Below are 60,948 nucleotides of genomic sequence, written 5' to 3'. Positions count from 1 at the left end.
AAATGCATCTGGATCTGCACCTTGGCTATACAATTACATTTTTCTCCTGTATTTCCGTGTGTGTGTGTGTGTGTGTGTGTGTGTGTACTGCAAAATAGAGACTCACTTATTACTGTTAATTAACTAAATGGAAACATCTCAAAACTTTAAAAAGGTTTGCTTGTAGCTTTCATCTAAGTTTATTCTCTATTTAGAGGTTTAGCTATGCTACTGATAACTAAAAAGCACAAATGTAAAAAATTAAAGTTTAAAAATCACACAAATCTTTCATAAAAATGTATAATGGCCTTCCCCCCCCCCATTTATAGGGGAGAGGCAGGGTAGGGGAAGGCTTTTGAGAAGGAAGAAAACAAAAAATAGTATGTACTCTTCAGTGTCAGTGCTTACGTTAGCTCTTCAAGATTTTATAATATGGTGTATGGTACAAAAAAATATACTAACCACGGAGGCTCAGGTGTTGCAAGTTTTCATAAGAAATACTGTTTCTATTATGTTTCCATTGAGAGGTGACTGTGACTCTACACCCATCTTATTTCTAGATAAAATCAGGACTAGCTATGCTGCACCCATAGGTGTGAGTTTGTGGACTGCTCCGGCATTACCATTTCCAAGCCCTGCAGGCCAGGACCCTGTCTCATAAATGTTCATCTGTTAAAACGTTAAGAGGAGCAATCTTGTGTACTGAAGTCACTCTTTAGCTCCATTACATAAAACACAGAGGGGAAAGACATATCTTGCAAAATGGCTTTCAAGTCCAAGCTGAACTATAATTATACTGTGGCACAGAGGCAGCTTGGGGGCACTTCTTCTGAAAACAGCACAATGTTATCGACCTCTGAAGAAATTTAGAATAGCCTTGAGTAACATCCTGAAATGAATAGGCTCAGAACCTCAATCACGTCCTACATCTAGAGCTGAGTCCTTCCAGAATAACTCAGGTACGTGAGAGGTGGAACCCATCTCGGCATCGCTCTCCATCTAGGGGGTAAGAAGTTTCTGTTTCAAAACTATAATTTCTTAACTTTTAAAAGTTATCTTTTCCTACCATATTTAATTAGCAACATAAAACATCCTTTATCTATAAAGTTCTACCCAAGTTCCCTAGAATTTATATACATGTTTTTATTCCTAAATCTGCAAGAAAAAAATTCCTATTTGATATTTGGTAACAGAGCATGAAAAGATACTATACACACACAGTATATACATTATCTGTAAAACACACTTCAAAAATAAGCCAACACACTTCAGCCAAAGTCTACGTTTGCATAGATTAAAAAGAAAACAGAAGAATTATGAATACAATTTTTTGAAGATAGAAAATGGGGAATAAAACTTACAGAATGGCTATGAAGAGAGATCTTTTCCAAACTTTTATTTGTGCACATTCAATTGAAAAAGATAACTTTTACAGGTTCTTTGGTGCCCATATTCAGCATACAAAAATGTAAAAGACTATTCACAAATAAAACACATTAGCTCAAACTGGAAAAAAAATAACAATGACAACAATAAAACAATTTAAGGTAGTGCACATTGTGACAGCTCTGCTTATGGGACATGAGAATTACTGCGAAAATAAATAGAATGTCCTTTTTTAAAAGCAGCAATGTCATGTCTTGTAAACTTCCTTTTTATATTACAGCAAAGTTTGAAATAAAATCCAAAGGGACTGGAGCTTACACTGTAGCCACGAGTGAATAAAAAGAGTCTCTTTCCTCAATTACTGTTGGTCCAGTTTTCCTTTTGTTTTGAGTCCAATGTGCAGCAGGCTTTAAAGGTGCTCAGTTAGAGATTCTAACCAATTAAGTGATGAGTTATAAAATTTCTTTCCTGCTTTCAAACACAAATGGGTAAATCTGTTCCACAGCAGTAGCCACAGCCTTCACATTGGGCCCTATAACACACACAGAGAGGAAGGGTGAGCCAAACCTGAAGACCACACTAGGAAAAACCAACTTCCAGTATATATATACGTTGGAGGGGTGCAGAGCGGGGACTACAACCCCATTAAACAACAAACTACACTTACACATAGAATAATTACCGAGGGAATGCGAATTTTCTCTGGACAATTTAGAGTCTGAAGCATAAAGTGATTTATTTTTAGGGCACCAGTATGAAAGCAAAGCCTATAAAAATTACATCATCAAAGAGGAGAATCAAAGACCTTAGGAGCATGGAGAGAATAACAAATGGAACCAGATGCCCACTATCCTTTTGGTCATCGTCTGCTGATTAGACAACTGAGGGTCACTGAAGTATGGTGAAACTCAGTGGAATGAAACAAAGCTGCTGTCAAATGTCTTACACGAAATGACCTAACTTCCCCTCCTATTTCCTACCACATGGCACCCATGTGTCTACCACTAAGTGGACATTTACCCCTAAGCTCTTCCAAAGTCAGTGTGGATGGGAAAACACAAGCAATGAGGCAATGTTGTCTATTAATCCGTAGAACTCTTGAGAAACCTTGAAAAATGTAATATTTAAGCAAGGACAAATGTTTAAAAACACTGAAAAAAAATTTTCATAAATTTTGAATAAAAACTGCTTCATGGTTGTGGATGTAGCTCTGTGAAAGATTACCAGAGCACTTGCTCTGTTTGGCCTAGATTCTATTCCCAGCACCACAAAACAGTAAGAGTAAATATAAATAACAAAAATGGTTTCACTAATGCAACTGGCATCTTTAGAAGACCATGAAAACTTATGTATTCACTCACTGTAAACTTTGAAGGTAATGAACAAATCCTGTGTCTTGGTTTGTTCCATTCTAACTCACTTTAATCCCTCCACATAGAATAGCACATAGAAAGGCCCAGTGATTGCACATTCACATTTCATCTGATATTTCAGATGTATAATAGTTAACTACTATATATCTATAGTTCTATTATAGTTAACCACTGTAGCTACATAGTAGTTTACTAGGTCAACTGTCTTCAGTTTGTTATGGTGTTTGTCTACAAAATATATTTTTTACATATGTGCTGTCTGATTTTACATTTATCAAGTCTATGGCAGAGTCTCAGAATCTTGGCTCAGAGCAAAGCAAACGACAGTGAAGACCTGTTCCTTAAGATTCATGTAGGATCCTGGCATTTGGTGTCAAGGACCCCAAGGAAGATGAGAAAACCCACAGGATGAGTCAAAACTAAGGCTTGGCTGGGTGGCAGAGACTCATTCGTGAAATCTTAATAATTCAGGAGGCCGAGATCTTGGGATCATAGTTTGAAGCCAGACAACCTGGGCAGGGATGTCTGTGAAATTCTTATCTATAACCACTAAAAAGAAGCAGAGCTGTAGCTCAACTCGCAGAGTGGTATCCTTGAGTGCAAAAGCTTAGGGACAGTTCAGTACCCAGGCCTGGAGTTTAAGTCCCAGTACTGGCACAAAAAAAAAAAAAATCAAGATAAAATAAAACAAAATCTTAAGGCTTACTGGTTGATAGTTTCATTCTCAAAGATGTGAAGTATTCAAGATAACTAAAGATATTTTCCTTAATTCAAGTATGTATAACATTGGGTCTGACTCCCCAAAAATGCCTTTGTGTAATTTATAATCGTGGCAACTTTACAAATCACCCTGTATGTCAACACTACCCTTTGACATGCAGGAAACCACCCTTCCCAAAAGTTGAATATTCAAACAATGCCATAAATACATAGTAAATAGGTACTAGTTAGAGTTGAATATTTTTGCTTATGCAAATCTGTTCCTCTTGGGAAGATATGCAAGATATAAATTTAAATTTTTTAAAAAATTATACTATGATGATATATATATATGAGAAAACTGAAAACTATTCAACCATCTAAGGAGAGTACACTCACACAATGAGCACTGGAAAACCAAGAGACTGACAACAACACAGACAAAGCTCACTATGAAAAATCAAGACAAAAAGCACAGTAAATAGTAGGTACAGACAGCACAAAAGCAGATAATACTGATCTATACTGTTAAAACAGGACAAACCAGACAATGTTTCAATTTTGGTATGGTTATCTCTTACATAGCTCAATCTGTTTTGTCAAGGTTGGCTTCCCCATCATAGATTACCTGTTACTGTGATACTTCCTGTTGAAAAAATCTGTAATGTAGCTCTTAGAGACTTTATCCTGTAGCACACAGCAGGATGAAGTTCAGGTTCGTAACTATATTTAAAAAAAAAGGTACAAGTAGTATATGCATTTAAAGCTGATAGGCAATTTCAAATTTGGTAAGTTTATATTAATTCTTCAAAGACCCACCTGGCATGAGGTCTATTGTTCTTTGTGAATTCTGGCAAACGAATTTCAAAGGGCATGTTACAAACTGCCAGGACATTTACAACCTTAAAATCTGTAAAAATTACCTTTGGGAGAAAAAGTAAAACGCAGTGAGTTATTTTGAAACAAGAAAAACCTGCTTAACAGATATCCTAAGCAGGAGTCTATTATTAACTGAAAGCTATAATTTGATAGAAAAACACTTCATTAGAAAATAGCAAAAGCCTATAACTGCATAATGAAGTCTAAATATCTGAGGTCTTTTGAATATTACATTCAGATTAATTTTAATTCTTTAAAATGGGGTATTCTAGACTACTGAGAAAGTGGGGGAAAAATAAAAAAAAATCAAAGCCTGGTCTTCCTTCTGAATAAACAAAACAGAAAGCTCTCATTTTAAAAAGTCAATAAACAGAGTGTGCATTGGGCTCAAAGGTGATATACTGCTCTTGTATTCAATAGGGTAAAACAACATTTCTTAAATTTAATGTTTATTTTCCTTGTAGTAAGGATGATAAAACTATGTTTTTAACTGACTGAGCCTTCCTCAACACTTTTAATGCTTTCCTAAGAAGCTCCAAGGCTGAAAACGTTCTCTTAATAGCCATTCAAATAACTGAACTGTTTCATCTAATTATCTTTTCAACATTCCTCCTAAAACCAGAATTATGGAGAAACTAACCATCCTTCCAACTCAGTACTTGTACAAAGCAATAGAAAGCCAGCAAAATGCCAGATAGCACCCCCACAGAGCTACACCTCAAGGCTCTCTGATACCAATGGTCAACACCAAAAGCCCGGCTTTCTACCGGAACTTCATTCTGAATTTGTACCTCTGAGATTGAAGTCAGATAAACAATTTCCTATAGCTGTTTCTGTGAATGTTGCCACATCCCAAACAGGCTGGCTCACCTCTTTCAGGGCCACATCTCACCTTCCACGGTCACAAACTCATCTGCAAATGGCCTAGCAAATCTTTCATCACAAGCAGTAATTTTAACTGAAAAGCTGCCAGGCCAGCAAAAGTCAACCCAACATCTTACTGCCACCCAGGGTCCATGTCTGCAACTCTGCTTACCAGCCCGACTCAGCATTCTCATGATGACCAGGCGTATTTTTAATTGGGGATGGGGATAAGAGGAGAGAGACAGGTATGTAAAAAACTAAAGCTGTTGAAAAGGCAATTGACTTAATGGGATAATTTAGAGGAAAGGATAAGATCTCCTAAAAATATCACATAGGCATGTTGTTAGTTTTCACACCAAGGGCAGTATTAAAAAAAATTCCTGGTAAAGTTCCATCATAAGAACTCTTGTAATTTATTTATTAAAGTTTTGAATTTTACACATGTAAACCTTTGGGTACTTCAGTATGGACAGTTTTTGAAGAAAATGTTACCTGAAAACCTAGCTTCTGCAGACTGCGAGCTAAACGTCTGGCACCAAATTTAGCTTCTTCTTCACTACATTTTCAGGAAAGAAAAAATATGATCAGTTATACAGGAAGTAAATCTTACACGAGTAATACATCAAACTTTACATATGATTTTTTTTAATTTCAAAAAATGTCCTTTCCATGGGAGAAATACAGAAAATAAAAACTAATAACCCAAGTATGTTTACCTTGTTGCTCCAGTGCAAATAATTTTTCCTGAGGACCAAATTGTAGCTGTAATTCTAGGTTTTCTAAGCTTCATTAATACTTTCTGGAAAGAAAAAAAAAAGATTACCTAGTAAGCATTGTTAACCTTCCCATATGGTTCTGCTTTATGTGGCTATGTTAAATACCCAAGGTTTACCCCAAGCTTATCAGGGTTGAAATACCTGTTCTCTAAATTGCTCATTCTGAAATCAATTTCAATACTTAACACAAAGACTTAATTATTCTATTCCCCAAGGACTTATTTTCTTTGAGACAGCATATCAGCTATGTACTCTAAAACTGGCCATCCTCCTGCTTCAACCTCCCAAGTGCTGGGATTAGAGATGTCTACCACCACACTCTGGTTTAAGAACTTTATCAAAATGCGTTCATAAATTGCTTTGTTGATGACAGCTATCTTATACAATAATAGTAAGTATACTTTTTAAAAGTGAGATCAACATAAATCTCTCGTTATATACAAAGAATCAACAATATACAGGCACATTAAACGTTTCAGCTCTCATTTTATTCCAGTCACACCAATGGAATGCCAAATGTCTTCACATACCAAGAGCTTTGTGGTTGCTGCTAATGTCATCTGGAGTACTCGTCCTAATCAAGCTGACACCAGACATCACCTTCATGGAGAACCCTCCCTGACTAGCCCCAAAACTACCCACCCCTCCATCGTTCTCAATTCACAACACTTATAGGTCATTACCTCATAGCGTATCTTACAGCTGAGATGCCTACTGTATATACAAGTTCCAAATGGGAATGAACTTCAAAGTGCAAAGTGCAGGAGAAATGCAAAAGCTGGAGTTATTATTTGAGATTCTTATATATGAAAGGCATTAAAAAATATTCGATTTTATTTTACTTTACTTTTTCTGTGCCAGTACTGGAGGGCTTAGCTAAGGGCCTAGGCATGGTCCCTTAGCTGTTTTGTTTAAAGCTGGCCCTAGATTACTCTACTACTGCTCTACTTCTGGCTTCTTAGTGGTTAATTGAAGTTAAGTCGTACAGACCTTCCTGCCCAGGCTATATTTGAACCATGTTCCTTAAACCCCAGCCTTCCGAGTTGTTAGGATTACAAGCATGAGCCACCAGTACCTGGCTTCCATTTTATTTTTTGAGCCATGCTCTAACTAGGTAGCCCAAGGTGGCCTCAAACTCATCATACAAAAAGAAAAAAGGAAAAAAAAACCAAAACTAAGGTATTACTAATAAATTTAAAAATCTTTAAATTTAGATCTCTGAAATTTTAGTTGAATTTAACTCGCTGTAACTTCATTTCTAGTAAGAACTAATGATCCCCTACCCCACACACACACACAAAAAAAGGTTTTGATAAACACTAAAGTTAAATTTAAAATGTCTAGGTTAAGATATGAGCAATATTACAATATTACAATATTACTTTTACCTATTGTTAATAAATAAAAAAATCTATCTTGACTAAAGCACAATGTAATAAGCTGGGCACTGTGGCTCACGCCTGTAATCCTAGCTACTCAGGAGGCTGAGATCTGAGGATCGAGGTTCAAAGCCAGCCTGGGCAGGAAAAGTCCGTGAGACTCTTATCTCCAATAAACCACTAGAAAACAGGAAGTGGTACCGTGGCTCAAGCGGTAGAGCTCTCGCCTTGAGATGAAGAGCTGAGGGACAGCGCCCAAGCCCAGAGTTCAAGCCCCACGACCGACAAACAGAAAAAAAAAGGAATAATTAAAAACATCCTAAAATTATTGTAGCAATAGTTGAATAAGCAAACACAAAAGCATAAAGGTTCCTTGCTTCGGTTTAAAGAAATTGAGAGAACAATATGTCTCTATAATTAATGAGCTTTGTTAAAACTTGGAAATAAATTATTTACAATATTATTTCCAAAGTCTGCCCCTTCCATAAGATGAGGGTAGCATCCATAGGGCTTAGCATATGTGAAGGTCCTCAGAAACTATCTATAGATACATGCACTGCAGCGTCCTTCACAGCACTATACAATTAGGCCACACATGTATGTATACATACCAAAATGCACATACTTACTCCAACATCACGCTTATAAATTACATTTGCTCCCTCCAAAGCAATCTTCCTTAAGTTCAAATGGCATCTTGTTCTAAAAACACAGACTACATTTGTAATTAGAATGTCCAAAGCAACATCACTGTCTGCATCCATTGGGAAAGTTTAAAATTGAGCTTCCCACCACGAAGATCACATCCTAAGAAATAAAACAAAATGGAGTTACTAAATGAATGTTCTATTTATTTCACACAAATCATCTTGAAATTAAAGAAAGAAATGAATCTATATTATTTTTGAAGGTTATAGGATTAAATCATGTTCCTTTTCTCCACAAAAATTGTCACTTTAAATAAAAGGGGGCGATATAATAGTCCTTCAAACTCTGGACATAACTTTCTTTCCTTAAATAATAACCGTTACATGTCAAGAATTTGCTGGATTTTTCTCCAGCAACCCACTTTTAACATTTCTATGTCCCAGGCATACCACAGTGATGGTGAGACCTGATATGTACCACGTTTAAGAAGCTGGACTCAGCAGTCCCAATGTCCAGACTTTAGAATTATACCCACCGCACACAACCTGCTGTGGCTATGGAAGGTAGTACTTTGCTCTATTTCAGGCATACTAACTGATTTCTTAACTTTAAAGCAAAAATATTAACTCCTCATTTACTAGACATTTATTCCTTCTTCAGATACTAACTACTTTTCTATCTTTGAGGATACTGGAAAAAAAACACTGAAGAAGTCAAAACCTTTGGCTCTCATGGACCTGATCAACTTGTGTGAGCAGGGAAGAACTCTAGCAAAAAGCTACACAGCATCATTTTTTATCACGGTTAGATCCTTTCAAATACATTTTTCATGACAATTACAATAGAGCATTTATATAATGAGCAAGCCCTAGCTTTACTAAGCACATGACCCATATCCAGCTAAAAAAATTGTTTGGGTTTTTTCCATATTAAAAAAAAAGAAATAAAGAAACAGTGGCACCAGGTGTTGGTGGCTCACACCTGAGGATCACAGTTTGAAGTCAGCCTGGGCAGGAAAGTCTGAGACTCTTATCTCCAATTAAGCTGTGGCTCAAGTGGCAGAGCACTAGCCTTGAGTGAAAAAGCTAAGAGACAGTGTCTGGAACTTGGGCTTCAGCACCAGTACTAGCATGGATATACATGCACATGTGTGCCCATTTACACACACACACACACACACACACACACACACACACACACACAATAATCAAACAATGGCAATTTGGCTAAGCTAAACCTCTCCTCTCACACAAACCAGCAAATAATAAAACATACTATAATAACCTTCAAGATTCCTTACAGCCACAATATGTAAAAAATTCTCCTTTATGAGTGAAATTATACGATGATGCACTGAAGATGCCAAGAGTCCACATAAAGAAAATTTGCAATTAAAAAAATTCACAATTAAAAAAAATTCTTTTCTGCATTTTAGTTTGTGACAAATCTAAGTGACAAAATACCTCTTTAAGAGCAGCATATAATATTCAACTCTGCATCAATTTTGTGTATTTTTTCTGTTTCAAATGTAAGTACTGTTACCATGGCTAACATTAAATAAATAACACCACCTTCACAAGTACTTACAGTGCAAAATGCTTACTTTATTCCTAAAAACATACTTTCATGGGAAGTTTTTCCCTTCGTTCCCATTTTCTCTTTAATCAGGGTACCAATTTGTTTTTCTGTTCCTTGTGTACATTTGAGCTACCTCAAATCACTCATGTGACAGGCATGGAGCAGGGTGGCCGCGAGGCCTGTGCCTTAGTGTTTTCACATGTAGCATAGGGCAGATGGTGCCAGCTACAGAGTGGTGTGGAGAGTATCCCGAGCGTATGAGGTGGGGCTCAGTGGTAGACAGCTTGTCTCACAGCATGAAGTCCTGGATTCCATACCCAGTACCTCACCTCAAAATGATGATGGATGATGGTCATTACTACTGATAAGGTAAATACAACAAGTAATCCGGTATTTCTTATTATTAATTCTTATGGTTTATACCACTAGGTTTTCAGCTATTTTGCTACAAAAACTATGAAGTGACTATGAGAAAGAAACTTCTGGTTGCTCACTCTATTCTTCCTTCATAATGACCAGACCCCAGATATCTAGCTGAGTACACTGTGACAGAAATAAAACACTATAGTGTTTGGACTCTTTAGCAACAGGTATTGCCAAAATGGCCATATGACTATGTTCTGGCTAATACCATATATATGTTTTCTGGGATGTCTGCTTAGAAAGAGAAACTAAGCCAGCAAAGACTCTTGGAAATGAGAGCTGGAGCTTAAGTAGGTATCTAGGGCCATGAGACAATGATAAGACAGACGTGGCCTCGGCCCTGTGCTATGAATCTCCCTATTGTCTCCACTTAATTATGGATCTCATGAGCATGAGAGAGAAATTTCTCTCATGTTGGCTTTTTGTTATCTGCAGCAAACCTAATGCTACCCATGTTCAAGAATGTGAAAACAGCCATTTTCATCTCTGTAAGCCTTTTACCACAAAATTCAAGAAAATGTGTATGTAGTTTAATTGATCATGATTCGTAGTACTTTTGTAAGTTTGTGCAGATCCAAATAGAATATGCTTAAGCACCAGCATCAGTATTTGTGCTTCTCTCAATCTTTTTTTTTGTTTTTTGGTCAGTCGTAGGGCTTGAACTCTGGGCTTGGGCACAGCTGTCCCTGTGCTCTTCAGCTCAAGGCAAGTGCTCTACCGCTTGAGCCACAGCACCACTTCTGGTTTTCTAGTGGTTTATTGGAAATAAGAGTCTCACGGACTTTCCTGCCCAGGCTGGCTTTGAACCTCGATCCTCAGATCTCAGCCTCCTGAGTAGCTAGGATTACAGGCGTGAGTGAGCCACTGACGCCCGGCTTTCTCTCAATCTTGATGTAAGGCTTTTCTACTTTGTTTAAATCATCTCTATGAATTTTTTAAACCCATGTTTATCATTTCTTTCCTTCTGTTGATATACTTTATTTTTTCTAATCTCTTTCATTGTGAAGTATTTAAGTTGAATGTTTAGTACATTACACTTTTGCTCTTTTTTAAAAAAAGGCCATTATACCCTTGATATAAAAACATTTAAATTTTATTTTTTGTATAAATGATTTGCTTTTAGAATTTTTTTCAGCTTATTTAGTAGTGAAGGAAATGTTAAATAAATCATGTAGCACCTACTTATACTGGCAACACAGGGCTGGCAAAGTTATGAATAAGCCAGAATTTTCTTCCAGATTTGGTACAAAAAGTCATCTGGTGTTTAGTATTCAATTTAAAATGTGTGTGTGTATGTGTGTGTAGCGCTGTATAGAATTATAATCACTAAGCATGCATCTCGAGAAATATTTGAGTTAAGTACAATAAGATTATATGTAGGAATTCTGTTAATAAGAAACTTGTTTACTTAAAATAAATAAAGCACAGCAAATCCCATTTAACACACTACTGTATATACTTTCATAAAGCATAAACTTACAGTTCCACATTGTTTTTAGTGGAAAAAAACTGCCTAAGTCTGATAATGAGCACATTTTGTTTTCTCTATCTATGTAGGCACTTATAAACACTCATACCTGCCAAAATGTTAAAAAAAAAAAAAAGTATTCTATCCAGAGGATTGGTACATCAGGCTGACTTCCTTTTCTGGTGCCAAACCTAGGACTTGAACTCGGGGCCTAGGTGCCTACCATTTAAGCACCATTTAGTGCTTAATTGGAGGTAAAAGTCTCACAAACCTTCTTGTATAGGCTGGCTTTGAACTGCAATCCTCAGATCTCAGCCTACAGAACAGCTAGGATTACATGTATGAGTCACTGGCACCCAGCTTTAATTCTTCCCTTTCTACTTTCTTGGTAGAGTCTGGATATTGTATGTTAGGTGTACTATAAGAAAAATAGATTTTCCATTTTGATTTAAATAAGTATCAATAACTTGCCCACTGTCCATGGCCTACTTATTAAGGCAGGGTTCAATCAAGTGCTTTGTTCTGTTTCTGAAGTAAATGACTAGTAAGAGTTTAATCTGTCAAAGATTCCCTCCTAAAAAAAAGTTTGAAAGTTAAAAAGTATGCCATTTCTAGCTTTCTATAAGCTATTAAAATGCACCTGAATGCTGAAAAACATTTCTTCCTTCTTTATGGGCAAGAATATATACAGCCTTATTTTAGGTCTTCCAACTTACAAGTAGCATTGCAAACCCTTAATTCAGCAACTGTGACACACAGTAACCTTAAATCACCTGGAAAACACTGCCACCTCCTGGTCCTAAAGATAAGTTTCAGAAAAGATGACTACATTTTACATTCTCCATACAGGCAAGTAAGGAAAACTGAAAAGCCACTATAAACACTGTCATACAAAACTCAAATTCATAATGAAAGTTCAAAAATTCAAACTAAATAAACCATATTCTACACAAAAGTAGAAACCCCCTCCTTGAACTATATTTATATTGCAGTTGATTAGGCTGGGGGAGAGGTCTAGAGAGCTTAACCACAAAATTAGTATGGATAATTTGAGAACTGGCAGAAGCAGGGGACGACTGGTAATAGATCAGTACTGAAAGCATAACTAATGTTGAGTCACCTTGAGATCCTACTGTTCTAAAAGATAAGACAGAGCATCCAAACTAACCTAACATTCTTTTTTTTTTTCTTTTTTTGTCAGTCATGGGGCTTCAACTCTGGGCCTGGGCCACTGTCCCTGAGCACTTCAGCTCTACCATTTGAGCCACAGCACCACTTCCTAACCTAACATTATTTATAAAGCTCCCAAAACAGAAGATGAGAAATTCTGATTCCAATACAGTATCTGACAAGTCTCACAGCATAAGCTTGTGACCAGTGTGAAGACAAAGCATGATTTTGCCGACTAGAAAGGGCATAGTCTCTTTTACATCTACTTGATAAAATACATCATAAATCCTACAAAGGAGATGCTGAATTAGCATTTACATTCAGCTTGTCACTCACCTAACTTCTCTGTAAATCTTCATTTTTACTTCTATAAATAAATCTGTGATAGTATCATCAGTATATCAAGATTGTTTTGAAAGATTAAATGTGGTTATCTATGTAAAAAACATAGCAACTACCATGTTTAGTCAAATACTATAACTAAACATTATTATTTAATGAAACGATAGTCCTTGAGAACTGTTACAGTAACCGATGGAAAAAACCGGGTCATAACAGGTCAGGAAGAGGTCAGTCCACTACCATCATTGGGCCAGTGCCCATTTTGTCCAAGTCTGACTGGAACACAGCCACGCTCATGTGCTCCTGTACTGACTATTCAGTATGGCTGAGTGGGTCTGACAAAGATCAAATGACCCACAATCCTACAAAATATCTACTATGGGCCCCAGTACTTCATTGGATCCTGGATGAAGAAACATATCGGGATAAGTGAGCTGAGAGATCTGAATGGATCTGAGTGATAAAACTAGGAAATTGGTAGTTAACTAGACAAACATGCTTTTTCTTAAGAGACTGTACTGATATATTCTGGATGGAATGTCACATCTGTGATTTATGTTAAATATCAAACACATGTTATCTTTCACTATTCTTAACTCAGTTACAAATAGATGTGGGTAGAATTCCATCTGATGCTCTTACGTATGAAATCTTGACGCAGGACCAAGAAAATTTGAAATATTTATTCAAAGACATAGTATCTAATTCTAAGCCTCCAAGAGTTTAACATAAACGATGAAAACTCATAGACTCATTTAACAATGATACTGTTGTCTTAATTCTAGTACCATCAGTTAAGATAAATTATCATCCATTTAACATGATTCCTTGCTGTTCACAGAGCCAGTAAGGGGACAGTGAGATGCATTAGAGGGGTAACAGCACAACCACATGAAAAAACTAAAACCCTTTAACTTGTTTGGTAGGGTGATAGTGTATCACAAGGGCATTTCAGTGTTTGGACCAAAGGCTCATACTTTATAAGCCAGTCTAGCAATGTAAAGAAAACTTTAACTGTACATTTGGCCACAAAAAAAAAGGAACCCAAGACAAAAACAAAACAAAACAAAACTTCCCAAGGAGAGGAATTATGTAGTATACCACGTACGTTACATAAAACTTTTAGAAATGTTTAAGTGTAAAAGCAAAAACATCACTGCATTAAATAAAACAGAAAGTTAACCTTCACTGCATAGATCTTTCACCTATGACAGTCTATAAAGTCTGAACATAGTTATTGCACTCTTGCAAATACTTGCATCAAAATGATTTTAAATATCTGCAGAGCTACAAAAATATTCTTTCCTATGGAAATTAATTCTGATGGGTGTCAGCAAATATTAAGCACACACGCGCGCACACACACACTGGTAATGACAAGCTCATTTTATATGCTTTAGTCAATGGTAATATTTGTAGTGCTGCCCAAAAGGTGGTGGTGGGCACTTAAAATGATGCTATGTTTTGCAATACAAAAGCATATAATCTAATGCTCACCCCAAGCATTTAAATACCAGCCTAGTAAAAATTTGAAGGAACAGAGAAACAAACGTAATTTAAAAACCTGAATGTGAAGACAGTAGACACAATCCTAACTGAAGATCTGTGACAATGGATTAACTTGAATTGCGCCTACTTTTTGTTTGTAAACTGCAAACAGACCATTCACTTCATAGATATTAGCCTGTTGAATAGCTAGAATGAGAGGCCTGGCCCACTGGTATCTGGCTAAGGATTTCGGTATTTATTCTAAGAGCAAAATTGAGCCAAAAGAGCAGGAAAAAAAAAACCATAAAAAACATGGTATATATATTCACTTAAAAATGATGAGGAGGTGATGACCTGGGGATGAGGAGAGGTTAGGTCTAGATGTGAAATGTGAATTTGGAAGCCAGGTTCACACCTGTAATCTTAGCTACTCAGGAGGCTGAGATCTAAGGATCATAATCCCCAATTAGTTGACAACTAAATGACAATCTCCAATTAATGACAAGAAAGCTGAAAGTGGCAGAACAGCTTTGAGCAAAAAAAGCTAAGGGACAGCACAGAGGCTCTGAGTTCAGTCCCAGTACTTGTATGTGTGCCTGCATGCACATGTGCACACACACATGTACACACAGTGTAAGCCTGGAAATCCTAATAAACAAGTTAATTAAAAAGGTTGGACAGTAGCTCATGCCTGCAATTCTAGCTTCCTGGGATGCTCAGATTGGAAGTATCTCATAGTTTGTCTATGCAGAAAATTTTAAGAGATTCCTTCTTAACCCATTGTGGATATGGATGGACTGCCGCTAGGTATACAACCTGGTAGGAATCAAAACCCTATCTAAAATTTACTAGCAAAGATCAGGGTTGGCAGTGAGGTTCAGTAGTGAAAAGTGGCTGGCTTGCAAGAGTAATAAGGTCCTGAATTTAAATCCCAGTATTAATTACTTTATTTTTGTCAAGGGGCTTGAACTCAAGAGCCTGGGCATTATACTTGAGCTCTTTTGCTCAAGGCTAGTGCTCTACCATTTTGAGAGGTACAGTGCCACTTCCAGTTTTCTGGTGAGATAAGAGTCTCACAAACTTGCCTGTCCTGGCTGGCTGTGAACCATAATCCTCAGATCTCAGCCTCCTGAGTAGCTAGGATTACAGGTGTGAACCACCAGCACCTGGCCACTGTAATATTTTTTTTAATCATCATGGGTAAAATTTAAAAAATAAGGAACTAAGAAATCTGATACCCAAGACTAAATCTGTGTTTCATATTTTGAATACCATTATATGTTATTGACCTGACTTCTATCACAGCAACCTTCCACATTTGTGAAATTTCACTACAGTGAAATATTTCCACTTTGTATGTTTACTCATAAATAGTAAACTCCTCAGAATTATGATCTCACCTTATTTATTCTGGTACCCCAGTCTTCTCACAGTTCCCAGAGCATTATACACATTCAATAAAATGTCTACAGAGCTAAGCTGTTATCTTGAGATTAAAAGGCAAGGTTTACACACACACACACACACACACACTTAAGAGCTCAGCAAATTGCTTGGGCTAAATCCAAACCTACCATTTAGGAGCCATACCACCATGGGAATATTACTAAACCCTCTAGTGCATACATATCCCTCATCTATAAAATATAGCAGCTAACAGTGTTGTGAAAATGAAATAAAAGCTTCTATGAAGTGCTTGGCACAGCATGTGTACATGGTAAACATTCCAATTTCACTATTCTCATCATTACTATTAATATCTCCTTTCTTCATCGTATATGAAGGAAAAAAATGTTCAAAAATGGAAAGGATTACTAGTGATTCATTGCACTCTTCAGGTTTTGAAACATAAAACTAGATCATCTCCCTTTCAAGTTTAAAAGCAAGTGGTGAAATAAAGAATAGGGGTTTGGAAGTGGCACTGTAGCTCAAGTGGGCTGAAGAGCTGAGGGACAGCGCCCAGGCCCAGAGTTCAAGCCCCACGACCGACCAAAAAAAAAAAAAGTAAAATAAAATAAAGAATAGGGTTTTGATGTACTTGGTAAGTACTATTAGTACAGAAAAAAAAAAAAACCCTCTAGGGGCTGGGAAGGTGATTCAGTGGTAGAGCACTTGCCTTGAATGTCTGAGGCCCTGGGTTCGATTCCTCAGCACCACATAAGCAAAAAGAAAAAAGCCGGGAGTGGCGCTGTGGCTCAAGTGGTAGAGCGCTAGCCTTGAGCTGAAGAGCTGAGAGACAGTTCCCAGGCCCAGAGTTCAGGCCCCACGACCGGAACCCCCCCCAAAAAACAACAACAACAACAACAAAGATAAATATGAAGAACTTGGCTAGACTAGCAGAAAGCCATCCATTTTTTTAAAATTGGAAATTAATATCTATGACAAAGACTAAAGAAAACTGATTTAAAACTAGCACCGCCATTACGTAAGTGATTTGATGATAACTTTACTGCAAAATATCTAAGAAGATACTACATGAACGATTTCATCTTGGAACTGCATTCGTCAACTTTTCCTTACTATAACAAAATATTTGATGTAGGCTAAGTATAAATAAAAGAGTTGTTTAGCTCACAGTTTTGGAAGTTCACAGGGAAGGTGCTGACAGCTACCTGCTCAGTGACGGTGATGGTCTTCTTGTTGGCAGAGCCCAAGACAGCACATGTCTGTGTGTCTACTCTCCAGCCCTCTTCTATAAAGTCACAAGGATTCAATTATGAAGGCTCTATACTAATGACTTTATCTAAACTTAATCATATTTCAAAGGTACCACTTCCAAATATCAAAGATTAAGTTTCTACCTTCTGAGTACCATTACTACATACCATATAATAAATCCTATCTATCTATCTATCTATCTATCTATCTGCCTGTATGTTTGTGGGGATCAACCATAGTCAAACTACAGCAAGAACTCTAGTTCTAAACCACTAAGGGAAAGCTAAAAAGAAATAAAAAATTAAAGAAAAAAAAAGAAAAAAATATATTGATGCTCACTTGCACAGAAATTGAGATTTAATTAACCTTAGTAACCCTTGCATTTTAAAAACTTGATACTACAGCTAGATGAAAAGCACTGGGCTCAGAAATGGTGCTGTGGCTCAAGCGATAGAGTGCTCACCTTGAGCTGAAGAGCACAGGGCTAGCGCCCAAGCCCAGAGTTCAAGCCCCACGACCCACCAAAAAAAAAAAAGAAAAGCACTGGGCTGAAACATCATCATAGGTAACCAAAGCAATGGAATTTCCTATTCGGTAAGTTGCTAAAATGGACTACCTTCTTCTATTAGGACTGTTTTATCATAAAGAATATCAAGATTTCTTCACTGTGTTTACTGTGCCTTGTTTCCTGAATCCCACTTCAGGCTCTAAAATGACAAAATTTGCCTTCTGCCTCCACACAGTACCAACAGTTCGGAATGGATAGTTGTCTGCCAGTGGCAGCTGAAACTCCTGCCTACTGTTCCTCTCAGAGCACAAAGCATTGTGAACTCCTCTCAAAATTCTCCATCCTTACCTACATTGTAATCCGGTTTCTGAAGTACCTTCCCTAGGTTATCCCTGCAACCCAGAAGTTGTTAGCTGAAGTCTACTTCAGTCCCTGAAAAGGTTAAAACAATAGTTCTAGAACCCCTGAAAAACTGTATATAGATAAATCTACATGTGTTCCTGAGGACACCATTGTTTCCTTCCTGTTCTCAATGGGTTTAATAATTGATGTGAAAAGACTAAACCACTGTTGTAAACCCTAGTTCTTCAGAGGCTTTCCAGACTTCAATGAGCTTTCCATGATCTTATGGCAGACTTCTACAGCAATCCTGACTACAGATCTGATTCTACATTCCCATTATCTACTATGCATAATTTATTAAGCCAAACCCACTATCCTCTTAAAACACCTCCACTCCCCTTCATGTTTATGAACAGAGTCACCATACAACATTCACTTGCCTACATAAAGTATATCAGGATTATTCTTCACCTATCACTTTTCTCCAATGCCCATTGAATCTATCTTTTCTGTATCTAAAGCAGCAGGTGTAGGTTTTTTTGTTTTTTGGGTTTTTTTTTTTTTGTTTTGGTCGGTTATGTGGCCTGAACTCTGGGCCTGGGCACTGTCCCTCAGCTCTTCAGCTCAAGGCTAGCACTCTACCACTTGAGCCACAGTGCCACTTCTGGCTTTTTCTGCTTATGTGGTGCTGAGGAATCAAACCCAGGGGCTCATGCATGAGAGGCAAGCACTTTACCACTGAGCCACCTTCCCAGCCCTAAAGCAGCAGCTTTATTTTAGGTTCTCTTCCATGTCATAGCCTCTGAATGAAACTCTTCACTGCTCGCAGTTTCCAAGATCTAGTCCATCTACACAATGCTACCAGAATTATCTAATTGTGTTACACTCCTACTTATAAAACATCTCAGGGCTCTCTTAAATGGATAAAATTGAATCTCATTTGCTTAGCTTGAAATGCAGTATACTTCCCATCTCTAAACTCCCCCTGTAACCTCAGTTCCCACTTGTAATATACCTTAACATTCTCAACTTTATACCACCCTGCTTTCGATGGCAAACCTTTTGATCTATACCTGCCTAGAAAGCGCTTTCCATAATCCTTCAACTAACAAATTCTTCCTCAACACTCATCTCAGTACATAAATGATGTGATACAAGGCCTGTGGGCAGACACTGGGAATATAGCTCAGAACAAAACCATCAGGCAAGGATCATTCACAGCAATTGTATTCCAGTGGGAAAAATAGCTAATAGGCCAATAATAATAGAAGACTATGGCTTAGGAAATAAATAACATTATGAGAAAAATGAAAAAGGAAGGACGTGGGGAAAACATTCCAACTACTTTAGAAATGAGTAATGCTTGTTTTTTGGTGTCAGTCCTGGGGTTTGAACTGAGGGCCTGGGTGCTGTCCCCAAGCTGCCTCTGCTGGCGGCTAGTGCTCTAGCACTTGAGCCACAGCTCTTCTGGCTTTTCTGGAGTAGTTTATTGGAGATTAGAGTCTCATGGGCTTTCCTGCCTGGGTTGGTTTTGAATTGTGATCCTCACATGTCACCCTCCTGAAGAGCAATGACTGTTAAAATGAAATCTTAAGAAGCCTGTCACATGAAACACTGGGAGAGGGCACTGCAACAGAAGGCTCAGCAAGTGAGTCTGTAGTCAACTGCCTTGCAGACGGTACGCACCAAGCTTCCACAAGACAACTGCTTAGCTAAAATGTGTCTTTAGATCTTGACTCCATAATTAACATTTGGTTCTAAACTCACTAAAAGGTAGTTCAATTACATGAATTCTTTAAGAATAAATCGAAGAAAGGATGGGGGGGCTTTTGGATAAGTGGGAAGAGTAGATGTTTTTAAGATGATGATAAAAATCTTCGAGATTAAGACTCACACAGGAAAGAATAAATCAACGGGCATGGATCCTAAATGTGTACCCAAGTTAAATACTTATCCAAGGAGTTTTGCACTGAAGCAGGTCCTGAGTTCACACCCTAGTACTGCTCAGATTTTTAAAGAATTTTTTTTTTTCTGTCGGGCGTGGGGCGTGAGCTCTAGGCCTAGGCACTGTCCTTTTTGGCTCAAGGCTAGGGCTCTACCACGTGAGCCACAGCACCACTTCCAGTTAAGAATTCTTTAAAGTTACTTTCTCCCAAGAATTTTAACTCATTCATATCCTAAGGCTATTCAAGACAACAGGTTATCATAGAGTGACTCACCAGCCAATCATTTTCAGGACATTTTAATGATCAGCTCATAAAGGTATTCCTCTTCTATTTATAAAGTGAGAGTGAGAGTGAGAATGCAACACAAGACAAACAAGGATATGGCTTCGAAGCTGGGCATGGTATCACAAATCTATAATACCACAGGAGGCTGGGAAAAGAAGATTGTGAGTTTGAGACCAAGGCAAAAAACTAAAACCATCAACAGAGTAAATAAAAGGCACACATTCTTAAGTTACACATAGTGAAATATAGCCAGGTGTTCCTCTCTGACAATAACACAGCCTGAGAAATGTATCAATAGACAATTTCTGTCATTGTGTAACAACAAACAACGTGAACTTCCTCAAACCCACATGGTTCAGCCTATAGCACACACTCAGGTCTACCCCAACTCCAAGGCTACACTATGCATTACTTCACTGAATACTGTAGGCAACTGCAACTTGATGGAAAGTATTTGTGCAACTAATCATATCTAAACATGGAAAAGAAACAGCAAAACTATCAGGTGATAGTACCATAATGCTTGTATAGTTCTATAATACTTGTAAGACCATTGTCATATATATACTAATATATATCATATACATCACTATATATATATATATATATATATATCTACAGTAGTAATGTTACATTATTAGGTGGCCTAGCAAACTAGTTTTGTACTATACACTGAACTGGAAGTTTTAAAATCACTGGCCAGGGAGTCAGAAATGGAAAGACCATGTTTGAGAGCAAATCAGGCAAAGTTATCAAGAGTTAGCTGAGAAGCAAGTAGAGAATCATGGTACATGGCTAAAATCCCAGCTATTCAGGAGGCAGAGGTATGAGGAGGGGTCACTGTCAAAAGCCAGCCCAGGCAAAAGCTCAAGATTATTGTCTAAACAATGCTCAACTGGTAAAGAGACTGAATAGCTTGTGCAAACCTAAGTTCAATTCCTAGTACAGGAAAAAAAAATGTTTTCTCTGCTTTAATGACCTGCAGATTATGCTGTTGAGCTGACAGAATTATTATTCATAAAGCTTTTTATCTGCGGTGCCATCCCTTTTTCTCATGTACCCCAAGGTAGAGAATGGAAAATTGTTCAGCATACAAAGTGTACTGAGGGTCTTCTAAGTTGGTGACTCCGCTTTCAACATGACTGTGCATCTCTACCCAGCAAAGATGCTGGCACGTGGTTATCCATGATCAAGTGAGGGATGCTCAGTACCCCATCACTAGGCTTCACATGTGTCCAAATAATGAGATGCAGCCTAAGCAGATGCAAGGGCAAAGGCTCTATGGTTCACCAAAAGTACCTTGTAAATAAATAAAAAAGGGTTGGTTCTTATTCTACAAAAGCTTCCGGTTCACCGTGAGTCTTAGCTGAGATGCACACAATAATAGGCTCCACAAATGTTGACCAGAGCCATAAATCAACTAATCATCTTCATATTTGCACTTTAGGGTTGCACATTGGCTTTATTATCTTCATATCTGACTGACAGCAACATCTGCCCCTGAAAAAGCGTTATGGTGCAGAGAACACTAGGGAAACATTAACGAATTAGACCTTTGTCTCAGAACAGGCCAATTCTATTGTAGGAAATAGTTCTGTCACCTGGAGACTTACTTTCTTAAAAATTTCCCAACACTATCTTTAGAGTGCCTATTTTTTTAAAAGCTATAAATCTCTATCTTAATATTTTGGGGGGGAGCATAGTTATGGTCACCTTCTCTATCTCAGTATGTTTGATATATGGAATTTATAATGTCTAGAACAATGTTAACAAAATATTACATCGTTACAGAACCTGTTTTGGCCAATCCAATTGCAAAACTAAACCAAATGCAATCAGATTTAACCTTCTTTAAAAAGGAAAACAAAAGTCAGATCTCTGAATACAAATATATTATTCTTTCAGGTGTAAAAGTTTATTAAACCCAAATAAAAAATAAGCTTAACTTTTAAACTGCATTTTATAAAAACTTCTATAGTTTATAAAACTTTCTATTATAAAATAAAATTTAGACCTGGAAAGACAAAAGGGCAAACATTTTGTTTAAGCAGAGGCAGTTACTTTTTAGTAGTTTCAAATGTCTAACTTATCTCTAACACTGGGATTTAACTTTAAAAAGTCATCTCAATAATAGCCCAAACAAAGCTATAATCATTAAATTATTTCCCTGATCAGGTGGCCTCAGTATTTGGTTTTAACCAATCATAAAAAAAAGTTGATGGGCTGGGAAGGTGGCTCAGTGGTAGAGCCTTGTCTTGCATGCCTGAGGCCCTGGGTTCGAGTCCCCAGCACCACATAAGCAAAAAAAGCTGGAAGTGGCGCTGGGCTAAAGTGGTAGAGCTGAAGAGCTAAGGGACAGCGCCCAGGCCCAGAGTTCAGGCCCACAACCAGACCCTAAAAAAAAAAAAAAAAAAGTTGAAAGCATCTGAATTACTGGAGCAGAGCAGCAATTTCAGCAACTTCTAAAATTACAAGAAAGCTATACTACTTATAATATTTATAGTGACCAAGGAAACTCAAGTTGAAGGCTTGACATTGACACTAACAACTTTTCAGGTTTACCATCCATTAAAGGCTATAAAAGTAAAAAGCAGTGTTTTCCAAAGAAAAAAACTAATTCTGCTAAGTGAAACTAGTGGGATCCATTCCTTTTATTCAGAAGTATCATACAGCTAAACAATCAGTCAAGTCCACAGGGAAATCGCATTTCAATAGCTGCAGCCTGGTGTCAGACCAGGCTTTGTTGGCTTTCTTTTCCCAGAAACATAGATGTCTCTCTTTACTTAGCCCATCTGCCCTAAGTGATAACCAGATGACTGTGACAATTAAAAAACAAAAAACCTAAAAAAAATAGTACATCCACTCCCAAAGCTTACAGCAGAGATGAGTCCACTAGTCTGTGATCACAGAAGAAAACGCTCCAATGCTTTGGTGGAACACACACGTGATCTAATGGCTCACTGTGAATGCACTACGTGGTGCTGCTGCTAGAAGCACCTGATAATATTTCTTTATTCTCAGAGCAACCCTATGAGGCAGAGCTAATATTCACTCCACACTGCAGATGAGGATTCTGATGCGGGGGGCAATGAAAGAAACATGTCCAAGACCATAGCACTAATAAAATACCACTCATAAAAAGCAGATCCAGGCTGGGAAGGTGGCTTAGTGGTACAGTGCTTGCCTCGAATGCATGAAGCCCTGGGTTTTATTCCTCAGTAGCACATATGTAGAAAAAGCTGGAATTGGTGCTGTGGCTCAAGTGGTATAGTGCTAATCTTGAACAAGTTCAAGTCCAATGCCCAGGCCCTGAGTTCAAGGACCACAGATCCAGGCTAGATGCTGGTGGCTCATGCCTGTAATCCTAGCCACTCAGGAGGATGAGATCTGAGGATCACAGTACAGTTCAAAGCCAAGTGCAAAACCAGCCCAGGCAGGAAAGTCTGAGACTCTTACCTCCAATAAACTACTCAGAAAAAGCCAGAAGCAGCGCTGTATCCTAAGTGGTAGAGTGCTAGTCTGGAGCACAGAGGCTCAGGGACAGTACCCAGATCCTGAGTTCAAGTTCCAGGACTTGGCAGGGGAAGACATACATAGGGAGCTTATATCCACAGCCCACACTATCAAATGTTGTATAAATCCTAATCCCTAGAAAATTACAATTGATCAAAACTGTTGTCTGATAATAAGCTTGCAGTTAGGGTGGGGCATGGTGGGGCATGCCTGTGATCCCAGCTACTCAGGAGGTGAAGACTTGGGAGTTTCAGGGACCAGCTCAGGCAAAAATTTAGCAAGACCCATCTCAACAATAAGCTGGGCCTTCTGATGCATGTGCCTTTAATACAGCCACTTGGGAGCCCAAAGGTAGGTAGGGAGGTAGCTAAGCTAGTTGGAGATCATAGTAGAAGAATTGTGGTTTGGGGCTAGCCCCAGCAAAAAAACTCAAGATCCTCCACAAAAAGTAATTAAAGCAAAAAGTGAGTAAGGTGTGGCTCATTACCATGTGAGCACCCTGCATAGCAAAAGCAGGAATCCGAGTTCAAACCCTAGAACTGACAGAAAAACAATAACAAAAACAAAACTTGTAATTTATCAGGAGGAAAAAGTTTAACACATGATTCGTTGAACACTTTAATTAATGGAAGAAATTGTACTATTTCTTTCAAGATGTCTTAAGTTAAACCAAAACACACCAGTGTCTATATATACATATTTATTGTGTTCAGGACAAATCAACGCTAACAGCCTTCCTCACACGTCCTGCTAAAACTCTGTAACGTACGACCTTTCTTTTTTTGTAGGACCAGGGATTGAACTAGGGATTGAACCTTGTGCTGACTAGCCAAGAGCTCTACCACTTGATCCATACCCTGAATCCTTTTTGCTTTTTTTTTCTCAGATAGGGTCTTGCACTAACATTGATTGGGTGGGCCTGGAACTGTGACCTAGTCCTACCTCTACTTGCATAGTAATTGGGATTACAGGCTTATTTTTTAAGTCTTGGCAATTTTGCCTCCTTTGATTTCCCAACCAGCAACTCTTGTTTCAACCTCCCAAATAGCTGGGATTATAGGCATGCACTACTAGATCCAGCTCAAATATAGAATGAATACTGTGACACAGTGAAAGTAACAGCCAAACTTTTGTGCTGCATTTTTTAATGATCTGTTAAAGTTTCATTATTGATTCCCATCTGAATGAACACCAGAATTTCCCCAGAAATCACTTCACTGTGATGGTCAGTATGTATTAATGTGCTATTAAACACTAGCATTTAACATGCTTCCTAGCACAAAATCAGTCATTTAAGCCAAATTTCAAAGCTTCTATTTCTATTTACTCATAAGACTAATGAGCAGAATTTCCAATGTGACCCTTTTCACAACTACACATATTCCATCTCTCTTCTACATAAATGATTGTATCCTAAAAACCAAGTTGGTCTATGCAGCCTTCAAAGAACCAGATCTGTAGACTCACCCTTTTGAAATCTCTGAAAATGGTAGTCATGTAATAAGAGCGAAGCCAATATTCACTCAAGGGGTAGCATTTAATCATTGTCTTTTGCTGTTTCATCTGGTTAAAATAAATCTGTGAAATTCTTGCATCTTTGCAGCGAGGGCAAAAAATTTTAGGCAACAATAACTCACTTTCAAAAGATTAGCCTCTGGGTTTGAGCTCTAGCATTGAGAGGGGTGGGAGTGGTTCCTCATCTACTGGGTCAGTCACTGAAGTGGAATACAAATAAACACACAGCTCCATCAGAAATGCATTACTCTTCCAAAGACACACATACAGAATATGAACATACAGCACGATGATGACGTGATGGTTCTAACCCTCAGGAAACTTCCCATCTACCAGGCAGGATGGCACCTATATTCCTAGTGGTATGTAAAAAGCCACCTAGAATTCAAATTTGTGCCTGGCATGTTCTGTTCCCGTATCTGTTGTTTCTCTGCCATGTACACTGCACGAAGGGCATGCCTTTTATCCAGCTTTGCACACGAGTGGCAGCAGGCATATAAAGGCACTATCACATGGTAAACATTTCAGAAAATCTTTCTCAGTTCAGATGTCACAATATAACTACAAAGTTTCAGGTCCTACAAATTTTGATTTGGAGACACTGTGGAAACGTTCCACTATCAGTTATTCTAAGACCAATTACAATTTTATTTTTCATAGCAATAATTTCATCACATGGTCTATGATGCAACCGAAGGAAACCACTTACCCTCCTTCATCTAAAAATAATGCTCACACCTTCTCTACCACATTATAATCTTTGCTAACTTTTAAATATCAGCCACACCTATGAAAAAAACAAATTCTGCAGTATTTTTCATGTTTGTTTATAGAAATTTCTACACATACTATGTATTTGGATCCACTGAACAGTTTCGATGTAACAATGTCCGCATGAAGAAAATCATGTAGAAATCACAATGGTAGTGGCTAGCAAATTTGGCAAATGTAATTTTTGCAAAATACACACAAGATAATCAGAAAGACATATGTTTACAGAGTATTATGAAAATCTAAGGTACAATTTAAGACATACAGCAGGCTCCTGAAGAACCTTTTACTTTTAAAAAAGGGACTATGCCTACAACTTCAGTATCACCACCTAGACTTCTGAAAAGGCCAATGATTTTCACATTTTTTTTTCAACACTATATTTTGAGTTCCAACATGAAGCTCTTATTTCATGTACTTACAACAGTTAGAACATATACTAAAATGTCCTCAAGAAACAGAAAAAAAATACCAGTAACAAAATGATTTTCTTTTGATTGGAAGATGACTGAGTAAGGCAAGGAACTAAGACATTATCAAATGCTAGGTGCTGGGCAGAGACCAAAGAAAACAGAAATTGGATTGTTAATAAAAGAAGCTAGGACTTGACCTTAGAGGCACAAAGGCCTCAGCAAATAACATGCCACCAAAGTGAGCCTGATCACAGCCCTGAGGTAGAGGAACTTCATTAAATCTCATCTACACTCTTAAGATGACTCCCAGGACTCAGTATCCATAGCCTTAGGTGAGGTCCTCCCAGAATATCCTTCACACACAGCCACAGGAAAGGATTAAGAAAAGCTTTCCATTCATCATCCCAAAGATCATAATACTGGGCTTTTTTTTTTTTGGTCAGTTTTAAAATTGAAGTCTCCTAATATTTACACTTCCAATCTCGGTTAAATTGTCAAACTCTTTGCACAGATCTGAAATTACTTCAATTACAGACAAGGGACCTGAATTCCAGATTAAAAGCTTCAAATGAAAATACATGACTAAAAAACTGACTAGTCCTCTTTCAGGAGTGCATATTCTCCTAAATCATTACAGTTCCTCCTACTGAGTTTGAGCATTGACTAAGAAAGAGGGGACCAGGACCAAACATGACACAGTTTTGCCTAAGAAATGCAGGCTTAATAAAAGTACAAATGGAATCTGTAGTTGACATAATTGCCTGATTATCAAGTTAATTTTCAATATTAATTAATCTTCAACTTTATATTAAGAGCTTTGTTCCCAATGACCACAAAAATGTTATTACTATTGAATGGGTATGTGACCTTTCCAGTGTGCCACAGAAAAAACTCGCTTACTGACCTAAAATGGTTTTAGGAACTCAAAATCCATCAAGTCGTTTGTCGTGGAGGCTAAAGAACATAAACTGTGGCAAACTGAACAGGCCAAACTCTGAGTAATTCTTTCAACCAGACAATGCTGTCACTTCTTGATTTGAATAAAATGCCATTTTCCTAAATTTTGAAAGAGACTACAACTTATGGTCCTCAAGACTGACTACTCTCCTTGTGTTTCTTTTTAATTTCACCAGGGAATCTGTCATTGCTTCTACATACATACACACACAACACACACACACAAACACTCCACAACAAGCTTAATCTCTTTTCTGCAGACACAATTTGAAGGCACTGTTTTTAACCCTAAGTATACAAGCTCATACCAGTTACTGCCAGTGTCGCTTTGGAACTGCAGGTGACAGATGCAGAGAGCTTCCAGATGTACATTGCTGCAGTTTGAGTCTTATTGCAAAGCACACACTGACAAAGCCAGCAGATGCACATCTTGGCAGAAGGAGAGCTTCTTAATACATACTCACAAACCATCATTCATTATTATCCTTTCGGGGGACTGTTACTGGCTGTCATTAAGCGATTATCACTACTCGCATCCTTGCTCACCCTTATCCATAATTCATTTTCTCTTCCTCAATTCCAGATCCGTTCCTTGTCAAAGCCTAATTCTGGTCAGTAATGATAATGATGTGTGGCTATGTGTGTGCGAGCCGGTCGTAGAGCTTGGATTCGGGGCCTGAGCACTGACTGTCCCTGAGCCTTTGGCACTCAGGGCCGGTGCTCTGCCCCTTGGGCCACAGCTCCACTTCTGGCATTTGGGTGGTTAACTGGAGGTCAGAGTCTCACGGACTGTGCGGCCCGGGCTGGCTTCGCACCGCGATCCTCAGATCTCAGCCTTCCGGAGGAGCTGGGATTACGGGCGGGAGCCGGTGATTATTTTAATAGACCGTTTCCACCGGCACTGCCAGAAGCGGGAGCCCGACCGATCAAGCCGCTATTCGGGAGTCAGTCTTTAGGGGCCGGGGACCGTGGGACCCCGGCATCACCGCACGCCCCGAGCTGGTGGGGGTGCGGGGGGGGGATCTCCCTTCCCGGTGCAGCCCAGCGCGGCTTAGCCGGCACCCTACTGGGCACCGCTCCCGGCAGTGCGCCCCACCCCCACCCCGTTATCCGCGCGGTGCCCCGCTATCACCCCGGGTCCCCCTCGGAAGTACAGGCTCGGCCGGGCCGCCCGCCCGTGCTCCCCGTCCCCGCCCGCCCCGCACACCCCCCGCAGCCCCCCGCCCCCGCCCAGCCCCGCCCCCGCCCGCCCGCCCGCCGCGCGCCCGGACGCCCCGCGGCCCGCCGAGGCCCGCCTCCCCCGCCCGGCGTCGCCGACGGGGTTACCGTGGGAAGATGGGGCGGCCGCAGAGGACGCGGCGGCAGCGCTGCTGCCGGTGGCGTCGGATGCGAAGGAGAAGCTGGAGGACGAGGATGAAGATGAGGCGGGCGCGCTCCCCAGTCTCCATGGAACTCCCGCCCCGGCCCGTTGCTAGGAGCCCCCTCCCCTCCCCCCGAGGCTCGGGCTCCCGTCTTTCGGGCTTTGTTGTTCCGGGTACAGAGCCGCCGCCGCTTCCCCGCGACAATAAATAGACGAGACGCGGAGGAGCATCGAGACGGCGCGCGCGGGGCTAGAGCGCCGCCGGACAGGCCTCTCCGGGGCTCCGCGCTAGCCAATCACTTCCGGCTCTCACTGCTCCCGTCACTCTCGCCCCGCCCCCGCCCTCGCCTCCCGCCCCTCGCTTCCCGCCCGCTTCCTCCTTCCGGTCCGGGGGCCGAGCCCCGCCCGCGCCTCAGTCCTCCCGCTGCGGCTGGCGGCGTGACAAAGGGGCGCGGGCATGGAGAGCCGCTCGGGAAGGGCGTGGGGGACTGGGTCTCCCCGGGGTGGTTTTTGCTGATTTCTGAACTGGGCCTCTGGCCTACGGTACACCACAAACCAGACCTTCTTAGTCAGAACCCCGGCCCCCCCAGCCCGTGGTAACGTAACCCCCACGCCACACCGCTGGCCTGCTCCCGAGGACCAGCCCTGCTCGGCTTCCGCGCACGGCCGCGCGATCCTTTACGACGTCGCGGTAAGGGGCTCGCTAGGAACCTGCAGTCGCGGCGGTGGAGGCAGCGGGCCGGGCCGGGCCGGGCCGGGGCCGCGCGCGTCCGGCGCGGGTCCCTCGGGTAGGGCGGACGCCGCTGGGGTTGGCGGGCCGGGTTCGTTCTCCGCGGGCCCGGGCACCAGCGAGTCTGAGGCTCCGGATCCAGCCCGAGGAGGATGGATGGGCCTGGGGATAGGGCGGGGGGCGCTGGGCCCCAGGGGTCGGGGGGAAGCGCCGGGAGTGGGGCGCGGCCGCTGTGGCCGGCGGGGTGGGAGGACGCTCACGTGGAGGCCGGGCAGCGAAGGGCTGGTGCTGTCCGCGGCTCGGGTGATCGGGGGGTCCTGGGGTGCACACTCGCCAGTTTGAACCGCCGAGCTGGTGCTCGAGTGCGACCTCGGGGTGGTCTGCGGGGCTGCCCACGGGACGGGACTCTCATAACGGCCCCCCGCGGTGGGGGACGCCACGCCCGCGTGGGGTGTCCGGGAACCCCAGGCTGGAGCTCTCGAGTTCGGCTGCAGTCAAAACCGGGCGGCCCAGGTTGAGGGAACTCCGATTTAATTATTAAAAAGCCACGCACGAGGCAGCTTCGGGGGGTGGGGGTGGGGGTCTGGCTTCTGATTGGTGTGCGGGATGATGAAAACGGAAAATGCCGCTGTCCTTTAGAAAGAGAAGACATGGACGAATTAATTCTGAGGATCTGGGAGTGTGTATCCACTTGAATATCTGATGTTTACCAGTTCTCCAAGAATGCTTCTTGAGCTATCGCTTCTCGCTGAATGTTAAGAGAAAAATAAATGTCTTTGGAACCTCTGTGGAACGTGGCATTTGTTTCAATTTCCATACTAATTTATTTGTGAGGAATATCAAGTAAGTGTACCCTATACCACATATAACTCAGAACAGGAATCAGGGTTATAAAGTAATACCTGTGCGGTCACCTTTCCGAGTTGTGGGTCTGAGAAGATGGTATGTTCGGAGCTTGCTGTGTTGCTGAACGAGGCTGAATAGGACATCAGGAACACAGAAAAGAATTACAAGATAAAATTTGGAATAAAACTAAAGGCTGGGGGAGCATGCATTTTTTTTTTCAGACTAAATGGGTTTAAGTTTTCTTCCAATGCTAGAGAAAGTGGAAAATTAACAAGATCTGACAAACCAAGGAAATTGGCCGGAGGAAGTTCCTGTACCTGGCGCTACTGCCACTGGTGAAAAGTCAAATTTACAACAGGTGACTAAGACACCCTCTTCTTCCAGGCTGGCAAGTTACCTAGAATCTAGCATGTCAGTAACTCTGGACTTTGGTCATGAGTCAGTGAACAATTTTCCTCATTCCGGAATTGGATATGGTTTCTGTGCAAACACCATGCCTCATTAATAATAGATTTATTGAATGCATATATGCTATCACACAGTTTCTCTAATCAAATTCACAATGAGAGGCAATGAGATTAAAAAGTCACTGCTCTTTATAATGAGCCTTGTTACTCAAGAATGCATTGTTTAGAATATGGTTATGTAGGTTAGAACATAGTCAGAATATGAAGTATATGTTCTGAAGCAATACTCGGTTAATACAAAAATTGGTCCCTGGAAGTGGAGAACTGCAATTGTTTAACCTGAAAAGTAGACTTAGCTTACTCAAGGTGGTAAGGAGGATGAGGATTCATTCTTCCTGGGCTGGAAAAGTGTCAAACTTCATTTCTGAGATTGGTTAGCTATTAAAAAATACACTGTACAAACCGGGAAGCTGTGGCTCACACCTGTAATCCTAGCTGCTCCGGAGGCTGGGATTTGAGGATCTTGGTTTGAAGCCAGCCCTGGGGAAAGAAAGTCCTTGGGACTCTTATCTCTAATAAACTACTCCGAAAAAGCCAGAAGTGGCTGTGGCTCAAGTGGTAGATTGCTAGCCTTGGAACAAAAGAAGCTCAAAGATAGTGCCCAACCTTGAGTCCAAGCCCCAGGACTTGCTTCCCCTACCCTCCCCCAAGAAAGATCCAATACACAGACCAAAGCCAGTCTGCAGATTGTACTAGTTAGCAATGAAATATATGTAGAAATGGGAGCATTTTGAAATAATCTGATAGAGCATTGGCCTTTGAAGATATCACTTTGTGGAAACATTTTGGCATGTTAAGCATGGCAGCACATATCTGTAATTCCAGGTAATCTTGAAGATCACCATTGAGAGGTTAGACTGGGCAAGCTATCAGCACTATCTCTGAACTGGAATGCAAACAAAAGGGCTGACCTCAAGTGGTTGAGAGCTTTCTTAGTTTATGTGAGGCCCTGTATTCAATCCCCAGAACTGGAAAAAAGGAAAGAAGGCAGGTAGGGAGGATTAGTGACAGGTTGGTGACTAAACAAAAGTTTTGTTTTTATCAGTTTGAGAGAACTGTGGTAGTTCTCTAGAGTTACAGAACACATACTCAAACACACATATATGTAAAATTTTATAGATTATATACAATGTACAAAGGTTTATGTTGTGTGTGTTAATAGAACAATTTATTTTTTAAAACAGGCTATTGTAATATGTTGATTACTTCTTGGCTGTAAGGGTTAGGAGTCATGTAGTTCAGCATGACCTTTCTGAAAAAGACAGGTAGGGCTGGGAAGGTGACTCAGTGGTAGAGTGCTTGCCTTGTATGCATGAGGCCCTGGGTTCGATTCCTCAACACCACATAAACAAAAAGAAAAAAGCCGGAAGTGGTGCTGTGACTCAAGTGGTAGAGCGCTAGCCTTGAGCTGAAGAGCTAAGGGACAGCGCCCAGGCCCAGAGTTCAGGCCCCATGACCGGACCCCCCAAAAAAAGAAAAAGACAGGTAATGGGGTGGCAGTAGGGGGTTGCAAATATTGTTAGGAGAAGTCTTTCTGCTAGTGGATTAATTTTCCTGTATATTAAAGGATCAGATAATATCTACTTGGCCAACTGAAATAACCTTCCTACTTTATATGAAACTAATACACTAGAATGAATGCAGAGATCCAGGAGAACAGTGGAGTCAATGATGTCTCCTTCCTCAGGATTTGTCACAAATATCTTCTGTGATGTGCCTTGCCAGAAAGATAACTTCATAGGCCACATTTAGTCAGTTTTGTGGATGGAGCCTGATGTTATAATCTGGCTTCATAACCCAGCCTGTTCCCTCCCATCTTCCCTAGACAGTCCAAAACAAAAATCAAAGAACAAAGATCTTAGGTGACCAGCAGAGCAACCAGGCTAAGTTTCCATCAGGCAGGAAAAACAAGGAAAGGGGCTTTATTTCAAGTCATACTGGTCAGACACTGGTGGCTCTAGCCTATAGTTCTAGCTGCTCAGGAGGCTAAGATCTGAGGACTGAGGTTTGAAGCCAGTCAGGGCTTGAAAGTACCTGAAACTTAACCACCAGAAAGCCAGAAGTGAAAGTGTGGCTAAGTGAAAGTGCCAGCATTGAGCAAAAAAAGCTATGGGACAGAGCCTAGGCTCTGAGATCAAGCCCCAGTATGAGCACAAAACAAAACCTACCCACCACACATGTACCTGTATGTGTGTGTGTGTGTGTGTAGGGAGGACTTATTTTACAGATGAACAATTTTATTAAATGAGTTAAGACAAACTTTACAGACATAACGAAAGGCTCAATGGTTAAAATAAACCAACAGTATTGTAGTATCTCAGCTGGATTACATGTCCACAGATATGAAATGAAAGGGAAATTTTTCAAAAAAAAAGTCTGTCCTGAGACTTGAACTCAGGACCTGGGAGCTGTCCCTGATTTTTTTTTTTTTTTGTCGGTCATGGGGCTTGAACTCTGGGCCCGAGCGCTGTCCCTCAGCTCTTCAGCTCAAGGCGAGCGCTCTGCCACTTGAGCTACAGCACCACTTCCTGTCCCTGAATTTTTGTGCTTAAAGCTAGAGTACTATCACTTTCCACAACTGATTTCTAGCTTTTCGGTGGTTAATTGGAGATAAAAATGTCACAGATTTTACCACCTGGGTTGGCTTTGGATCTCACCCTCTTGAGAAGCTCAGATTACAGGCATGAGCCATCTGTGTTCAGTAGGAAACTTGTTTTTATTAGCCTAGAATTCTTCTATCAAGAAGAGTGCTTGTTCTTATTTTGAACAACTAACCAAAGAGCTGAAAGAGAGCCTCAGTATCCTCAGTGATGGATAGAGAGAAGTGTTTCTGACCTAAGCTGTGCTAGCTTGGTAGAAACTATTCTGTATTTTTGCTACCTCTTGTTTCCAATAGTTCTATTTCTGCACTGTAAAGATAGATATAAACCTTTCAATCAGTCACTAGATGCTATCGCAAGGTTAATTTTATGAGTTGAGGATGGAGCGACATTGAAATAGGACAGGGTTTTCTTCCCAATCCCAGCATGCTTCAGTAACAGGCTCTTGCAGCAACAGAAGGCTGAAGTAGAATCCTCCTTCACCTGAGGTGGCTTCCTCAGAGGTCTGAAGAACAGTAACAAAGTCTCCAAATGGGCCTCATTCAAAGAGATTATTTGTTTTGTGCAAAATGTCAAAAGTAAGAGATAAAGCTAGGCTAAGGGGTACATACCTGTAATTCCAGCTACTCAGGAGGTTTAGGCAGGAAGGTCACTTGAGCCAGCCTGTACAACATAATTAAAGTGTAGATAGATAGACTGTCAAGCAGTGAGAGATAACCAGAATGGGCTAACCAGCTGCTAATGGTTCATCTAGAAGGTCAAGAGTTTGGATGGAATAGAATTGGAAAATGGTTGACAAGGAAGTCTCTGAAAGAGGTATATGGATAGACATGCCTGAATAAGCAGAGACTATAAGACACTTACATTCTATCATAATGCACAATAAGTGATGTGCTCTGAAGTTGTCTATCAGCATCTTTGCCCCAACATATCACTGCTTAATCAATGGTCCTCTGATCAAAGTGGCCTCACCTACACTCACCATGCCAACTCTGCCGCCAAGTGCTTAATCTGCTAAGAGCAGAGAACCGTGTTGAGTCTCTAACATGGCACCATTCCCAGGGGCGATGAGCTGGCCATCTGGTGGCAGGTTGATTATACTGGATCACTTCCATCAGGGATGGAACAAAGATTCATCCTTATTAGAATAATCACATACTCTTGAAATGGTTTTACATTTACTCTGTGTAATCTTTCTAACAGCACCAGTATCTATGAGCAAAATACCTTAACTATCCTCAGTGCCTCTGCTCAGGGAAACTCATTTCATACCAAAAGAAGTACCTGAGGAATGCACCACCACTGGGAAAGAGCTGGCTTAACTGAACAGTGAAATAACTTACAGAAAAATTCCTTGGAAAAATGGTATTCTGCTTAACATAGTATATTTGTTAAGTCATGCAGCACTCTCTCCCATAGCAAGATTTATTTGAATCAGGTGTGGCAGTAATTTATCTTACAATGTTACCTAAGAACCTTTCAGAATGTCTTTGCTCTTGCCTGGGAAGTTCATTGCTGCATTAGAGACTTTAGTGATCCAAGCGAAGAGTGCTACTGTCGAGAGATGTATTAATTATTCCATGAAATTCTATAAGACTATTACCTGGCCATTTTGAGTTCTTAACACAGTAAAGAATAAGGCAAAAACAGGAGGCAGTCGACAGGCTGGAGTGATGGAGCCTAATTACCAAAGAGGAATTGGCTGAGGACAATCAGGAAGCCAGGGGAATCCTCTAAATACTTGGCAGCATGAAGAAATGTGAAAAGTGAGAGCAAGGAAAGATAAAAGGTAGGTCATTTGAGGACCTGGACCCTGGAAAAAAAATGAACATTTGGGTCATGTCATCAGGTAAAGAATCCTGAGCAGCAGAGGTTCTAGCTGATGGCAGGAGGGATTCAGATTGAGGAAGGGAATAAGGAAGCCATAGATACCACTTAGAGCCTGTGAAACAAAAAGACTGTGGTATTCTTGCATATTTTCTGTTGGCTGGCTATGTTTGTCTATTTGTGTTTATTAACCCCATTTTCTTCTTTTAAATCTTTCCCATTTTAATTGTATATTCAAATTATCGACATGGATGGCTATAACAAAGTACCACAACTTGATGGCCTACAGCAACAGAAATATGTTCTCTCACAGGACTGGAAGCCAAACATGTAGAATCAAAGTATTAGCAGGACTGGTTCCTTTCAGAAGCTCCAAGTAGTGTTCCAGGCCTTTGTCCTAGTTCCTGATGGCTGCCTGACATTCTTTGGCATTCCTTGGCTTATTACAGGGTCACCCTAATCTCTTCTTCTATCTCCACATCATTTCTTCATTTAAACCTCCTTTTTTTTTTTTTTTTTGGCCAGTCATTGGTTTTAGGGCTTGGCTCTTAATATAGGAGACTTGTCTCAAGATTTAATTGTATTTGTCAAGGTTGCATTTCTAAGTGTCCAGTTGAAAGGGCTGAAGGCTAGGACTTTATATCATTTTTAAAAAAATCAGTTGTGTTAGGGTGAACAAATACAGCAGTGATACTCACTAGACACTATGTTGAGAATGAACTATTACAACCTGTGCTGGACGGGGGAGGGGGAAAGGAGGAAAAGCTGTAAGAAAGGGGGGGAAGGGGTGATACTTCAAAAAGAAATGTACCCATTACTATGTAACTGTAACCCTTCTATACATGACCCTTACAATAATAATTTTAAAAATCAGTTTTGTTGATTGAGATAGAATTTATACTTGATACAATTAACTCAGTTCAAGTGGGTAAAATTGTTTATAGCTTGTTCAGAGAGTTGTGCACCCTCCCCACAATCTAATTTGGAATGTTTTCCTGGTCTAAAAAGAAACACTATAACGATTAGTAGCCATTCTTATTTGGCTTCCAACTATGCTCTGTCCCTTACCTCAGGGTCAAAACTGTTACTTTTAGACTTTTTTGAAGCCACATTCAACTCCCTTTAGAAGTTAATTTCACAGTTATTCTTCAGACAGGGGCATGTTAAGTTGAACTCTAGCTGAATTTGAAGATGGATACATTGTCTATGATGGATACAATGACGCCTAAGATTCTGTTTTCTAGTTGGGGGAAAAGGTGAAGTTCATTGTAACTTACTACACAGAAGATAGCCTTGTCTGGCTATAGAAGGAGGAAGGTGGAAGGTGAGTAAGTCAGATAGGGGTCTGCAGTACACAGGCTGCTACAGTATCATCAGCCTCCACATTATGATTAGCCTCTTTAGGGTGTGACCCCTGAGACCCACACAGCTGCACTAACGTGCAGCTCCTGTAGTAGTTACCCCATCTTTATCCCCTCACTTTGCTATAAACTACCTTCCTCAACAACAGATTTCTAGTAAATTCCATGAAGCATGAACAAATAGATCTGGAGCTCAGCCATGGTGTGTGTGTGTGTGTGTGTGTGTGTGCGCATGCACGTGCACATGCGTGTGCACAGCAGACCTGGCACTTCCAACTCAGGACTAGGTGTAGTACCTGCTCTATATATGTGTTATTTCCGTATTTTAGGGAGTTTCCTTTCCTTACTAGCCAAGCCCTAGTACTCTAATCTCATTCAACATAACAATTCTTTACAGTCTCTGTTTCAATTATGGGGTGTGTTCTCTCTCCTAGTTGAATTCTTAAAAATTTTTTTTATTGTAAAGATACTGTAGAGAGGGGTTACAGTTTACATGAGTAAGGTCATGAGTACATTTCCTATGGAACATTGTTACTCTCTCCTTTGTTTTTCCCCTACCAACCCCTTTCTCCCCACTTCCCCAACACCTCCCTCCTCCCCCAAAGTTGTAAAGTTCATTTTCAACATAGTGTCTTGTACATCTCATTGTTATAATGGGTCAACCTGTATCCTTATTTCAGTTTTTTGTTATTTCCCTTCCCCTCCCCAAATTAGAAAAATGTATATACAAGATGCAGGGCACCAAATCAAATCCCACCTTGCTGACTACTGAGACTGGATAAGAAGTATGGGACCAAAGCAGGCCCAAGAATTGCCTACCTCAGGATTTATTAAAGCACATCTAGGAGAAACCATTTCCTTCTCTGAGAGTGAAACCAAGAGGAATATGAATTGAAAACAGTATCTCTTGTCTCCTCTGTGACAAAGAGTATGGCATTCACTAGCAGGTAACAAATGACATGGAGAAAAGCAGAGACAAATGATGAAAAGAAAACCTAAGCAAGTGTAAGACTGTTTGCATAGAAAAGCTCTGTAGCATAATGTCACTTCTCCCTAAATGTAGCTGATGAATTTAATGTTATTTTAATCACAACCAATAATCTTAGGAAAGAGAAAATTCAAGGATGTGTCCCAGGAAATGGAAAAAGGAAGAACACTGATACTGCTGTTACAGGATCGGTGATCAATGATGCTTTAGGAAGAAGGTCTCCAAAGAGAGAAGGCCTCTGCCTGGTCCTTAGGTAACAAGTTCTTGATGTCACCAAGAAGAATCTGAGACATCAAAGTAGAGAGCAAGAAAGTTTAATAGTAAAACAAAGAGAAAAGAAGATGGAGTATATAACCCAGATATGGGCATGGGCACATCTGACAACACATGCAGTGTGAGTGCTTTAACTTCATGGGTCTTTACATGGAACAATAAGTCGGAGTTTGGCTCAAATTCACCTTAGGAAATGTGCTGCCCTTTGTTCTAACACTTGATAGATTTTTGCCTTTTTTTTTTGTCTGTCCCTCAGCTCTTCAGCTCAAGGCTAGTGCTCTACCTCTTGAGCTACAACACCACTTCCACTTTTCTGAGTGGCTTATTGGTGATAAGAATCTCACAGACTTTCCTGCCTGGGCTTTGAACCACGATCCTCAGATCTCAGCCTTTTGAGGAGCTAGGATTACAGTGTGAGCCATGGGCACCTGACCTTTTTTTTTTTTTTTTTTGCTATTAAAATTGTATCATTTGGGCCCAGAGACTGATGGATTTTTCTCCAAACTTGAGTCATTGATGCCTGGACTTCTGTCCAGATGAAGGATGGCTCCTGTCACACGCTGCTTTCAAGAATGGTGTTCATTTTTGAGATAAATATTTTCTCAGTAAGCATTTGTGCATTTGTGTGTGTGTGTTTGTGCATGCGTGTGTGTTTGCACATGCATGTCTGTGAACCCAAAGGAACATTTCTCTGAATAAGTATCTCTTGTCTTTCTTCAGTCTTAGAGTACTAACTTGCTGAGCCTGCAGGCAAGGTGAGGAGCAAAAGTGCTCTTTTTTTTTTCCTTTTTATTAAACATTGCAGCTTATGAGAGAATGTGAAGAAAAAAATAGTGCTTCTGTGCATTCAGTCAAGCTATTCATTAATACAGTATTTGTTTCTGAATTCTTCTTCTTATTTTTCTAATCCTGTGGCTTGAACCCAGAGCTTTGGGCTCCGTCCCCGAGCCTTGTGGTCAATGCTAGCTAGCACTCTACCACTTGAGCAACAGTGAAACTTCCAGTTTTCTGAGTAGTTTATTGGAGATAAGAGTCTCATGGACTTTCCTACCTGGGCTGGCTTTGAACCATGATCCTCAGATCTCTGCCTCCTGAATAGCTAGGGTTACAGGTGTGAGCCACCAGTGCCTGGTTTATTTCTGAATTCTTGACTGATGTTTCCTATGCTTCATTTTCCTATGACCTCTCCTGCCTTATTTTCCTTCTAACTGAATTCAGTCCCTTAATCTTAAGGGAAGCTGATCAATGGAGGTCAGTCTTTCCTCATTTAATAGAGGTGTTGTCCCTCTGGGGACCTGGCAGGGATCTGAGGTATTGTCCTATCAAGGGGCAACATGGGAAATTCATTGTTCAACTGTCAGGATCAGATGACACTAGAAGCATCCTGTGGGGTTTGTTTTGTTTGTTTGTTTTTGTTTTTATTTTTTACTAGAAGTCATACAATGAATTAAGGAAGGGAATGCATTAACAAAAAATATTAGAATATATCAGCAGAGTAATATTTTCCCATATGTGAATAATATATGCAAAAACATTAAGGATTTGAAAGAATCATTAAGACAGGATCTGACATTATCTTGTTTTTCTGTTGTTGTTGGTCATGGGGCCTGAACTCTGGGCCTGGGCACTGTCCCTCAGCTCTTCAGCTCAAGGTGAGTACTCTACCACTTGAACCACAGTGCCACTTCCAGCCTTTTCTGCTTATGTGGTGCTGAGGAATCAAACTCAGGACCTCATGCATGCAAGGCAAGCGCTCTACCACTGAGCCACCTTCCCAGCCCTGACATTGTTTACAAATGTAAGTCCTAGAATACTGTGTGCTTATTAGCACCCTGACATGAAATAATTCTATGAATATAGACTTAAAATATTTGTAATCAGTGGGAATATTTTTAATAGAAACTATTAAAGATACAAATTTAACTTTTTAAAGATATCTGGTGGAAGGACTTGTCTCCTGGGTCAGTTATCTATTCTCAGGAACCCTTTCTTCATGACCTCTCTGCCTGAGGTATCTTGAAAGGAAAAGAACAAGTAACTCCATTTTAATTTTGATGCTGTTAGATACAAAAGGCACACTGAAAAGCCAAAATAAGTAATACAGCACAGTAGTAGAACAGGATGGACATAACTCTGAGTATAAAAGATCAGAAAGTAGAGATCCATATGTTTTAAGGAATATAGCAAGTGATAAAGTGGCATTTCAACTCTACTGTCAATGAAGGCAGTCAATCAATTGTTTGAAATACAGAGAGTAAGATCTTTATTTCATGACACAAATAAATTCTGCATGGATTATAGACACCTACTGTCTCCGAGCTTAACTGCTTTGGGGAGATGTTCTGTACATTTGTCAAATGGATTTCTAAGATACTCAGCTTTGCCGTGTTTTATTGCCAAATCTGTATTCAATATTCATATAGTTGGTTTATAAATGATTATGTAACTTCTTTTTCTATACAACATAGAATACATTTTATCTGGAAAGTGCAGAACACACATGCACAAAATCAAGTCAGCTTGAATCCCTTTCAGCCTGCAATTCCCTTTTCTCATACAATTCTTCTCAGAACATCTATTTTACACAGTCTGGACTCTCCATTTCTGTGGTCTCCTGGTGCCTCTCAGACTGGTGTTTAGTACGTCTCTAAGTTAATTTTGTATTGGTATTTTTTGTTAATTCAGTTGAATTTTGGAAGGGTAAAGAGATAAATATTTATTGCTAGGTCAAAAGTTCAATTGGGCATTAAAATACAATTTAGAACCAAGATAAAATTAAGAACAAATATTAACATTATTTTGAAATATATAAGATAAATGATTATTTTGAAAATGCATTTCACCCTCTTGTGGTGGGGAAAGTTATCTGCTTTATTTCTACTCTGCAAACTTCACAACTCAATTAAGTTAGTCTCTAAGTCTTGTACTGTTCAAAAGAAAAATTTGATGAGTGTAATATCTCTCCTTGTTAGGAAAACTAGATTGCTACCACATACTGTTTAAATCCTTTTCTAATAGAACAAAAAACAGGAAATAAGAAAAGCAGTATATAGGTTAGCAAATATAAAGTCAGAAGGAGACACAATAAAACAAACAAAAAATAGAGCAAATGTGAAGTACTAAGATACTGAAAACAAGTTCTAAATGTTGACTGATTTAATATTTATAAATGTATAAAATGACCCTCTAAATGACAGAAAATATAACTGGTCAAAATTACTATCACATATATATTTTTATATTGAGCTAATTGATTAGTTAAGAGACAGATTTATTCTGGTGCATTAAAATATAAGCAAACAAAAAGGAACTCCTTTGTTTGTAAGATATTCTTTATATTTATAGACGGGAAAAATGGAAAATAAAAAAACTGAAAAGGACTCGACAAGAAATGTACTCATTATCTTACTCATGTAAGTGTTAACCCCTCTGTACAGCATCTTTGCAATACAATACAATTTAAAAAAAACTGAAAAAAAAACCAGACACAGTGGCATATACCTGAAGTGCTAGCTACTTGGATGGTTGAAACAGAAAGATCATTTCAACCTATCACCCAGAACTATCCCAATCAACAACACAGCAAAATCCTGTCTCACAAAAAGAAAAGACTCCAGGAAATACTAATCATAAAAACTAGTAGCTATATTAACATTAGACAAAGTAAAAGCAAAATTGATATATGGTGAGAAATTGATAAACTTACATCAAAGTGTGACAATAAATTTCCCTGGATAAAGTAGATACAAATTAGGAGAGATCCAGAACATTTAACTAATACAATTAACAAATGTGTTATTTACTTTGAAGAGTAAAGGTTCGAAATTTATCTAAAGAAACTAGAAAGGACTGCGCATGATGGTACAAACTTGTAAACCAAGATACTTGTGAGATGGTGGTGAGAGGATTATAGCTCACCATCAGTCCTAGGTCAAACAGCAGCAGTAGCAACAGCAACAACAACAAAGAGAAAAGCAAAAACAAGCACGAAAACAAAACTCCAAACTGAAAACCAGCCAATCAAGCAAAGAAACAAATAACAGCTCAATCATGATCTTATTTTGGGTGAAAATTACCTAAAGTCAAGAAGGACTGGAAGCATGGCTACAATGACAAAGCACTTGCCTTATAAGCAGAAGACCCTGAGTTCAAATCCTAGTACTACTAAAACATAATGAAAAAATGATACCAGAAAAAGTAAAGAAAGTAGAAAACATGTTGAGATAAAGTAAAAAAACAAACTGAAGATAGAGAAAATTATTTTGATTTTTTTAAATAAAAGCAATGACTCAGCTTTTGTGGAAGCCACCACCTAGAAAATTAATAGATGCTCAAAACCAATTAGGAATGGAACCAGAGGCAATGCTAACTTCATATATAACAAAGATTAAGCAAATATAAAAGAGAACACTATGAACAACCCCCTGCCAATAAAATGGAACATTCTGATGAAATAAAAATCAAAAGATAGCTTAGCACAAGTGACTCAGGTGGAAAGGAAGAAACACTGAATTTTCGCAATTGACCAACTCTATAACTATTACAAAATGCTGGAAGAGGGGAATCTAGAAACTCTTCTTGAATGGGAGAACAAAAAACTTTGAGGCCAAACTAAATAGATACATACACCAATAGCCAAGACCTCCCCCCCAAAAAAAAATAGTGACACCAAACATGGAAAATGAATACAGGAAGTAATCATGCTCTGTGACCAGTGGCCAGATGTAAGAGTTTGAACATTCATTCTGATGTTCTCAGTAATCATAATTTCCCAGAGATCAAAGGGAGTGAGAAGTTGAACAGGACAACTTTCTGACTCTAAAGTAAGACATAAAAGCCTCTATCCCAAGGAGAAGATATACCTGAAGTAAACTAGCTCTCTTATACTTGGTTTCTATTACCTTGTTGTCTAGGGAATTTCCAGCTTTGAACTCAGATGAAGGTGATCTCAGACTGATAGTGTCATTTGGATGCCTAGCAGAAACTAAAAGATCTCTCTGTAAAAAAAGAGTTTTATCACACTTCAAATTATTTCTATGAATGCATTTCTCTTACTACCAGCACATATGTAGTCAGATTTAAATGTGCATGTGAAGATAGATTGCAGTGTAAGCAAGATCCAACAGAAACAACAGACAATAAAAATAGACCCACAACTACGTAGTGTGTTTCATCAAGTCATAAAGCAGGTAATAGAAAAACTATGATTATTATTTGATTAAATAAAAGCTAAATTATGCATATAGGAAATGGAAGACACAAGGAAGAATAAAGAGAAAAAAAGTGATGGCTAGCTCCATAATATATACATCAAAATCAAATGCAATAACTTGACATCTAACATAGAATACTGAAGTGCAATTAATAATAACATGTTAAGGAAAGATAAGTAGAATTATATATAACAAGCTGCTTGTATTATTAGAAAGGAAGAAGGTTAACTCTGCTTGTTGTAATTTTTAGGATGACAAAGTACGTATGAACTATATGACCTATATGAGTAAAGGAGAAAAATTAAGTAACAAGCATTCATTGAAAAGAAGTATAAAAGGAAGAGAAATATTTAGTAAGCAGAAAGATAAAAGGCATGCACAAAAATGGTAGGTTAAACCCTAAATACATACAAAATTATGTTATATATATGTGGTTAGAAGTGAAGCTTATCAAAGATGATTAAGAAAAATAAAATAGCAAAATCCAACTATATACAGTTTATAAGATGTATCTATTACATAAAATTAAAAAAACAAAGCAAAAGTATGAACAAGAGTATATAAGCATTATCCAAAATGAAGTTAATATAGCTAGGCCAGATAGTTTTTAAAAGAAAAAAAAACACTATTAGGGCCAAAAGTTTATTCCCTAAAATAACCATTAAAATTACAAATACTTATTTAGTTTAGAAAAAAAGAAAGTTAGAAACATTTGCTATAACAAAAAAATCACTATAGATAGGGTAGCTATTTAAAACAGTAAAAGGACAGGATAAACATTACTATAAACAATGAGTATGAAGATTTCAAATTTGAATTGGATTTTGAATTTTAATTTGAATTCACCATTTGGATCACTCCTCTAGTCTTTTTATCTCTCTCCCCCTTTCTATTCTCCTTTCTTCCTTTAGGAACTATTCCTAGAAAAAAATTTCATAATTAAGATTTCAAATTAGTAGTCAAAAGTATTTCTACAAAGAAACTTCCAGGTTCAGATGGCTTTTGTACATCTGCCAAAGACTCCAAGAAAAAATTCAATTGCAGTCTTACATAATATATTTTAAATAATAAAATAATTAGAAAATTATATAAGAGAAATCTTACATAATGTATTCTGAATAATGGAAAGTGCCTCCAGCTTCATTTTATAAAACTGGAATGATTTGTTACCAAAAAAGGTAACCAAATGAATGTGAAATAAAAGTTATGCAAATTTCTTGAAGTAAATAGTGGAAAAGTGATAAGCTCAAAAACTAGGGTTGAAATCATTTGGTAGCCAAAAGCAGAGAGGGAGAGAGGAGAACCAAGAGGAGGAGGAGGATTTGGAAGAGGAGATGAAAGAAGAGGAGGAGGAGGAAGAAGAGGAAGAAGAAGAAAGAAGGAAAGAGGGAGGGAGGGAGAGAGGGAGAGAACTAAGGAAGAATGAAAGGAATGAAGGAAGGGCAGGTCAGGAAGAACAGGAGAAGGAGGAAGGAGAATAGCAAAGGAGGAGGGAGAGGAAAGGGGAAGGACAGAGAAAGGGAGAGAGAGAAACGGTCTGGAGGAGTGAGACAAATGGCAAGGAGTACTGTACTGCCAGAAAGAGTAAGAGAGAATTCCATCTATACCTTATATCACAAATAACGTTTACTCAAATTGATTTCAGACCTAAAACTATACAACTTCTAAGAGAAAGCATATGTGAAACCTTTAGGATATCAAATTTGGCAAATAGGTACTGTATCGAAAGAATATCCATTAATCCTAGACTAATACCTTGGTTATCATTAAAATCAAATTTTCTATTCTTTATAATACCTTATAGAGAGAATGAGAAGGTAAGCCAGAGATTTGGAGAAGATAGTTGCAATCATGTATTTTGTAAAACTCACCTATAAAAAAAAAACTCCATAAAATAATGAGCAGAAGACTTAAATAGACAGGTGGCAGAAGAGCACATAAAAATGCCCCGTCATTAGTGAGCAAAGAAATGTGAATAAAACCATAACAAGATACTGATACACAGCTAAAAGTTTTAAAAATTGATCCTGCCAAGTTTTAGCAAGGACGTGAAGAAAACTAAATCTCTTATACATTGATGAAGGGGATGTAAAAACAATTCAGAAATCATTTAACAATCTGTTAAATGTTAAATCTATACTTAACCATATGATTCAGCCATTCCACTCAGGAATGAAACACACATTTGTACAAAGTCGTATACACAAATGTTCATGGAGGATTTATCTAGACAGGTATTGTGGTACTGGGGATTGAACTCAGGGCTTTGCTTAGTTCTACCAGTTCATACGTGTGTGTGCGCGCGCGCACACACACACACACACACACACACACACACCAGTTCCTGGAAGCTTTATTTGTAACAGCTCAAATCAAGAAACAATTTAGGGCTGGGAAGATGGCTCAGTGGTAGAGCACTTGCCTTGCATGCTAGAGGCCCTGGGTTCAATTCCTCAGCACCACATAAGCAAAAAGAAAAAAGCCGGAAGTGGCGCTGTGGCTCAAGTGGTAGAGCACTAGCTTTGAGCTGAAGAGCTGAGGGACAGTGCCCAGGCCCAGAGTTCAGGCCCCATGACTGGACCCAAAAAAAAAAAAAAAGAAACAATTTAAATATTCATTAATAAGTGAAATGGTAAACAAATGGTGGTATTATAAGTAAATTAAAAATATGTGGCTGTTGCTGCTGAAATAATAATATTGATGATTTGAGATTCATGAATAAATTGCATCATTAGTTACAAGTGTGCTATGTAAAAGATAGTCAAAAGTTAGTGTCTATGATTCTATTTACATAAAATTACAGGAGATTCAATCTTATCCAGAATAACAGATTTCACAATCTCTCTAAGAAATGAAGGAAGGGGTGGGAAGAAGTAATAGTACTAATAAAGAAAAAGCAAAATTACTTTATTGATTGGTCTGAGTACCCCAATAAAATCAATTGACAGTGTCCACTGAAATCAATGAAATCCAATGAATTACGTTCTTGGTAGCAATATCTACAATGGTTGAGTCTCTATTGTATTCCAGAACCTCTGCTCAAGACTTCACCTTTATTGTCTCATTAATTTTCACAAGTAACCCTGTGTTATTGTTATTTGTATAAAGATGAGGAAATAGTTGGAGCTGACTAACTTGCTCAAGTAGCAGGGCAAGGACTTAAACTTGCTTTGCCTGATTCTAAAATGTACACTCTGCATCACTTTACTGTACTGCTTCCAAATAAATATTGACACTAAGATAGTGTCTCCATAGCAAAGAGCATCAATGATCAGAAAATTCACCCAAAGAAAATGACTTGGCTATTCTTCAAGGCAAACAGATTGTACTAAGGTAGTATGTGCATTATTTGAAAGTACCCATACCTCAAATGGCATATATATATATATATATATATATATATATATATATATATATGCAAGACTGTCTCTCCTGAACAAAAGGAAAATAAAATTATTCTCTTTTTCCTTTTCAAAGAAGCACCACTTAGATGATTATCTTTTATTTATGCTTTTTCTTCAAAGGAGTTACACTATTACAGACCAGGTAGGTATTTGTTTTCTCCTCTGAAACTATGCCTTGATTGGACGAGTGATTCTGCATTTCTCCTTTGAGCAATGGTTAGTTAGAGAGTTAGTTAGGAATGGATTCATTTTAATTTTCTTCTGAGGTGGTAATTTTTTTAAATCAGCAAGGATTGATTTTGGCATGTTTTTCCAGGTTATGGGGGGAAAAAACCTAGTCAATAGGCCTCTCTCTCTCTCTCACACACGCACACAAACACACACACGCACTATCTTTCCTTCCTTCCTTCCTTCCTTTCTTCCTTTTTTCCTTCCTTCCTTTCTTTCTTTCCTTTTGCCTGTTGTGGTTGAACTCACATGCTCCAGCTTGCTCGGCTGGCTCAGCTTGACTCATTTAGCTGGCACTCTACCACTTGAGCCACACTTCCAGCCCTGTTTTTTTTTTTCCTGGTTACAGAGTCTCTTAGACTTTCCTATCCCAGCCAAGTTGGAAGCGTTATCCTCAGCACATTCTCCCAAGGTGCTAGTATTACAGGCAGCAGCCACTGGCATCCAGCTTACGTTTCAGTGACTTCTAGTTCACTTTCAACTTCTGCCACAATTTTTCTTAGTTAATTTTGACCTGGAAACCCTCAAGTTTTTCAAAGAGGGTTTTTGAGCTAACTGTTTTCATAACTTTCTTCTGAAAAGTGCTTCGTCTCAGCCTTTCCACATAGTTTATTTTGTCTGAAGTTCCCCCCATTGAACCCAAGCTTAGAAGGACCAAATTCAATGTAGACAGTCAGCTTAGGAATCATAAATTAGAGCAAGAAAGGATTCTTAATTGTCATCTTGTTTGAGTTTGTGTGCATTATTATTATTATTAGTAGTAGTAGTAGTAGTATTGGGACAGGGTGTTACAGTGGAGCCTGTGCTAGTCTTAAACTCACAATCTTCCCGCCCTGATCTCTCCAGTTCTGAGACTACTTGAGTCTACCACCACACTTACCTCATTCAGATTTATAAATAAGAAAACAACCTCATACTATTTTTATGACTAGTTTAATAAAATAAATGTGGTTCTGTAACAGTCGATTTTTGAAGATTTTGCTTTTCTTCTTCCCAAACCTCATACTCAGGCTGCCCCCATGTGGTGGACATGGTGAATGGAAAGGAGAGAAAGAGCAGTGCGGAAATGATGCATTGATTATAACAATAATTTGCAAAAGAGTAATTGTATTTGTTATCATGATCTACGGACTTTACAAGAATATGACATTTTCTCTAGCTTCCTGTGGTCTCAGGAAATCCTGGCATAACCATTAGATCCTGGTGCAGGAAAGAATTGATCATTGACAGATGTTCATCATGTCATGGAAGGCTGTTCTGAATAATTTGCTGATCTAAAAACAGGCTTAAATATACCCAATTTAAATGTTATAGGATATTAAACTCTTGAAATTCACCATTTTGTCTTTACCTCTTATTACAAATAAATAGAATTTTAATGAATGCTAGGGGAAGAAAATATTTGTTTTAATTCTTTAAAGTAGATTTTTGCCTTCAGCAGTTGTGCACATTCTTTTCCAGTTTGAGTGTGCACAGAAGTGTGCACTGAGTTGCACTTATTCCCATTAAAAAATATGTATCTCTGGCTAGCCTCCAACTTTAGATCCTCCAGCCTCTCAAGTACTGAAATTACAGGCCTGCGTCACTGAGCCAAGCTGCTTTTTGTTACACATAAAGTGGAGACCCAAGAGGCCTCACAACTTCATAAAGACCCACCCTGAGGACACATTTCTAGCAAGTCTTCCAGGATGTGACACAAGACAGTGGGGACTACGTTTCAGCAGCTCGCCCCATCTTAGACAACTTCCAATTGCCTCATGGCATGTCCTACCCCATTGCTCTGCATCACCAGCATCGATTAGAATGGGCAGAAGCCATGAGGCAGGGGTGTCCCTCCTTGATCACCAAAAGCAGCCCCGCCCTGCAAGACGGTGTAATGGTCCTAAGGGACCCGAGTGAATTTCAAAAAGGCAACTGTGTGTGTGTGTGTGTGTGTGTGTGTGTGTCTGTGTCTGTGTCTGTGTCTGTGTCTGTGTGCTGGTACTAAGGGCTGAAGTCAGCCCTTGTACTCTCACTTGGCTTTTTCACTCAGGGCTGCTGGCTTTTTGCTCATTTCTAGAGATAAAATGGACTTTTCTGCTGGAGCCTCAAAAAGCCATTTCCCGCTTGCTAGGGTGACAGACATGAGCCACCAGCACCTTGCACCATTTCCTTTCACTGAAAGCAGCTAAGAAATCAATTCGCTCCATGATCAGATTTTTAAAATATAAAAATCTAGAATATTTGAAACAAAACAATTGCCTAACAGAGAAGGCAGTGGAGGTTGAGTGTATGGGCTCTGACCTCATGGCATGGCCAAGAAATTGAGCCGTGGAATTTGAATTATTTGTGGCACCACGTAGGTCATCATTTTGGTCAAGTTAACTAATCTCCCCACTTTTCAGTTTTCTAGTCTGTCAGAAAAAAAAATCCACCAGTCACTGAGGGCTCATGCCTGTTATTCTAGCTACTCAGAAGGCTGAGATCTGAGGGTTCCAGTTCAAAGCCAGCCCAAGTAAGAAAGTCTGTGAGACTCTTATCTCCATTAACCACCAGAAAAATGGAAGTAAATTTGTATGTCAAAGTGGTAGCTTTAAGCAAAAAGAGCTCAGGGACAGCACCCAAGCCCTGAGTTCAAGCCCCATGACTGACAAAGAAAAAAAAAAGAAAAAGGAAAAAAAACCTTCAGTGCTGGGCATGGACAGTTTTGTTTTGTGTTTTGTTTTGTGTTTTTTTTTAATCTGGAAAATGGAATAATAATGCCTGGGTGGTGACAAAGACTATGTAGCAAAAGGTATACTTGATTTGGGTACTATGGGCTCACACCTGTAATCCTAGCTACTTAAAACATTGAGATCTGAGGGTGGCAGGAGACTTATTTCCAGTTAACCAGCAAAAACCAGAAGTGGAGCTGTGGCTTAAGGGATAGAGTACTTGCCTCAAGCAAAAAAACTAAGGGACAGCACCCAGGCCCTGAGTTCAAGCCCCAGAACTGGCACACACACACACACACACACACACACACACACACACACAGAGCACATTGGCATTTGTCACTTGCCTAGTCTTTTCCACAGCTCCAGAAACACCTGCAGTAGAAATGTGTGTGTGCCTAGACTATGTGTTTTCACACTGAAGTTAATAAATTTCATATGGAAACACTTAACTTCTATTGCATTCTTAAGGCTTTATAAAGAAGGTGTCATCTACAAAATTGTTTGTCAGCAGATTTTTTCAAAGGCAAGACCTTATCAGAGGAGCCACATTTGTAACTTAGAACCTGAATTTTTTTTCAAGCACATCTCATTACACTTGAGAAACTCAACCTAAGATGGTGAATAGAGCACCAATGTTCTATTCACATGTGTCCAGGAGAAAAGCTATAGATCTATGCTCTAACTGTATGTCACTGAACATGTTTCCTCATCTGTAATGTAAAAACAGCAGCAGTGCTTATACATTGCTTATAAAACTGTACGCTGCTCATTATATTATCTTATCTCAGAAAGATAATGTGTATAAACACCTGTCTCAATAAATATTTTTTTCTTCCTCTGGAATTTTTTCATGACAATGGTGATGGGAGAAAGATCTAGAGAAACTGGGGGGTTTAGTTGTTTTTTTTGGGGGGGGTCCGGTCGTGGGGCCTGAACTCTGGACCTGAGCACTGTCCCTCAGCTCTTCAGCTCAAGGCTGGTGCTCTACCACTTGAGCCACAGTGCCACTTCCGGCTTTTTTTCTTTTTGCTTATGTGGTGCTGAGGAATCAAACCCAGGGCCTCATGCATGCAAGGCAAGTGCTCTACCACTGAGCCACCTTCCCAGCCCCAAACCGTGGGGTTTAGGAACCTGAAATTTTCATTTGCAAATCCAGTTTGTCTGATGAACAGAACAATTAAAGTGAAGGAACACTAAGAATGGAGAGATGGGGGGACAGAGGGTGAACAAACTTAGTGGTTCTCACTGGACACTGCGTTGAAAATGAACTATACACTCATGGGTGGGATAGGAGGGAAAAACGGAGAAAGTGAGGGCAAGGGTGACATTGTCCAAAAGGAAATGTACTCTTTGTCTGACTTATGTAGCTGTAACCCTTTTGTTATTTTAGCATTTTCAAATAAAAATTGTTTTTAAAAGAAGGAGCAAAATAGTGGCGTTTCAGTTATCACTTTCTTATCTCTCAGCTCCAAATCTACCCTCTGCTGCGGGCTCCACTGAAGCCCAAGCAGCTGGACCTGATGAGCCTCTCTTCTTTGCAGTGGGCTAGTTTTGTCAGTAGAGGGCAGCAGAGGGACAGTGAAGGAGGAAGGGGCTCTTTCCAACTCACCACTGCATTCTTCCCAGCAGCAAGTATACCAGTTTCTGAAAGTCAAGCATTTGCAGTCAGTGGTATCTGGTGGCCAGAACACAGCACCACCCCGTGAAGCTGTCCACGTGGCATCGTCTCAGGTGGCTTTACAAGGACTTGGCTTTGTGACTGGCTTTTTCTTGAACCCCAAAGGGCAAATTCCCAGTCATTTCTAGTAGCTGTCGTTTTCAACTCACCAGCTAGAAACTGCCTGCTTGTTCTTGCTGAAATTCCTAGTTTACTAGTCTCTGCTCAGATCAGTGAGGGGGGGGGGAAGGGAGGAGGGAGTCCGCTTCTAAACATCCAGGGACCTTCTCTGTCCAACGAACTTCTTTAGCATACCATAACGTGTTCTCTGAACGTCTTTCATCCTGTCATTTAAGTACCTTTCTTGTGTCTCCATTTCCTTTGTCTCTCATATTTTCTCTGAGAAGTTTTTAATGCATAATAGGGATGTTGTTTCTTTATGTGGATCCCATCTTTGTTTTATATGAACGTTTCACAGAAGAGTCCAATCAATACTGATAGGAACCTGTAAATAGGCTGTTTCTTCTTGTTATGGGTTGGTTAGGGTGGTGTGCACCTGTTTAGAATCTACAGCTTATGCTTTGCAGCTGAGGTGAGTGAGCAAAGCTTCCTGGAAGTGGTGATATGCTTTGTTCCACCTCCACCCTCTGAAAGATCTATGCTGGGAAATGAAGTTACAATGCATGCTATCGTTCAGAATTTCTTTTATCTCAAGATGGACTTCTAATTACTGAATTGTTGCTCTGTAATATTTAGACCTGTCTATAATCTCAGGATCAGCACAATGTTATGGAGTCTGCCATTTTTATTTAGAAGAATAAGAATAATCCCACACCAATTCCTGAAAGAGGCATCAAGAAAGTAGATAAATAAGTAAAGAGGATGTTTGGGTGACTTCCATATGCAGAAAGGATAGATGGGATTTTTTAAAAAATACTGCCATAGGCTGGGCGCTGATGGCTCATGCCAATAATCCTAACTCCTCAGGAGGCTGAAATCTGAGGGTTGCAGTTCAAATCCAGCCCAGGCAGGAAAGTCTGTGAGACTCTTATCTCCAATTAACCACTAGAAAACCAGAAGTGGCACTGTGGTAGAGCACTTGCCTTTTGCTGTAGAGCTCAGAGACAGGCCCATGCTGAGAGTTCAAGCCCCATGACCAATGAAGAAAAAAAATATATATAGCTGCAACCATGAGGACCATCCCAGAAGAAAGAAAGGTGCAGTGTACCCATTCATCTGGAATAAACACACTGGATATGGAGCAAGTAAGAACAGAGTAGGAAGAGTTATCGCATGGAAGACTTTGAATGCCAGAAACATAAAAACCTCTACCCTCTGAAAGATCTATGCTGGGAAATTGAGTTACAATGCATGCTATCATGAAACTGCACCCTATTTTCACAGGTCTGAGGAATGGGAAATGGAAAGTTAGAAGCAGATGTATAAAAGCAAGGAAGAATGCATTACACTCTGAATGGGTGGCTACAAGCGAAAACTTGACAGTTTTTGCATCCAGTGAACAGAGAGGCTACGTGTTAGTGTTGAGTTTCCAGGCTTTTTGGGATCATCTGCGAGGAATGGCAAGTCCCATTGGCAAATAGAATGAGCATACCAATGTTGCCCAAACACTCTCTTTTACTTATTTATCCACTTTCTTCATGCCTCTTTCAGGGTTTGGCGGGGGATTCTTCTTGTTCCCCTAAAAATTTGGCAGACTCCATAACATTGTGCTGATCCTGAGACCATAGACAGTTCTAAATATCACAGAGCAACAATTCAGTAATTAGAAGTCCAACTTGAGATAATAGAAATTCTGACCTATAGCATGCATTAAAGCTCAGTTTCCTTCATAGATCTTTCACAGGGTTGAGGTGGAGCAAAGCATGGAGTTCGTTTCCTGGCCCTAAGCCCTCTCTTTTTGTCTTTATCTTAATCCTGCTGTTTTCTGCACCTAAAAGTTAAAATAGGAAAAGCTGGGTTTGGAGATTCTTGAGGGGGAAGGGATAGATCTAAGAACAAGGCATCAGTGTTAAGGACGCCACTGTGTTCAGAACTGCCAGTATTTAGCACCAGTTTTGTCCAGAATGTTACAACTCTACTTCAGAAGGTTGCTTGAGACTTGATCTAGGGACTTGAACTCCCTATTTGGGTCACTTTGCCTTTTCAGGTGGAACTTATGCGAAGCCCTAAGAGACAGAGCTCCTGTGTGGTTCTCTCCAGTGGGTGGCATGCTTTGGGTATCTAGATTTTATCTAGATCCTCATCTACCTATGTAGCATAACATAGCACCTGGCTTCAATGAAAGAAAATGCCTGGGCAGGCGTAACACTAATGGCTCTCTGGGAAGCCCTCAGAAAACTCCCTCCCCACCTGACACAGAAGTCCCTCCTTTCTCCCTTTAGGAAAGGGGGTGGTGATTGGTGTACACACTTGAATCCCACACCATTCACAGTATCTTCTTCCAAAGATCTCAAATATACACAAAAATATCTGCTCTCTCCATACTTTCCTGTCCCTTCTATAGTTTTTTTTTATTTGATAGAAGGATTTAATGGTCACACAACCATGTGTGTGGGGGGGTATTTCCTTGATAAATGCTACATAAGATGGGGGGTATTTCCTCGATAAATGCTACATAAGATGCTCAGTCTTGATTCTTCTGTTACCTCTGCTCTCTCAGCTGAAACTTCAGTGTGAGAATTGTCTTATACAAGGGCTAACACCAGTGTCAAATTTAGTTTTTCTAAGATTTCTTTATAAAGCATAAACAAAGGAAGCCAATGGTTGGTTTGAGTGAAAACTAATTATATGAATTCATATATTTTATAAACTAACATATTCACTTAAGTGCATGCATGCTGTGTTTGCAAACCACTTTGTGTACTTCCCATTCTATTCTAATAAAATCTTAACAGAGCTTTTAGATTTGGTGTATTAATTTTCTACTGCAGCTGAAACAAATTACTACAATGTGGTGGCTTAAAAACAAGACAAGTTTGTTATACTGTAAGTATGGAGGAGATAGGTTTAAATTGATTTTTCTGGGCAATAGTCAAGACATGTGGGGTTCATCTTCCCAAAGCTCTAGGGAAATTGTTTCCTCAACTTCTCCCGAAGGCTGCCAGCGTTTGGCCTGTGGTTCTTTCTAGTCCTCCTTTGGAATTGCTTTTATGTTTTCCAGAGGTAGCAATAGGTGGTTGGTCAGGTTTTTCTCATGTTGTATCACTCTGACAAGTCTCCTGCCTTCTTCTCCACATTGATGGACCGTGGGGGCTACTACAACCATTGATCTTGGATAACCCAGGAGGATTGTTCTTTCTTAAAGTTAGCTGCGGTTGATTAGCAAGCTTAGTTCCCCATCCAGGAAGGGGTCAATCAGAGAAGTCAATCAGGAGAGATATACATCAAGAGATTCATTGTGAGGAATTCATTTACACAATTATGGGGCTGGCTAGGCAAGTGGGAAAGGCAGATTCATGTGGTTATCTGAGAGGAGAAGAGGAAAAAGAAAGTTTTTCGCTGAGAGTGTTTCTATCTTAGATTGCCATGAAGGCAATGCTTTCCGACTATTTTATAAAGATGATTACAGGATGGGACCAGTAGAGGGCAGTGTAGTAAAGAGTAAGAAGCTCCAGTCATTAGGGTTGTGGCTGATGAGGTTTAAGTAAAATTCTGGCACCTAATGCACCGTGCCTCAGGCAGGTCATTTAGCAAGTTTGAGCTATCTCACTTAAAACAACTCAAACCTTTTGAGACAGTGGTTGTATTTTTCAATTTTGTACAACAAAGAAAATAGATGCCAGGATGACTTGGTTTCAGGATTTAAAAATAGTTTATGCTAGATATGTGTACATTATATAAAATATATAATATAGCCCCTAGGCACAGTGGTGCACCATATTTTGTTAATTCAGAGTTTTAAGCTATTTTGTAGAACATACCCACCTCAAAAATTAAAGAACTGGCTGCACTAAGAGACACCATAGGTTATCTTCTAGTCTTCTTTGCTTTTTTTTTTCAAAGCAGCAACCCAATGTTCCCTTGGTGAAGAAGAAAAATCACTCTACCAATGCAGAAAGATCTCTGCCTGTGGATGCTAACTGGCCTTTTCACATAGCATATTTTTAAAAGGTTCCTCCTGAGGGTTGTGTGTATCAATAGCTCATTCTCTTTCTGGTTACTGAGCAGTATGATATAACAATAGCAAAATTTGTGTATCCATTCTTCTGTTCAAAGATACCTGAATTGTTTATGGTGTGAGGCTATTATAAATAAATCTGTTACAAATATTCATGCACAATTTTTGTGCAAAGTGTTTTTTTTTTTTTGGGTCCGGTCATGGGGCCTGAACTCTGGGCTTGGGCACTGTCCCTCAGCTCTTCAGCTCAAGACTAGCACTCTACCACTTGAGCCACAGCGCCACTTCGGCTTTTTTCTTTTTGCTTATGTGGTGCTAAGGAATCGAACCCAGGGCCTCGAGCATGCAAAGGCAAGCGCTCTACCACTGAGCCACCTTCCCAGCCCTTGTGCAAAGTTTTTTAAAAAAAGAAATGTGTTTTGTTTTGTTGTTCATCTGTGGTCAAAGCTTCTCTGGGGAGAAAGTCTCAAGCTAAAGATCCGGAGCGTGTCATCTTACTCATTTCCATCCAGTTCATGAGCCAGGATTGTAGACCATCGGTATTGATGAACGAGATGAAATGAGTTGCTGTATGTCATCATTGTAGTATGCATTTCTTCCCTTGGGTTTTCAGGTTCCTGAAATTGGGACATATCTTACCAGTGGTCTCTATTTCAATTACTGAGATTGTTTGTAGTGCCCATGCTGGGCTTCATTGCAATTAAATGTGTCTTTAAGAAGATGGTTGACTAATTTCATACGTGCACAGGAAGGAATGTAAATCGAGTTTAATAATGAAAGCATGTATTAGAAACCATCCATAACTTAGCATTTCTAACAAATGAATATCAGAGCACTTTCAATGATGTAAGAAAGGAAGTGAACCATAAATAGACAATCCTGTCACATTTTACTGTCAAGTTACATGCAGAGAATTGGCTAACCCATACTGTATTATTTTCCCATGGCTGCTGTAACAGATTACAATAAACAGTGATTTTAAAACAACAGAAATTTATGCTCTTTTAGTTTGGGAGGCCAGAAAGTTCGACATTAGCTTTGCTGAGTGAAAATCCAGGTGTCAGCAGGACCATCTTTTCCCTGGAGGCTCTAGGGAAGAATGCATTCCAGCTTCTTTCAATTCCTGGGAACCTCTGATGTTCAGCTTGTGGCTACATCTCTCCAGTCTCAGTTTCTGTCTTCACATCACTTTTCACCTTTTGTGTGTGTCTAATCTCTTTCTCCCTTTGTATTGTAAGGGCATTTATGCCAGCCATTAGGCCCCACCTAAATAATGAAGGATAATATTTGCATGCAAATATCATTAATATTCATCTACATATGAATGAATATATAAAGACTTTGTTTCCAAATAAGATATAAGATACTATTTAAAATTGACAGGGATTATGTTCTGATATCTTTGGGGCCATCATTCGGCCCATTATATATATCAAACAATGAAATAGGATCAGAGAACTTCCATATTTATAATAATAAATGAAAGAAAGTTGATTAGTATCCTGTTAGTGAGTATCCTGAAACTTGTAGAACCAGTATCAGTGGTGTGAAAAAAGCCTTAGCAACAACAGGGAACTTATCTGAGAAATGTGTTTAATAATAACTAAGATGACACTTTTGGGTCCAAATCACTCGATATTGACAATTCATAATGGGGAATGATTCAGAGGAACTGGACTGCAGCATGAAGAAATTTTAGGAAAATCTTTACAGGGTAGATTAGGTATAAAAATAGCTCCAGTGGGTTTTTTTCACCCTTCTCTGTCTCCATGCTCTATAGAACATGACTTGGAAGCTTCTCTCATCAAGAGGTAGAATCCAATTCCCCATGGCTGGTATCTGTGATTTCCTGGTGACTGCCTCTGGCTGATAGAACACAGGCAGCAAGGGCAGCAGCCTGTTCTGAGCCTAGGCCCAAGAGGCCCTGTGTACTTCTGTTTCCTCCCTACATGCCATGAGAACCAGTACAAACTAGCCTATCAGATGATGAGTGACACATGGTTCAGTCAAACTCACACCAGCCAAACACCAGACAGGTGATTGTGGCTATCCTTTATTAGCTAGCTCCCAGCAAATCACCACAGTTACATGAGTTAGGCCAGTAAGAACAGTAGAACTTGGCCTAGGTCACAAATGAGTCATAGCACTGTGAGCAATGGCAAAAACTCATTTCTTTTGAGCTACTATATGGAAAAGACTAATTCATATATTCCTCATGAATAATCACCAGATTTTCAGTATTATGAATATAAAGTACCTTTGGAATACTTTATTGTGTTATCAGCTGTTTATTTAATTAATTAATTTTAAATTAATTCAACAGATATTAAAATTAATATTTTATTATTGGTATATTAGTCTGATTAAAGTTTCCTTTTATGTATCTTTAATGGTGCTAAAATATAAATGTAAGTCTGGTAGCTTTCTATCACTATAAATTAAAAAAAACACTTGAGATAGTTAATTTATAAAAAGAAAGCTTTATAGATTATGCCTGTAATCTTAGCTATTCAAAAGTCTGAGAACAAAGAGATTACAGTTCTAAGCCAGGCAGGAAAGTCTATGAGACTCTTACCTCCAATTAACCACCAGAAAACAGGAAATAGCACTGTGGTAGAGTACTAGCCTTGAGTGAAAAAGCTCAGGACAGTACCCAGGCCCTGAGTTCAAGCCCCATGACCAACCAAAAGTAAAAAGAAAGTTTTAGAGGTTTGAACCCTAATTGATTAACCCCATTGATTTGACCCTATCAGAGCACATTATACTGAAAGCATGTGGCAGTGAAGAAAACATTCATCTCATTGATGAGGAGCAAAAAGAGAAAAAGATTGGATGGAGTTCCATTATTCCCTTTGAAGGAATGCTTCTAATGAACTAAAAACCTCCTACTAGCCAGGCACTGGTGGCTCATGCCTGTAATCCTAGCTACTGAGGAAGCTGAGATCTTAGAATCAAGGTTCAAAGCCAGCCGATGGAGGAAAATCTGTGAGACTCTTATCTCCAATAAACCACCAGAAAACTGGGAAGTTGGGCTGCAGGCCAAAGTGGTAGAGCTAATTAACTTTAAGTGAAAAAGCTCAGAGACAGTGTCCAGGTCCTGAGTTCAAGCCCTATGACTGAAAAACAACAACAAAAATAACAACAACCAAAAATCCCTCCGACTAGGCCTCTCACAGTTTTAAAATAGTATATTTTAATTTTTTCATGCTGTCATGCCCCTCTCCTTTTGCCTTTTCTCTTCTTTGTTGACCCCTGTAAAGAGTTCTCCTTGTATATTTGTGCTTTTTTGGGGGGGGGTAGGTCTAGATCATATACATGATAGAAAATGTGTTGTTTATCTTTCTGATACCTACTTATCACTTTATATAATGATATCCAGTTCTATCTATTTTTTGCAAACAACATAGTTTTGTTTTAATGGCTAATTGTCATTTGTATACATATACTACATTTTCTTTCTTTGTTGGTTGATAAGCACCTAGGCTGATTCTATAATTTAAGCTATTGTGAATAGTGCTGGTTATAGGGTCTATTCTTTGGGTATTTGCCCAAGAGTTATATGAGAGAATCGTATGGTAGTTATAGTTTTAGTTGTTTAAAAATTGCTATTATAAAGGTGATATACAGACCATTTCAAATCAATGAGTACATTTCTTTTTGAACAATTCATCCCTTCCTTTGCTCTCAGTTTTTCCCTTCTGCCTGCCCCCACAAGTTGTATAGTTCATTTTCAATGTAGTACTGAATACCACTGCTGCATTTGATGTTTTCAGGGTTTTTTGTTTGTTTTGCTTCTTGTTTTTTGTTTTGTTGCCAGTCCTGGGGCTTAAGCTCAGGGCCTACCTGCTGTCCCTGAGCCTCTTTGTACTCAAAGCTAACCACTTGAGCCAAAGTGTCACTTCTGGTTTTTTCTAAGTAGTTTATTGTAGATAAGATTCCGGTACCCTGCATCTTGTATATACACTTTTCTAATTTGGGGAGGGGAAGGGAAAAAACAAAATGCTTAAATAGGGATACAGGTTGACCCATTGTAACAATGAGATGTACAAGACACTATGTTGAAAATGAACTTTACAACTTCAGCGGAGGGGTGGAGGTGGGGAAGAGGGTAGTTGGAGAGGTAGGAAGGAAGGGATGGTAAGGGAAAAACAAAGGAGGAAGCAAACAATGCTCGATAGGAAATGTACCCATTACCTTTCTCATGTAACTGGAACCCCTCTGTACAGTATTTTTACAATAAAAAAGTATTGAAAAAAGAGTCTCATAAATTTTTCTGCCTGGGCTGACTTCAAACCATGATCCTTGGATCTCAACCTCCTGAGTAGCTAGAATTACAGTAGTGAACCACCAGTGCCTGGCTTATTTTCCATTTTTTGAGGAAACTTCACACTTATAAGAATCCTTTGTTCCCTCCCTCAATTTTTTTCTAGCATTTATTAGTTGTTTGAAATTGATGGTTATTAATATGACTGGGATGAGATAGAATCTCACTGTCTTTTTTTCAAACTTGCATTTCCTTTATGTAATGGGTGCTGAATATTTCATCATGTATTTACTTTGACATTTGTTGTTTTTTTTGAGAACTATTTGTTCAATTTATTTGCTCATTTATTAATTGGATTATTTTGTTCTTTCATATTTTTGAGCTCTTTATATATTCTGGCTCCCTGTTAATCCTTTATCAGATAAATATCTGGCAGAGATTTTGTTTCATTCTATAGATTATCTGTTTATTCTAACATTTGTTTCTTTTAATGTTCAGAAATTTTAAAAATTTGATTTAATTCCATATTTATCTCTTGCTTTTTTCCCCCTTGGGTTATTTGATTCTATTCAGAAAGTAGTTGCCTTTGTCCATTTTTCTTTAGTAGTTTCAAATGTAGGCATTAAGGTCTTTGATCCATTTAGAGTTTAGATCCATGAAGAGAAAAGTAGGAATCTAGTTTGGGGCTTTTATGTGTGATTCCCCCCCCCCCAGTATCATTTGTTGAAGAGATTGTCTATTTTTGAACATATGTGTTTTGCATCTTTGTCAAAAATCAGAAGTCTAAAGCTTTTGGGTTTATTTCTGGTTCTTCAACTCCATTGGTCTAGATGTCTGTTTCTGTGCATGGCCCATTAGGCTCCACATTTTAAAGTTTCCACTACCTCCCAATAGTGCCAGGGTTAGTAAAAGCCTCTAATACATTGAATTTTTTTAGAGATATTTACCTAAATCATAGCATATTCTTAAAGGGACTTTTATTATGTCAAAAATGAACTTTACAACTTTCGTGGGGGGGGGATTGGGTGGGGGGGCGGGGGGGAGGATGGGAAGGGATGGGAAGGGGAAACAAAGGAGGAGGCTGCAATGTTTGATAAGAAATGTACTCATTATCTTGCCCATGTAATTGTAACTCCTCTGTACAGTATTTTCACAATAAAAAAAGGAAAAAAATAAAAAGGACCTTTAAATAAGCAGAAGGTAAAAGTTCTGATTAAAAAACATCATCTCAATGAAGAGGAAAAGGGGGAGAATATAGTCAAGAATCCAATGTAAATCCTATAAAATTCAGAAGAGTGAGGGAAGGGGTGGGTCTGGGAGGGATGGGTGAGAATGTTGAAAAGGGTGATGATGACCAAGGTGCATTGTATTCATAAACTGCTTTGTTAAATGGCAATACCTTTGTGTAACTATTTGAAGATAACAATGAAAAGAAAGGAGTGACAAATCATCATGTCACAGTTTAATTTGAACCATTTCTTTCCTTTTGGTGATTTACTTTGGGATTTGTTCAATCTTGGGACCTGTCTATGTTCA

At 39.3% G+C, this 60,948-nt stretch overlaps 1 protein-coding gene across 3 annotated transcripts; it reads right to left on the bottom strand.

The window, feature by feature from the left end:
• Positions 1 to 1,348: 1,348 nt before the first annotated feature.
• Positions 1,349 to 29,990, bottom strand: Tbpl1 (TBP-like 1). Of its 3 annotated transcripts, none has more exons than XM_013026884.1 (7): positions 29,711 to 29,990; positions 7,965 to 8,142; positions 5,897 to 5,979; positions 5,673 to 5,736; positions 4,257 to 4,360; positions 4,066 to 4,160; positions 1,349 to 1,897 (listed from the first exon to the last, which is right to left on the bottom strand). In XM_013026884.1, the coding sequence occupies exons 2-7, from the start codon at positions 8,097 to 8,099 to the stop codon at positions 1,818 to 1,820; spliced, it is 561 nt and encodes a 186-aa protein (XP_012882338.1). In that variant the 5' UTR covers positions 8,100 to 8,142; positions 29,711 to 29,990; the 3' UTR covers positions 1,349 to 1,817. The 3 variants fall into 3 exon arrangements, with proteins under 3 accessions (XP_012882338.1, XP_012882337.1, XP_012882336.1); XM_013026883.1 differs by lacking the exon at positions 29,711 to 29,990 and adding an exon at positions 28,687 to 28,962; XM_013026882.1 differs by lacking the exon at positions 29,711 to 29,990 and adding an exon at positions 28,687 to 28,927 and having other exon boundaries at positions 7,965 to 8,037.
• Positions 29,991 to 60,948: the final 30,958 nt, after the last annotated feature.

The sequence above is a fragment of the Dipodomys ordii genome, unplaced genomic scaffold (genome assembly GCF_000151885.1).
Source record: "Dipodomys ordii isolate 6190 unplaced genomic scaffold, Dord_2.0 Scaffold97, whole genome shotgun sequence".
Classification (NCBI taxonomy): Eukaryota; Metazoa; Chordata; class Mammalia; order Rodentia; family Heteromyidae; genus Dipodomys; species Dipodomys ordii.
This window is presented reverse-complemented; position numbering and strand designations above follow the sequence as displayed.

Excerpts from the sequence above, each read along its gene's own strand:
- Tbpl1 (XM_013026882.1), bottom strand. The coding sequence starts at position 28,808 with ATGGAGACTGGGGAGCGCGCCCGCCTCATCTTCATCCTCGTCCTCCAG. Across the intron at positions 8,038-28,686 it reads GGCCGCCCCATCTTCCCACG|AACAAGATGCCATTTGAACT; the intron begins GTAACCCCGTCG and ends CTGTGTTTTTAG. Across the intron at positions 4,361-5,672 it reads TGCAGAAGCTAGGTTTTCAG|GTAATTTTTACAGATTTTAA; the intron begins GTAACATTTTCT and ends TTTCTCCCAAAG.